The 72,089-nt window shown below is 42.9% G+C and overlaps 2 protein-coding genes across 4 annotated transcripts; both read left to right on the forward strand.

Annotated features, from left to right (window-relative positions):
• Window positions 1-19,109: 19,109 nt before the first annotated feature.
• On the forward strand, window positions 19,110-25,490 carry LOC311105864 (26S proteasome non-ATPase regulatory subunit 3-like). Of its 3 annotated transcripts, none has more exons than XM_084148082.1 (12): window positions 19,110-19,146; window positions 19,254-19,418; window positions 20,083-20,273; window positions 20,491-20,628; window positions 20,833-20,969; window positions 21,204-21,394; window positions 21,668-21,771; window positions 22,393-22,507; window positions 22,589-22,708; window positions 22,830-22,933; window positions 23,804-24,010; window positions 25,089-25,490. In XM_084148082.1, exons 2-12 carry the CDS (start codon window positions 19,259-19,261, stop codon window positions 25,164-25,166), a joined length of 1,545 nt encoding a protein of 514 aa, XP_084004208.1. In that variant the 5' UTR covers window positions 19,110-19,146; window positions 19,254-19,258; the 3' UTR covers window positions 25,167-25,490. The 3 variants fall into 3 exon arrangements, with proteins under 3 accessions (XP_084004208.1, XP_084004210.1, XP_084004209.1); XM_084148084.1 differs by having other exon boundaries at window positions 19,115-19,146; window positions 19,258-19,418; XM_084148083.1 differs by having other exon boundaries at window positions 19,116-19,184.
• Window positions 25,491-47,056: 21,566 nt separating this feature from the next.
• LOC311138946 (uncharacterized protein) lies at window positions 47,057-51,679 on the forward strand (the record flags this gene model as incomplete). Its single annotated transcript, XM_084173763.1, has 4 exons — window positions 47,057-47,314; window positions 50,748-50,879; window positions 51,070-51,207; window positions 51,485-51,679. 4 exons carry the CDS (start codon window positions 47,057-47,059, stop codon window positions 51,677-51,679), a joined length of 723 nt encoding a protein of 240 aa, XP_084029889.1.
• Window positions 51,680-72,089: the final 20,410 nt, after the last annotated feature.

The following is a 72,089-nucleotide window of genomic DNA, read 5'->3' on the forward strand; positions in this document are numbered from 1 at the left end:
CAGGAAATATTAAAACCCTGCCCCTTGACCGTGGTACAGTATCCAGCCACAGTCTGTCTGTCTTTCTGTCTGTCTTAAGCGCTCATTCGTGGAAGATGGGAATAACCTCTCTCTCTCTCTCATTTATCTATCATCGTGGAAATTACAGTGGAGCTCTAATGGCCGTGGCGACATACACACCACCAATCAGATGCTGAACCCTGAAGGTCACTCACGCACACACACACGCACATGCATACACACACAAATAAATATAGTTTACATACTAATTATACAGTATAGCCTGTTCAATCTTTAAAATGTCAGTCATGAGCCGTACCAGACACGGATACATTACCCTCATTAGCATATGTTTATTTGCATGGACAATTGCACTCACTCACATTACCATACACACTGTAATAGGAGAATGTCTGTACATGGGTGCTACAAGAGTGTATAGCCTACAGCTGAACACTATCATATTGGTAGTCTGACCTCTCCTCTTAGCTGAACATTTTTACACACACCCACTCTCTCTCACTCTCCTGGATGTAAGGCAGGTTTCACAGGTGACATTCAAACCGTGTCCAGGTGTCCGAGAACAGCCCTGTCACCACTGTCACTCTGAAACCAGACTCATTGCGTTGCTCCTCAGTTACACCCTGTAGTAAATGTGAGGACTTTCTCGCAGGAGAAGGAAACGCAAATCTCTCCCCTTCATTTTTAAATGCTGTGTCCTCTGGGAAATTAAGACATGCCCTGACTGGTTTTGATTGTATGTGGCTTAGTGTCTTGTGTATAGACCTACTGTAGTCAAATTGAAAGTATTGTTGTTTAATATGAATTGAGGACTAATTTGCATTGTGTAAGGCGAATAGCTCATATTCCTGAAAAGGAGAACATGGGTATAGGAACACACACACACACACACACACACACTGCTTCTGAGCTCATATCCAACCCTTTCAGAGTGACTAACCTTTCTCCTCCCCATGTGTCAGCTGGTAAATTGCAGGTAGAGAGAGAAAGTGCTCTCAGTCCGTCTCCCTGAATGAGCTTTGGAGTTTCACTGATTACTTCTGCAATGCAACATTCACTCCATTGTTAACTAAATGAAGGGAATACGCAGCAGAGAGAATGAAGCTTTGATTTGCAGCTCCTGATTAGATCTCAGAACTTTTGTTCTCTATCTCCCTCATTTGCTCAATTGCTTTGTGTTCTGTTTGCTTGATTTCACCTCTGTAATCAAGTCTGCTAACTGCTTCCAATTTCAATCTCCAGCTGTGTATGATATTATAGTGCATCGAAGATTTTAAAAATACATTAAAAAATCTTAATTTCTCTGAAATGAACCGTCTCTGTGGGAGTTGTAAAGGGGCTCCATACTTGATGCAGCATTATTTATTTCTTCAGATGCATTCCTAAAGCCCCTTGTTATCCCACTGGCTAGCTAGCAGCATGAACATCTGCGTCTAGTCAGTGTGGTGCAGTCAGTGGGGCTGCTAGCCACTGTGTGTGTGTGTGTGTTTACGCTCTATCTCTCTCCATTGCTATTCTGAGTGTTACTGATTATGTATGTGCTGTTGTCACTGATGAACTGTTTGTGTGTATTACCTCAGAGTCTGTACACGCATCATGGGCTTTCATGGTTGTCTGTGTATTTGTGTTAATGTCTTTGATGGAACTTTGGTGTTTGTATTGGGAGATTTCATGTCAAAATACAGTTTGTTCTTTATCTATGATGTGAGCTTAAAGGAATGAGTGTGTGTGTGGTTTAAAATGAAAGTGTGTGTGTGTGTGTGTCTGCGTGAGTACGTACCCACCCTCTAAATGGGTAACCTTGCCTGGGGCAGGGTCACCACTGGGAGCTTGGCTGACCGCACGAGCCAAATCATATCCTGCCACAGCCTGCTGCAGAGCAAAACCCACTCCAGATGGTAAGAGAGACCACTTTGTCCCCACATCCCTAATGCCATGCCCAGATTAATGACAGACGGTTTCTGCATTCAGCCAACGCTATACTTAAATTGTTGCCTAGCCAACGAAGAAGGAAGGAGTCTGTGAAAACTGAATCAAGTGTAACACCCAGCCTTGGCTTAGGCCTCCCATAATATATTCTGTCCACCAACACTTACTGAATGGATGAGCATTTTGACCTCTCTCTCTCTCTCTCTCTCTCTCTCTCAGCCTTGCATTTAGACTGAACGTTGTAGTTGCTGCATGGTAGAACTGCAGACTCAAGGCTATGGCTCCTTGGTTTTGTGTGTGCTGGTATAATGACAGGTCTGTGTAACAATGAGCTTTGTCTACACCTCCCACACATTGTGGTAGCTGCTGTTCTAGTCTGTGGCGTTCTGTCCTCTTTGATAGATATAGGTAATGAATCAGAATGGCCAGTGTAGTGTAGGGCTAGCCAGCCACTTAGCAATTCAATTCTAATTTATCATGAGGCAGCTGAATATCATCAAATTGGTAGGGGATTTAATTTTGGTTCCACAGACTTTTAAAATAATAATTTGTGTACTTGCAGTATTTTGCTCTTTGTGAAAGTGGCAGGATTAGTAATAGTAAGGATTGCCTTTCTTGTACAGGTATGGGAAGGGGGATTGAATGAAGGCTGTCACACACACACAAAGATGTTTGTGGAGGAGCTGACTAACCATGAGTAAGCTGTAAAAAAAAAAAAAAGAAGAAAAGAAGATATATAGAAAGAACGTTGCACAGTCTATATGCTCCCAACAATTGAATGGGTAAACCTAACCTACCTACCTCATTACAATGTCAAAAAGAAAACCAGTGGTAATGTATTAAGAATTGGCAGTGGCTGCCTACCACAATATTAAAACCTTGTTCCATTAATGCTGCATGTATCGTACTTGTTATCCTTGCCAAAATCATCTTAAATGTCAAATGTGCACGTGTTGACTGACGATGCATTCATGCATTGCTATTGTTCTCTTCATAGAGTTACAGTGGATCCAAATGTCACGTTTGTAGAGGGGGGAACATTACCCAATCAGGTAATGAGACACAGGCCATTCCGTATAGGGTGTCACACATCCATCCAATCTAATGGAGCATGCTCTGTCTCCACCAACTCTCTGCTTCTCTGGCCTGCACTGGATCAGGTGAATAGCAGGTGTCAGGATGGGCTGCTGCAAGGTGGTCCTGCCTGTATAGAATGACGACTCGAATGATAACTGTATGTGCACGTGTTTGTACTGTATTATACAATGGGTGGGTCTAATCCTGAATACTGATTGGTTAAAACCGCATTCCAGCCGGTGTCTATTCCACAAGTTACAACCAGCTAAATCTATGACATTAAAATGCCTATTTACTCTGACTGCGTAATCCACTGTCTAATCAGCCCAGCCAGGCAATTTATAAACTTGATCTCCATTATAAAAAGCATCTAGACATTATCTCACATTTCTTTTAGACTAACATTTAGTTTTCAACAGTGGAGATGTTTGTCTCTTCGACATTTGCAACATTGTTTCAATATTCAAATTCGATCTCCAGCTATCTAGGTAAGTATGAACATTTATGCACTCACTAACTGTAAGTCGCTCTGGATAAGAGCGTCTGCTAAATGACTAAAATGTAAATGTTGGCAAATGCAGCTACTTTGTTGTTCTGGCTGCACTGCTTGACATGACTGTTAGTTAGCTAGCCAGCAAGAGATAAGAACGTTGCCAGCCAGTATGGCAATAGAGCATTTAGAATGAATAGATATCCATAGATACAGAACAAAAAGACTGAATGACTGGATCGCGTCTCTGTCAACCAAATCGATAGAACGAACAACCAGCTGGTAGCTCAGGTAGTAACCCTAGATTTGTGTCATGACTATATCTTGTGGAAGGATGAAATAGTATGAATAAATTCATAAAAATAACGTTTTTAATGAAAATATGTTCATCATTATTTGAATAGGTTGGTAACCCGTTTTATAAAAGTGATAATGCCCTCGAAGCCGGTGTTTGGAATATATTGGAATGGATTGCCGGTCCTTGACTTCGTCTCGGGCCTAACAACACCCGTGCCAATATTTCCAGATGGATTTTTCTTTTTCTTTATGAAAGTATACTGTAATCAACCCACATAATTTCTAGCTTTCTGCAATGTGTTAATAGAATTTAAGATTACGTTTTCTGAGATTCCTACAAAGGGCTCACCTGCACAAAGTTTCACTCTCTTCTTCTATCTCTAACTAGAGCCCAGTGCAACTGAAAGCTAATAATTAGAAAATATAAGTTGATTCCTTTTATTGAGAAATTCTACTCAGATAACTTTTTGTTTTTAAGTATCCCATCTAGAACAAGGAGGTTTTTGGTCGAGGGTGTTCATTGGTTTCCTTGTTTTTGTCGAAATAAGATCTTTGGTGAGTGGAATTCTTCCTTGAGTCAAGCTAAACTGTTTTGGCTAACATCAGCTAACTATCTTCACTGCTATTTAAAAGTGTACCTACATTGTTGTAGCCCATGTGTATTGTGTATTCAATTGTATATACAGATTCGAGATTAGTGATAACTTTAAACCAATCAGAGAAAGTGTTTTGAACCGATTTATGGGTGAATGTGTTAGCTAATGTTAGCTAGGGGCGCTATGCTAACCGCTAACGCGACCATAGGATTATAGTAAGATTTTGTTAGCCCCATGCTAACCCTAGTACCAGTTGTGCTATGGTGTAAGATAGCTACTGTGACCATTATCCACAGCACTTATGGTGTATTTTTCGTTCTTTTAAATGTTTCTTATGAACTGGAATGAAAGTATGGATTGTAGAGAGATATAGATTGTAATTGAAATGCAACTGCTATAATGTTACACACGGTGGTATTTTTTATACCCCCTTGAACTGTGTGGAAAAACTGAGATGGTGAGCTACCATGAGTAGGGTGTTAGGGGTCAAAATGAAGCTGTGGGTTCTGGTGTTATACTTTGTATTCCATGTTATAGAGATGCTTCTCAGAAACACAGAACACTTTATTTAAGAAGGATAGGTCCTACCATTGCTGAGATATCTTATTTACAAGTGATTGGAAATTGTTGATAAGGTAGTGAACTGGTCAATACTAGAGTCCATGTCTGCAACCCCGCGGAAATCGAATTAGCATTATAAAAAAAAAATCCCCATCAAAATCCATCTGTTTAAGCTAGAGATATCAGTTTGTTTTTGCATGGGCTGCGTCTCAATCCACTGCATTCGCAAATGGCAGCCTTCCGCATCTGCGGTGTTTGCAGAACATGAGATATCCCGAAAAATCGTTCTTCTCACGAAAACGTCTGTAGCATCCGAACGGGTTGGCCTACAAACTAATATGACCAATCTATGGAAAAATGAGGCTCTCACGAACACGAACGCGTTCTCCACTCTACGACCCCCACAAGTGTCACGTACCGCCGATCTGCCAACCTCTGTCTGCAGCGTCCAAACCTTTTGGGCTACACACTAATATGAACCCTCTATGGAAAGGTGAGACTCTCACGAACACGTTTTGCATGTACATTGTTTGCTCTAGGGTGCCCACAATCCTCACAAGAATCGTCTGAAGGTATCCCGGTAGCAGTTAAAAAATTTAATGGAAGTATATATGGAAGTAGTTTAGTGCCAATTCTATTTTGTTAAATATGGGTAAAGAAAATATGTATAATTTTCTGATCTTTCTTATATCTCTCATATATAGGACAGACACTTTAAAACAAACAATTTTTCCTTGTATAAATCTGTTATTCAATGCGTTTCTATGGGCTAATAGCAGTAAGGCCAAATTCAATGTTTTATCAAATATTTTTTTGAATATATTTTTGGGATACCTAAAATTCGATATGACCATCTTAAAACAATTCCATATGTTAGCTTAGTATTGGTAACAGGTGAAATACATATGTACAGGAAAATAAATAAGAAAATAGAATACATATACAGTGCTGTATAGACCATTTTCCAGTACACGACACACTGACGTCAAGCAAATACGCGTGTGACTCTTGGCAGCAGTAAGAAAGCCATCACCATCTGCACCCATTCAACATAGCCTAGATTTATGTTTTTATTACATCTAAACAAAATAACTTTTTTGGGTTCTCATACGCTTACAGTGATGTTTTGATTCTTGCATGAACAGTCGCTAAGATTATATTTGTGAGCTTTGCAAAATAACTATTTTGGATGCAGCAGTTGTTAGATAGAAAGCTAACAAATGTACAGGCTGTAGTAAAAGCTAGCCAAAGAGCCATTTTACTGGTTGAAGTTGAAGTGTTTTTTAAGTATAATGCAATTGAGTTGCGATGATGACACAAACATTATATTAAGCAGGACATTCATACGAGCCTTAAAATCCAATTATAATCCAAAAGTAGTGTGAAATGAACTCATAAGCAACAGAACCTTTTTTTGCTGGCATTCTATAAGAACTCCCCCTTGTTCTGCCACCAACTTGTGTGCATTGCCCTCGTGCGGTAATGTTTGCAAACACAGAAAGGGGTCTATGCTTCAGCAATGAAGAATGTTTACACTATGGAGTAAGGTGCCATCAACACACACACACACAAACAGAGACACACAGACTGACTTCTGAGCATCCCCACATACTCACACAACATCCCCACCAACACACAAACCACACCACACAGACACACACAGCTTAACACAGACACACACTTCTCACTAAGTCTGAACTGTAACACAGAAGACTACAACACTAGTCTAATAACATAACTTAATTCTAAGGTAGGCCTACACCTGAGTTGGGTTACATAGTAATGTTATGTTTGGTGTTGATGAGTTACTCTAGTGATGGGAGGACAAACTGCACCGTTTCCAGCAAATAATTAGCCTAGGCTGAAACAGGACTGTTTTGCTAGCACAGACTAGAATATGTTCCGGGATTCTTCCGATGGCATTGAGGAGTACACCACATCAGTCACTGGCTTCATCAATAAGTGCATCGATGACGTCGTCCCCACAGTGACTGTACGTACATACCCCAACCAGAAGCCATGGATTACAGCCAACATCTGCACTGAGCTAAAGGGTAGAGCCACCGATTTCAAGGAGAGGGACTCTAACCCGGAAGCTTATAAGAAATCCCGCTATGCCCTCCGACGAACCATCAAACAGGCAAAACATCAATACAGGACAAAGATCGAATCGTACTACACCGGCTCCAACGCTCGTCGGATGTGGCAGGGCTTGCAAACTATTACAGACTACAAAGGGAAGCACAGCCACAAGCTGCCCAGTGACACGAGCCTACCAGACGAGCTAAATTACTTCTATGCTTGCTTCGAGGCAAGTAACACTGAAACATGCATGAGAGCATCAGCTGTTCCGGATGACTGTGTGATCAAGCTCTCCGTAGCTGATGTGAGTAAAACAGGTCAGACGGATTACCAGGATGTGTACTCCGAGCATGCGCTGACCAACTGGCAAGTGTCTTCACTGACATTTTCAATCTCTTCCTGTCTGAGTCTGTAATACCAACATGTTTCAAGCAGACCACCATAGTCCCTGTGCCCAAGAACACTAAGGTAACCTGCCTAAATGACTACCGACCCGTAGCACTCACGTCTGTAGCCATGAAGTGCTTCGAAAGGCTGGTCATGGCTCACATCAACACCATTATCCCAGAAACCCTAGACCCACTCCAATTTGCATATTGCCCCAACAGATCCACAGATGATGCACTCTCTATTGCGCTCCACACTGCCCTTTCACACCTGGACAAAAGGAACACCTATGTGAGAATGCTATTCATTGACTGCAGCTCAGCGTTCAACACCATAGTGCCCTCAAAGCTCATCACTAAGCTAAGGACCCTGGGACTAAACACCTCCCTCTGCAACTGGATCCTGGACTTCCTGACGGGCCGTCCCCCAGGTGATAAGGGTAGGTAACAACACATCCGCCACGCTATTCCTCAACATGGGGGCCCCTCAGGGGTGCGTGCTCAGTCCCTTCCTGTACTCCCTGTTCACTCATGACTGCATAGCCAGGCACGACTCCAACACCATCATTAAGTTTGCAGATCACACAACAGTGGTAGGCCTGCTCACCGACAACGACGAGACAGCCTATAGGGAGGAGGTCAGAGACCTGGCCGTGTGGTGCCAGGACAACAACCTCTCCCTCAACGTGATCAAGACAAAGGAAATGATTGTGGACTACAGGAAAAAGAAGAGGACCGAGCACGCCCCCATTCTCATCGACGGGGCTGTAGTGGAGCAGGTTGAGCGCTTCAAGTTCCTTGGTGTCCACATCACCAACAAACTAACGTGGTCCAAGCACACCAAGACAGTCGTGAAGAGGTTACGACAAAACCCATTCCCCCTAAGGAGATTGAAAAGATTTGGCATGGGTCCTCAGATCCTCAAAAGGTTCTACAGCTGCACCATCGAGAGCATCCTGACTGGTTGCATCACTGCCTGGTATGGCAACTGCTCGGCCTCCGACCGCAAGGCACTACAGAGGGTGGTGCGTACGGCCCAGTACATCACTGGAGCCAAGCTTCCTGCCATCCAGGACCTCAATACCAGGCGGTGTCAGAGGAAGGCCCTAAAAACGATCAAAGACTCCAGCCACCCTAGTCATAGACTGTTCTCTCTGCTACCACACGGCAAGCGGTACTGGAGCGCCAAGTCTAGGTCCAAGAGGCTTCTAAAAAGCTTCTAGCCCCAAGCCATAAGACTCCTGAACATCTAATCAAATGGCTACCCAGACTATTTGCATTGCCCCCCCCCCCACGCCTCTTTTACGCAGCTGCTACTCTCTGTTTATTATCTATGCATAGTCACTTTAATAACTCTACCTACATGTACATATTACCCCAATTACCTTGACTAACCGGTGCCCCCGCACATTGACTCGGTACCGGTACCCCCTGTATATAGCCTCGCTATTGTTATTTTTACTGCTGCTCTTTAATTATTTGTAACTTTTATTTCATATTGTTTTATCTTTTTTTTCTTCTTTTTTATTTTGGTATTCTTTCTTAAAACTGCATTGTTGGTGAAGGGCTTGTAAGTAAGCATTTCACTGTAAGGTCTACACCTGTTGGATTTGGCGCATGTGACAACTACAATTTGATTTGATTTGAACAGTGAGCTGTTTGCTAGCCACCTGCACAGGAAGATAGATGGGACACATTTTCAATTCACTGGTATTTACCTATGTTTTTATCGATTGTAGGGCTGTAGCCACTGAATTTGAAATAATAAAACCATCAATCCATCACAGCTACCATCAAAACCAACACAGCCACTGCAGAGCAATGCTGCCTCTCGCCCAGATCATTACCTTAACAAACGGCGTCAAGCCAACAAACACTCCCTCACACAGCAAGCATCTCATCATCAGGTGAGGCCACGTGAGTTTGGACCAATCCCTGACAACCCACACACCGAAATGTAGCTACGAAGCTTTACTTTGTAACCTGCTATGTTTTTTTTGTGTCTCTGAAAACATCTGAATGACAAAGGCGAAGGAAAAAACGTTATACCTTATATTTCAGTCCAAGGACGTCTGATGACCGTTAAACAACCTGAGGACTTTCCCAGACTTGTTGGCAATACATTGTCACATCAATCTTACACTGGTAGAGTGAGGAGTACCCATCGCAAAGAGCAAATATGAACACACCGATTTTGCGGGTTTCATAAAAAAGCTGTCCCACAGAATTGAGCGTTCAAAGCACGGCACGTAGTTTACATTTGGGCTCATATCACGTAAATCTAACGTACAGTTTTGTGATTTTTGGTAAGAACTTTCACATTCATGTTTTCAAATGATTTATTCTTGTATAGCGTCCATTGTTTGTCGCGTCACCTAACACCCTACCAAGAGCTTTTTTGTTGAGAATTCACACCCGTGCGGTTGGTGTGACGACACCCGTTGTGCGATCAGTTTGTCTGCCTTCAACATCGAGGAAAAAGGAGCTAAATCCAACACCCATCATTCAGCTATGCAATTGAGAGTTCACACAACACAAAAACACTACCAGGGTAGATGAACATTCATATTTTATTTTGGCCATTTGAATTCTTGTAAAAAGGTTGCAATCAATTTTATTTACCCTAGTTGCTCCTTACGACTCAGATGACATTAGTAGTTCTGGCAATGACTGTGTCCACTATGACGATAGCGACACACCCCTACTGAGACGATCTGCTGAGAGAAGGTATGACCTCACAAAGACCACGCCACTTCACTTACCCCATCATTCAGACATGAGGAAGTCCACAGTTAGGAGGCAAACAACCCCAACCAGGACTGAGGTAATGGACGATGATGTGATTAACCCACCTGAGGTCCAATGCATTGTGGTAGAGCATATTATTAGGAGTGACACCGCCACAGCATAGTACCAACCCAAGTGGCTACGTTCCTTCTCAGGGACCAAAGCCCCCAGGTGAAGCTAACTTTGAGACAAGGTGTCTGCATGTTGAACTGATGTTTCAAGCCCCTCTACAGACCTACAGCGGAGGTGGATCCTGGAGAGTCTGCTTCCCCCAGCTTCAAACGTGGTGAGGCAACTTGGCTCCTCTGCATCCCTAAGAGCCTACATGAAGCTATTCGATTCAGCTTATGGGCTAGTGGAGAATGGTGATGAGATATTCGCCAGGTTCATGAACATGAACCAAAATCAAGGTAAGAGGGCATCGGAATATCTAGAGGCTGCAGGTGCTCCTAAGCACTGCTGTGAAGAGGAAGGGAGTGAAACAGTGCAGTTGTGGGACCACTCACTCTAGGCTTGGACGGTATACTGTATATACCATACAGCAGGGTGTTTGGAAATAGCCACGGGATGGTTTTCAATACCATCAATACCGTTGAAACTATTTATTGTAATTCTTTTTGGGACATTTAAATATTTGTAGCTACTTTTTAAGTAAATACCTGCTGTCAACGTGTGCAATACGTTAGGAGATAAAGAAGATGGCGTTCTTCATTTCAGCTACCGGTCACCTGCATTTTCATTATGCAGTTGACCAGTAGTCCCCAGTCACGTGGTGATTGTTTACAAGCACAACGACGAGAGACCGGAGCCTTGTGAGTCACGCACTGTTCCAAAATCAAGCGTTGCTTGGTAACAGCAGAGAATCTCCTCCTGGATCAAGATATTTGTGCATGCAGCAATCTGTGAAGAGCATTTTTGTGTTACTTGTATAACGTTATGAGCTGGGATGTCTGTCCTGCAAATACTTAAAATGTTTCCAATGCATTTAGTTAGCATTGTCTATTGGATTTTTACATATACTTGTTAGCATTGCTAACCTTTGGATTACAAAGGCTCAGTGGGGTTTGTTCAGTGCCGGTATTACCGAATATCCGGTTTGGCACAAGGTCAGTATGAAGGTATGACAATCTGGATACCGCCAGTGGTGGAAAAAGTACCCAATTGTCGTACTTGAGTAAAATCAAAGAAACCTTAATAGAAAATGACTCAAGTAAAAGTGAAAGTCACTCATTCAAATACTACTTGAGTAAAAGTCTAAAAGTATTTGGTTATAAATATACTTAAGTATCAAAAGTAAATGTAATTGCTAAAATATATGTAAGTATCAAAATATCAAATGTCTTATATTAAGCAAACCAGACGGCACCATTTTCAAATTTTTTTTAGAAAGGGACAGAGATGGGGACAGCATGCATTTAATCTATTTATCATTTTGTGGTGCTGTAAAAACATACAATTATATTATTTTAATTTAAAAAGCTCTAATTGTATTTATTATTTAACCAGAGAAATCACATTAAGATTTGCATATACACTACCGGTCAAAAGTTTTAGAACACCTAATGATTCAAGGGTTTTTCTTTATTTTTACTATTTTCTACATTGTAGAATAATAGTGGAGACATCAAAACTATGAAATAACACATATGGAATCATGTAGTAACCAAAAAAGTGTTAAACAAATCAAAATATATTTTATATTTGAGATTCTTCAAATAGCCACCCTTTGCCTTTATGACAGCTTTGCACACTCTTGGCATTCTCTCAACCAGCTTCATGAGGTAGTCACCTGGAATGCATTTCAATTAACAGGTGTGCCTTGTTAAAAGTTAATTTGTGGAATTTCTTTCCTTAATGCGTTTGAGCCAATCAGTATTGTTGTGACAGGGTACAGTGCCTTGCAAAAGTATTCATCCCCCTTGGCGTTTTTTCTATTTTGTTGCATTATAACCTATAATTGAAATGGATTTTTATTTGGATTTCATGTAATGGACATACACAAAATAGTCCAAATTGATGAAATGAAATGAAAAAAATAACTTGTTTCAATAAATTCTAGAAAATAAATAACGGAAAAGTGGTGCGTGCATATGTATTCAACCCCTTTGCTATGAAGCCCCAAAATAAGAACTGGTGCAACCAATTACCTTCAGAAGTCACATAATTAGTTAAATAATGTCCACCTGTGTGCAATCTAAGTGTCAAATGATCTCAGTATATATTCACCTGTTCTGAAAGGCCCCAGAGTCTGCAACACCACTAAGCAAGGGTCACCACCAAGCAAGCAGCACCATGAAGACCAATGAGCTCTCCAAACAGGTCAGGGACAAAGTTATGGAGAAGTACAGATCAGGGTTGGGTTTAAAAAAAATATCTGAAACTTTGAACATCCCACGGATCACCATTAAATCCATTATTAAAAAATTGAAAGAATGTGGCACCACAACAAACCTGCCAAGAGAGGGCCGCCCACCAAGACTCACGGAACAGGCAAGGAGGGCATTAATCAGAGAGGCAACAAAGAGACCAAAGATAACCCTGAAGGAGCTGCAAAGCTCCACAGCGGAGATTGGAGTATCTGTCCATAGTACCACTTTAAGCCGTACACTCCACAGAGCTGGGCTTTACGGAAGAGTGGCCAGAAAAAAGACATTGCTTAAAGAAAAAAATAAGCAAAGACTCCCCAAACATATGGAAGAAGGTACTCTGGTCAGATGAGCCTAAAATTGAGCTTTTTGGCCATCAAGGAAAACGCTATGTCTGGCGCAAACCCAACACCTCTCATCACCCCAAGAACACCATCCCCACAGTGAAGCATGGTGGTGACAGCATCATGCTGTGGGAATGTTTTTCATCGGCAGGGACTGAGAAAATGGTCAGAATTGAAGGAATGATGGATGGCGCTAAATACAGGCAAATTCTTGAGGGAAACCTGTTTCAGTCTTCCAGAGATTTGAGACTGGGACGGAGGTTCACCTTCCAGCAGGACAATTACTCATAGCATACTGCTAAAGCAACACTCAAGTGGTTTAAGGGGAAACATTTAACTGTCTTGGAATGGCCTAGTCAAAGCCCAGAACTCAATCCAATTGAGAATATGTGGTATGACTTAAAGATTGCTGTACACCAGCGGAACCCATCCATCTTGAAGGAGCTGGAGCTGTTTTGCCTTGAAGAATGGACAAAAATCCCAGTGGGGGTGGGGTGAATAGATATGCACAATAAAAAATATTTTGCATCTTCAAAGTGGTAGGCATGTTGTGTAAATCAATTGATACAAACCCCAAAAATATCAATTTTAATTCCAGGTTGTAAGGCAACAAAATAGGAAAAATGCCAAGGGAGGTATATAGAAGATAGCCTGATTTGTTAAAATACCAAGTCTATAATATGGCAAGAACAGCTCAAATAAGCAAAGAGAAACGACAGTCCATCATTACCTTAAGACATAAGGGTCAGTCAATCTGGAAAATTTCAAAAACTTTGAAAGTTTCTTCAAGTGCAGTCGCAAAAACCATGAAGCGCTATGATGAAACTGGCTCTCGTGAGGACCGCCACAGGAATGGAAGACCCAGAGTTACCTCTGCTGCAGAGGATAAGTTCATTAGAGTTCCCAGCCTCAGAAACTGCAAGTCACAGACACATCTCAACATCAACTGTTCAGAGTAGACTGTGTGAATCAGGCCTTCATGGTCGAATTGCTGCAAAGAAACCACTACTAAAGGACACCAATAAGAAGAAGAAGAGACTTGCTTGGGCCAAGAAACATAAGCAATGGACTTCAGACCGGTGGAAATGTGTCCTTTGGTCTGGAGTCCAAATTGGAGATTTTTGGTTCCAACCGCCGTGTCTTTGTGAGACGCGATGTGGGTGAACGGATGGTCTCTGCATGTGTATTTCCCACCGTAAAGCATGGAGGAAGAGGTGTTACGGTGTGGGGGTGCTTTGCTGGTGACACTGTGATTTATTTAGAATTCAAGGCACACTTAACCAGCATGGCTACCACAGCATTCTGCAGCGATACGCCATCCCGTCTGGTTTGGGCTTAGTGGGACTATCATTTGTTTTTCAACAGGACAATGACCCAACACACCTCCTGGATGTGTAAGGGCTATTTTACCAAGAAGGAGAGTAATGGAGTGCTGCATCAGATGACCTGGCCTCCACAATTCCCCGACCTCAACCAAATTGAGATGGTTTGGGATGAGTCGGACTGCAGAGTGAAGGAAAAGCAGCCAACAAGTGCTCAGCATATGTGGGAACTCCTTCAACTGCAGGAAAAGCATTCCAGGTGAAGCTGGTTGGGAGAATGCCAAGATTGTGCAAAGCTGTCACCAAGGCAAAGGGTGGCTATTTGAAGAATCTCAAATATAAAATATATTTAGATTTGTTTAACACTTTTTTGGTTACTACATGATTCCATATGTGTTATTTCATACTTCTGATGTCTTCACTATTATTCTACAATGTAGAAAATATTAAAAATAAAGAAAAACCCTTGAATGAGTAGGTGTTCTAAAACTTTTGACCAGTAGTGTATATATTGCAAGTGAATCTTGGCCAAGAAAGTAGAGTACAAATGTGTAGAGGACAGCACATTGTTTATATTTACCAGCTTGAGTGTAGAGAACAGCCTCTTCACATCAGCAGTTTGGACTGGGGCTGTTAGAGCCATGGCTGCAGCCAGGCTGAGAGCAGGGAACAGGTCACTGACATCAGGAGCCACCAGCCACAGGAGAACCTCCTCCAGACTTTTAGACTGTAACATGCAAATCAGATGAAGATTTGATACACCAATAATTTTGAATTCAACATGATTTTATTAATATCTTTGTGATGTGTCTCAAACCTTTAAATCTGGACTCTTCACCCTCTCCACATATGTGTCCCATTGTTCAAGGAGATTGTCTTCTCTCAGTCTAGGGAAGTATTTTGCGAGGACACGCATCTCCTCAATCCCATAGTCAGGGTCAGTGCTGTTGAGGATGTTATTTGGGGTAAACACAATGAAAGGACCCAAAGTCCCCATGTTTGGGAAGCGGCATTCAACGTTCTCGACAAGCATGTCGTGGAATTGGTACATCACCTACAATGAAATGAATACATTATTCATCAAGGTACGACATGTTCTACAGTAAGCAAACATTACTGTTAGGTTTTATTCTTACAGTTCTCTGGAACCTATCCCAGACAACATTTTTGAAGTAAGATGGGATCCTGTCTCAGACGATCCCGCAGGTGAAGAAGCCGGATGTGGAGGTCCTGGGCTGGCGTGGTTACACGTGGTCTGCGGTTGTGAGGCCGGTTGGATGTACTGCCAAATTCCCAATACAAATATTTAATATTATCAGAATTTTCGAAATGCACATATAGGGTTATTCGTTGCAGGGGTTCACAATTTTTATCAAATGGCTACATTATGAAAGACCGTCCTAAAGACATGCGAGGGAAAACAATGGCAACAATTCAAGAATGCAGAGCCCATAAGTGACATACAGTGCATTCGGAAAGTATTCAGACCCCTTGACTTTTTCACATTTTGTTACGTTACAGCCTTATTCTAAAATTGATTTTATATTTTTTATGTCCTCATCAATCTACACACAATACCCCCATAATGACAAAGCGAAAACAGGTTTTTAGAAATATTTGCAAATGTATTAAAAATTAAAAACAGAAATACCTTATTTACATGAGTACTGAGACCCTTTGCTATGAGACTCGAAATTGAGCTCAGGTGCATCCTGTTTCCATTGATCATCCTTGAGATGTTTCTACAACTTGATGGGAGTCCACCTGTGGTAAATTCAATTGATTGGACATGATTTGGAAAGGCACACACCTGTCTATATAAGGTCCCACAGTTGACAGTGCATTTCAGAGCAAAAACCAAGCCATGAGGTCAAAGGAAGTGTCCGTAGAGCTCCGAGACAGGATTGTGTCGAGGCACAGATCTGGGGAAGGGTACAAACATGTTTCTGCAGCATTGAAGGTCCCCAAGAACACATTCTTAAATGGAAGAAGTTTGAACCACCAACACTCTTCCAAGAGCTGGCCACCCTGCCAAACTGAGCAATTGGGGGAGAAGGGCCTTGGTCTGGGAGGTGACCAAGGACCCGATGGTCACTCTGACAGAGCTCCAGAGTTCCTCTGTGGAGATGGGAGAACCTTCCAGAAGGACAACCATCTCTGCAGCACTCCACCAATCAGGCTTTTATGGTAGTGGCCAGACGGAAGCCACTCCTCAGTAAAAGGCACATGACAGCACGCTTGGAGTTTGCCAAAAGGCACCTAAAAAGACTCTCAGACCATGAGAAACAAGATTCTCTGGTCTGATGAAACCAAGATTGAACTCTTTGGCCTGAATGCAAAGCGTCACTTCTGGAGGAAACCTGGCACCATCCCTACGGTGAAGCATGGTGGTGGCAGCATCATGCTGTGGGGATGTTCTTCAGCGGCAGGGACTGGGAGACTTGTCAGGATCGAGGGAAAGATGAACGGACCAAAGTACAGAGATATCCTTGATGAAAACCTGCTCCAGAGCGCTCAGGACCTCAGACTGGGGCGAAGGTTCACCTTCCAACAGGACAATGACCCTAAGCACACAGCCAAGACAACGCAGGAGTGGCTTCGGGACAAGTCTCTGAATGTCCTTGAGTGGCCCAGCCAGAGCCCGGACTTGAAACCGATCGAACATCTCTGGAGAGACCTGAAAATAGCTGTGCAGCGACACTCCCCATCCAACCTGATAGAGCTTGATAGGATTTGCAGAGAAGAATGGGAGAAACTCCCCAAATACAGGTGTGCCAAGCTTGTAGCGTCATACCCAAGAAGACTCGAGGCTGTAATCGCTGCGAAAGGTGCTTCAACAAAGTAAAGGGTCTGAATACTTACGTAAATGTGATATTTCGTTTATTGCAAAAGTTTCTAAAAAACGTTTTTTGCTTTGTCATTATGAGATATTGTGTGTAGATTGATGAGGGGAGAAAAAAAACAATTTAATCCATTTTAGAATAAGGCTGTAATGTAACAAAATGTGGAAAAGTCAAGGGGTCTGAATACTTTCTGAATGCACTGTATGCTCATATTATTGAACATGTAGTGGGTCTCCCCTTCTACAGTCTGTTTAGGTACACACACACTTCACATACACCTCCCACAACATTCATGCTGTCCCCTATTCCACTCTGGGCTCGTGTGGGTGGAACAGGCTTTGGTTTGTGGACCGCTGTCTGTGTAAGATCGCATGTCCCCCTTCTTATTGGAGAGAGAGAGCCCCACGGTGGCAGGGGATGGCAGAGCATGGGACAGGACCGCTGCACCCCCCCCCCCCCCCCCCCCCCCCCCCCCCCCGCCTCATCTACCCCTGCACCATCCTCCCAGTCTTTGATGTCTCTCATCACTCTGTTGGCATGCCAGCACTTTCTCAATTCCCATGGTACAGCTCATTCTTGTTTACCCCATGGTGCAAACAATCCCTGATCAATCCCTTTTCTCTTTCAAGACTGTGAAGGGAGTTGTGATTATATAACTTTATGGCACACCTCTTGCCTTTGGTTTTGTGTCTTTACAGTAGACCTGTGTGGCATGGAATTTGCAGTGGGATCATCATATTGTTCAAATGATCAAATAAATAATGTTGAATCAATCAGTGTAGTTACTGTATGTGTGCGCCTAAGCCTCATCAATGGTCATAAACGTTGTAAGTGGATTGGCGCACAAAGTAAATTCTCCCACTAATGATGTATACTGAAGAAAATATAAACACAACATATAAAGTGTTGGTCCAATTTTTCATGAGCTGGAATAAAAGATCCCAGAAATGTTCCATATGCACAAAAAGCTATCTCTAAAAATGTTGTGCAAAAAATCGTTTTCATCCCTGTTAGTGAGCATTTCTCCTTTGCCAAGATAATCCATCCACCTGACAGGTGTGGCATATCAAGAAGCTGATTAAACAGCATGATCATTACACAGGTGCACCTTGTGCTGAGGACAATAAATGACCACTCTAAAATGTGAAGTTTTGTCACACAACACAATGCCACAGATGTCTCAAGTTTTGAGGGAGAGTGCAATTGGCATGCTGACTGCAGGAATGTCCAACAGAGCTGTTGCCAGATAATTAAATGTTAATTTCTCTACCATAAACCGCCTCCAACGTCGTTTTAGAGAATTTGGCAGTACATCCAACCGGCCTCACAACCGCAGACCACATGTAACCACGCCAGCCCAGGACCTCCACATCCGGCTTCTTCACCCGCGGGATCGTCTGAGGAGGGTTGGATGTACTGAGGGGTATTTCTGTCCTTTTGTGGGGGAAAAAATCATTCTGATTGTCTGGGCCTGGCTCCCCAGTGGGTGGACCTATGCCCTCAAAGGCCCACCCATGGCTGTGCCCCTGCCCAGTCGTGAAATCCATAGATTAGAGCCTAATTCATTTATTTTAATTCACTGATTTCCTTCTATGAACTGTAACTCAGTAAAATCTTTGAAATTGTTGCATGTTTAGTTCATATTTTAGTTCAGTATATATGTGTCAATGTGAGAAATGGCCTTCAAATAAATTACCACATAGGGTACAACTCAGTCAAAGCACTGTAGGCCTACAAGACAATTTATTTGATCATAGCTCGCCATAAATTGTTTGGATTATTTAGGAAGATGAGTGGAGCCCTAAAAATATTGGATTTCTTTCTAAATTGGATGAAGAATTATTATTACCAGATCTCCCTGTCTTACATCTACATCAAAACAACAATTCGTACTAAAAGTTGCGTTACAGTGAAAAGGATCACTTTAATCAGCTATCTATTACTTTTGACTGCTCGATATTGTCAGCATCAACTAGCATGGGTATGTCCCCCATAATCCTTTGCGCGTCACAATAGTTGCCAGTCATTCTGCCGACGAGACGAATGTGAGTGTTGACTGGAGTCAATTAACTAACTGTGAAATGTACGTAGTTTATTTTGACATGTGATATTGCTAGTTAAGTTGTTATTTTACTTGCACCTTTCATTTCAGACAGTATGAAAGAGACAACAGCCAAGAGACGTGAGAAACCCAAGGACTCCAAAGCTGAGAAACAGAAAGATGCGGGCCCAGAGCCGCAGGATGTGGAGATGCCGGAGGAAGACTCGGCTACTGCAGAAAAGAAACCCAAGGAACTTGATACCCTCACACTAGATGGTTAGCTGCGATATAACAGAAATACTGAAAAGGATATATTCAAAGTCAATGTCAGATACGGAAGATTGCCACGGAAACAACTGCTTCGGGTTTTTGCTACCTACTATATTGAATGTTAGTTAGCTAGCTAGTGTTAGCAAACAGTTGTTAGTCTATGTAACTAGTTGGCTAATTTGCCAGGTTTCATTGGCAAAATATTGTGTTGAAATGTAGCTATCGTGAGAGAGAATATAGTTCGCTGACCTAGTTCGCCTGTTACTATATGGTCTGACTAACTGCGTTAACGCTGGTCTGACTTTTATTCACTCGCTGTAGTAGTAACTAGCTAGGTAGCTAACGTTAGCTAGCTAGTTGGGTATTTAACAACGAAATCCCCTAGTCATAGCTAGCCAGCGAGCTAGTTAATCCGTTTGCTAGTAATGTTTACTTCAATGTGTGTCAGTTGGAAATCATTTAGTGCCGTAACCTGTCAAAACAGTACTTCTCTCTTTTTGTATCTCCAATTGTAGCTACCTAGCTTGTCATGTCAGTAACTACATTGTATTAGCAATGTTTTTTTCTTCTTCAGTTTAGATGAGTGAAAGAACTGACATTAGCTATCAGAATTTTTTTTCACTCTTCCATGAAAGTCTCCTTATGATGTACTCCCCCTCTCCCGTTATAGACATCAAGGAGCATGTGAAGCAGATAGAGAAGGCTGTGTCGGGCAAGGAGCCTCGCTTTGTGCTGAGGGCCCTGCGCGCCCTGCCCTCGACCAGCCGCCGCCTCAACCCCAACGTGCTACACAAGGCTGTGTCTGGCTTCTACACCTCCAACGCTGCCGGCAAGGAGTTCCTACTCAGCTTCCTGGAGGAGGTACAATGAGTGCAGATAGTATCAGATAGAAAAGACTGTGGTACTACTAGTACTACTACTGTTGTTGAGAAACCTTGGCTATGAACTATTACTCATTGCCTTTTTCTCTGTCTCCTTTGCCCACTCGGCTGCTTTGGTCCCATTTTGTCCGGTTCTGTCTTTCCTTTTCCCCTCCTCTACCAACACTCTCTCCCCTCCATTTATTGCATCCATCCAGCCCATGGACACCGAGGGAGATGTCCAGTTCAGGCCCCGTACAGGGAAGGCAGCTGCCACCCCCCTGATCCCTGAGGCGGAGGCCTACCTGCAGCTGCTCCTGGTGGTTTACCTCACCAACAACAAACGCTACACAGAGGTGGGCTGACTGAGCTCACACACTCTCTCATGCCTCTTTCTCGCTCTCATGCATGCACAGTACTTATTTATGTTGGATTGAGCTCTGAATTCTCTTTGGTATTTACAATGCTCACCATCACACTGTAGGCATTAGAAATAAATTATGACTGGGTTAGTGCCAGACTGCCTGTCTTGGTTGTTAGCTTCTCACTTTACTCTCTAGGCCCAGAAGGTGTCAGACGAGCTCTTGCAGAAGATCGGCCCTCAGAACCGGCGGGCTCTGGACCTGGTGGCCGCTAAGTGTTACTACTACCACTCCCGCGTCTACGAGTTCCTCAACCAGCTGGACACTGTGCGTAGGTAAGCCCACCAACACTTTATCACTGACTGTTTTTTTTGTTCATTTTAGATATATTTAAAGTATTTTCTGACTTAATTAAACAGATGGAAAAGGATGACGGTGGGGAAAGATGGAGGTTGTTTCAAAAGGCAGTAGGCCAGTTTAGAACCTATGCAAGTCAATATGTAATGCCTTTGATAAATTTTTCTCGAGACTAGTCGTGTATATTAAACAAAATAAAACCCTTCTCAAAGTTTCCTGCACACGCGTCTGAGGACGGCCACCTTGCGGCACGACGCCGACGGCCAGGCCACGCTGCTCAACTTGCTGCTGAGGAACTACCTGCAGTACAACCTGTACGACCAGGCTGAGAAGCTGGTGTCCAAGTCAGTCTTCCCCGAACTGGCCAACAACAACGAGTGGGCCCGCTACCTCTACTACACCGGTGAGAGAGACTGGGAAGGAGAGAGAGGGGGAGGAGCCCTAAGCATACACATTTCTGTTGGAATAAGGTATCACCCGTGATACATTTTACTAGTTGAAGACATCAGAAGTTGTTTAGTTATCACATTCAATTGAATTATGTTTATCAGGCCACTATGCCTCTACAGGTTTTGAAGTGACTATAAGAAACTGCCTCAGAATATGAATGAATTTGTAGTTATGGCCTTAGTTTTCTGCTTTTCCACTCTGACCATTCTCTCCCTCCCCCCTCCAGGTCGTATCAAGGCCATCCAGCTGGAGTACACAGAGGCCAGGAGGACCCTGACCAACGCCCTGAGGAAGGCCCCCCAACACACAGCTGTGGGCTTCAAACAGACAGTCAGTACACACATAGCATGCAGTTTTTCCTCAGTGCATTTATTACATTTTACTCTTTTAGCAGACACTCTTATCCAGTGCGACTTACAGGAGCAATTAGGGTTAAGAACCTTGCTCGAGGGCACATCGACAGATTTTTCACCTAGGCGTCACAGGGATTTGAACCAGCGACCTTTTGGTTACTGGCCCAACGCTCTTAACCGCTAGGCTACCTTATTAAAAAGGAGAAACTATTAGTTGACTCTCAAAATTCCCATAGTGTTTTGCCTGACAATATATTGTCAATCAAACTATTTATAGAGCACATTTCTTACAGGGATGGTGCATTTCTTCTTTTTTTTAATTTATAATATTTAGTTTTACATTTCTTCAATTTCTTTCTCCACTTCATACACAAACCTACACACACGAACAACAACTTAGACGCACACAATGACTACATCTCATCTACCCAGACCAGCATGCTCACACCCCCATCCCTAATGCCTGCATTATTGTTATTTTTCAGGGGATGAATTAATAATTCAGGGGATTCATTTCAAAGTGCTTAACAAATAAAATTGCCCACTGTATACCACAAAAAAGTTCAGGTTGTTCACAGCTTCTCTCCATCTCTTCCAGGTCCACAAGTTGCTGATTGTGGTGGAGCTGTTGCTTGGGGAGATCCCAGACAGGCTGCAGTTCCGCCAGGCTCCCCTGAAACGATCCCTAGCGCCCTACTTCCTGCTCACCCAGGGTAAATTGGTGGCAAGCTGGGTCATGAGAATGAGTCTTTAGTGTGAGTAAGATGTGAACCCTGGTCTCTGTTCCCACACAGCCGTTAGGACGGGTAACCTGGCCAAGTTCAACCAGGCCCTGGATCAGTTTGGAGAGAAGTTCCAGGCAGACGGCACCTACACCTTGATCATCCGCCTTCGACACAATGTCATCAAGACAGGTGAGTGACCAGGCCTTTCACTTCGGGCTATTCTTCCACATTCTCAAGTGGCTTTCTCTTCTTTTTAAGTTTTTTAATACCTGAATGACTTGTTGATATTTAATACCATGTCTCCCTGTAGGTGTGCGTATGATCAGCCTGTCGTACTCACGTATATCCTTGGCAGACATCGCTCAGAAGCTGCAGCTGGACAGTCCAGAGGATGCTGAGTTCATAGTGGCCAAGGTAACATGATATTCTACAGCCATACTCAACTGGTGGACCTTGGTCCGGACCGGACTCAGAACGGGGTCGATACGGACCGCGGGGCCCTACTTTAACAATAAGAAGTGGATGAAAATATATACATTATTTTTTTTACTTAGTCGGGCTTTCAACTTACTGCTGTTGAGTTGTAATAGTAGAATGTGCAATGTACAATTTTGAAATTTTGTAGTGCATGGGCAGTTTTCCTCTGTCGTTCACTGACAGACCTTAGAGAGCTATTTATAATTTGTCAAATGTTCAGTTGATCAATTACTAGGCCATTTTAGCTAGATAGGTAAGTTAGGCTAACCAGTTATCTAAATCTTATAGTGATCTTGGCCAGATTGCGTGCCCAGGGGCCTTGACCGCAGGGATGCCCCCATTTGATTTTGTTGAGTCACTCGGGTATCATGAACACACGACATGGCAAAATGTGTAGAATTGCAGGAAATGAGCTTTAAAAGGGGAACATTTTCTCTCCGCTAACAAGAGGGGGATGAACAGTTTGGGGTCGCATGGGTTGCGAAGTGGGGGTTTGTTACCACACCGATAAACTACATTATCCATCCGGACCTTTGCCACCTAGGAAATGTGCGACCGGACCTCAAATAGTAGTTGAGTACCCCTGTATTACTATATACCCTTACCTTATCCCCACCTCCTGCGCTACGTCAGCTAATGCAAGGATTTCCTAAAGAGCATTAATAGAAAAGCACATCACTTGTGTGTGATTAAATACGGCATGCAGTCCTCAACTGTCCTAAGCCACAGGTGACACAGTGGCAATGGAACACTACCGCAGTCTCGTTCTGATTTTTCTCTCTCCCAACCTCCATCCCTCTCTTCCAGGCTATCCGTGATGGAGTGATTGAGGCCAGCATCAACCATGAGAAGGGCTATGTTCAGTCTAAAGAGACCATGGACATCTACGGTACCAGGGAGCCCCAGCTGGCCTTCCACCAGAGGATCTCCTTCTGCCTGGACATACACAACATGTCTGTCAAGGCCATGAGGTTTCCACCCAAGGCTTACAACAAGGATCTAGAATCAGCAGAGGTGTGTACCAACCCTGTACTACTCCTTGTATTAGCCCCTGAAATTGACCCTAATGAGGGTTCTGTTGTAGGACATGGTAGGAAATTGTTTCTTTGTATCTGTGCTGCAGAACTACCAGTATACTGGTAGCTTGATACACTTATCTCCCTCACTAATTTTAAGCATCAGTTGTCAGAGCAGCTTACCGATCACTGCACCTGTACACAGCCCATCTGTAATTAGCCCACCCAACTACCTCATCCCCATATTGTTATTTACATTATTTTTTTTGCTCATTTGCACCCCATTATTTATATTTGCACATCATTTTCTGCACATCTATCACTCCAGTGTTTATACTAAATTGTAATTATTTTGCACTATGGCCTATTTATTGCCTTACCTCCATAACTTGCTACATTTGCACACACTGTATATATTTTCTGTTGTATTTTTGACTTTATGTTTTGTTTTACCCCATATGTAACTCTGTTGTTGTTTTTATCGCACTGCTTTGCTTTATCTTGGCCAGGTCGCAGTTGTAAATGAGAACTTGTTCTCAACTGGCTTACCTGGTTAAATAAAGGTGAAAAAAGAAATGGAAAGAAAAGTACTATTTTACTACTGTGACCACAAGGGGGCAGTGTTGTCAACTAGTTTTGTCAAATGTTATATTTGGGAATAGAATTTCAGACTAAATACTTACTGTCATTCTAAAATGTTAGCTATTTGCAAACGTAATCATTTTAAGGATGCACTATGCAGAAATCACTCCGCCATTTTCTGGTTGCTAAAATTCTAATAGTTTGCCTAATTTCAGTTTGTGAGAATCATGGTACCATCTAAACCGCTGAGAAATATATTTTCCATAACCAAAAATATTATATTTTCAAAACCGAATGTAAAAGACGCAAAAACGAAACCTAAGAACGGGAGGCATAGAAATGGTGTACATAGAACAGCTCTACCACTTCTTAGACTTGCTTTCAATGAGAATGATAAATCTATAACACAGATTTCTATGTGAATTTGGTCAGGTATCCCAAAAAGTGACATATTGCAGCTGTGTTGACATAATGTGTGTGTGTTTACGTTTCAGGAGCGCAGAGAGAGGGAGCAGCAGGATCTGGAGTTTGCCAAGGAGATGGCCGAAGATGATGACGACAGTTTCCCATGATCCTCTGAGAGAAGCAAGTGCAAGGATGCCTTGTTGTTTTTCCCTTTCTCTCCATCCTCCCTCCCTCTTGTAATAGTTGTTTGTTTGTTTTTCTTCAGGCACAAGGCCATTATAACATTATATATGTTACAATTCTAACATACAGGAAGAACACCTCAATTCAACCCTACCACTGGTCCTCATTGTCCCTGTTTTTAGACTTGGTCATAGGTGTCACTGTAAACTTGTCCCCTCTACTTTTTAAGTACTTGCTGGGAGAAGCATTTGGTGTATCTGTACTGACTTTGAGGCCAGCACACAAATAAACAGTCTTTGTCAATTTAATTTCTCACTTGGGGAACACTCATTTGTACAGTGAATGTCTGGCAAGCTAAGAGCCATTTAGCACAGAGCAGCTTGTATTTGTAAACTTTTCTGTCAGGAATGATGTTAGCTCCTTGATTTTTGTTCTTGCGCAATGCAATTAAATATCTTGGCCGCTGCCCTTTCTAAAATGCAGATATCTGGAAACTCATATTTCAAAATTGTTGTTCAAAGCTCCTCCTGTTCCTTCCTCTGATTATTTAACTTAGTTCCCTCTCTTCCTGCCTCTTATCACAGTTTGCATCCCAATTTCCTTTTCTCACAGAGTGTGCGCTTGTTCCCTTCGCTTCATGGAGTTTAAAGTTAATGACTGGTATAATATAAACCAGTCATGTAATATAACAGTTTCCTGTCAAATTCAAGTGAACAAATGCCCATGTATCCCTTTAATTCATACACTAACAATTGTCATTGTGTCTATGAAAAGAACAAATGTTTGGCTTTGGTGAAGGCTGACAGTAGAACCTTGGTGCATGTTTTTGGCCATTTATCAATGGGAGGGATGATCCATTGTACTATAAAGTTTTTATTTTTTTCTGTACACACCTACTGGCCGGTTGTGATTATTTGTCAAACGTGTTATTGATTTAATTTGTTAACTTAAGATGCAGCTAATACTTGTCTTTCTTTTCATAATACTTTAGAAAATGGATAGGTTCAAAGTGGACAATAAGATTTCAAGAGAACAACGTTATAGGGTCGTGCTTGATTACTCAATGACTAAGGTGAAAATTGAAACTGTCATGGTGCTCTGGAAAATACACTATATATACAAAAGTATGTGGACACCCCTTCAAATTAGTGGATTCCGCAATTTCAGCCACACTCATTGCTGACTGGTGTATAAAATCGAGCACACAGCCATGCAATCTCCATAGACAAACATTGGCAGTAGAATGGCCTTACTGAAGAGCTCAACATGGCACCATCATAGGATGCCACCTTTACAAAAAGTCAGTTTGTAAAATTTCTGCCCTACTAGAGCTGCCCCGGTCAACTGTAAGTGCTGTTATTGTGAAGTGGAAACGTCTAGGAGCAACAACGGCTCAGCCGCGAAATGGTAGGCCCCACACGCTCACAGAACGTGACCGCCGAGTGCTGAAGCGCGTAGCGTGTAAAGATTGTCTGTCCTCGGTTGCAACACTCACTACTGAGTTCCAAACTGCCCCTGGAAGCAACATCAGCACAATAACTGTTCTTTGGGAGCTTCGTGAAATGGGTTTCAATGGCCGAGCAGCCGCACACAAGCCTAAGATCACCATGCGCAATGCCAAGCATTTGTTGGAGTGGTGTAAAGCTTGCCGCCATTGGATTCTGGAGCAGTGGAAACGCGTTCTCTGGAGTGATGAATCACGCTTCACCATCTGGCAGTCTGACAGAGGAATCTGGGTTTGGCGGATGCCAGGAGTGCTACCTGTCCCAATGCAACCTCTCCCAATGCATAGTGCCAACTGTAAAGTTTGGTGGAGGAGGAATAATGGTCTGGGGCTGTTTTTCATGGTTGGGCTACCTCTGTAGCTCAATTGGTAGAGCATGGCGCTTGTAACGCCAGGGTAGTGGGTTCGATCCCCGGCACCACCCATACGTAAAAATGTATGCACACATGACTGTAAGTCGCTTTGGATAAAAGCGTCTGGTAAATGGCATATTATTATTATTATTATAATTCTGTGCTTCCAACTTTGTGGCAACAGTTTAGGGAAGGCCCTTTGCACAAAGCAAGGCCCATACAGAAATTGTTTGTCGAGATTGGTGTGGAAGAACTTGACTGGCCTGCACAGAGCCCTGACCTCAACCCCATCGAACACCTTTGGGATGAATTGGAACGCCGACTGGGAGACAGGCCTAATCGCCCAACCTCACCAATGCTCTTGTGGCTGAATGGAAGCAAGTCCCCACAGCAATGTTCCAACATCTAGTGGAAAGCCTTCCCAGAAGAGTGGAGGCTGTTATAGCAGCAAGGGGTGGGGGGGACCAACTCCATATTAATGCCCTTGATTTTGGAATGAGATGTTTAATGTGCAAGTGTTAACATACTTTTGGTTATGTATTGTAGATTATATTGTCAGGGATCAGTCATAATGATACATTCGATATTCAAGAGCTTAGCATTAGGCACAACAACAACTGGGAAAGCCCTAGCCTACATTAGAACATAATTTATACAATCAAAACTTGCCTAAAGTACTGTCATGCCAATTCTGGAAGTGATATAGGCTACTAATAAATAGCATGATAAATGATACATTAAGAAAACGGGAATAAGGCCGGTTATTACCTAAGTGATTTGTAAATCAAGAGCACAGAGGGCACACCTTGCAATCAAGAGTGTCTGGGGTTGAACTCATTGTGCAATGCCCATAGCACAGCCTGAAGTAAGACTACTGTACTTGGTGCGGAAATAAAGATTTCACAAATGGGGATATTCGTCTTTAATTGTTCTGACACATCAAAATATGAAGTAAGCATTAGATAACCCAACCGTATATCCTTTGTATAAGCCTACTCAGAGGGTAGCATATGTGAAATATCGAATTGCTACAACTAGAGTTGTGAAATTATGCACATGTATTTTCCCTGAGTAATATCCCTACATGAACGTCACTGAAAATTCCTTGAGGTTGTTTCACTTACAGCTCGCCATGATGTCAACACAGATTCACGTGCGAACTCTCCCTGCAAGTGTGTTTGGCTGTGCGACTGTATTGTAGAGCGCAGATCGCAGCGCGACCGTGCACTACAGGCTATTGAATTGAATAAAAAACTCGTGTGACATTTTTCTGAATTATAGGCTACAATGAATTTCCCATCCACAAATTACAAATAAGAGTAAAATAAATATTTATTTTGCACTAGGAAATAAAATAACATTGGGCCTAATAATATAACAATAATAGCATTATAATAAATGTATTACAGCAGAATAGAAAAATTAGTCTTATATAGCCTAATAGGCCAGTTGTGTTTCTTGTATCATAAGCGCAGCTTTAATCACCTCCATTTATCTTTATCTGTATATATTTGCTCTTGTTCTGGTTTTTGAATGCACGCCAAAGTATAGCAAATTCACCAGGAGGTGGGTAGCTTTATCGTCTATTAAAGCCAATTTATGCTTGATCTGAAAATGTGGTTGGAGGCTTCGAATGGCGCGTGACGCACTTGCGGAGCCTCAAGATACGCAGAGGCCAAATCAAGGTCTGTACGAAATCCCCATGTGCCTCTAAACATGTTTTACATGATTGGTTGACCGTAGGTGGGGGCGGGAGGTCCTGTATAAACACAAACTCACTTCCTTTACAACTTTCTTCACAACAGCTGAGATTGACGTCTGCCTTTAAATCACTGACTGCGTCCGAAATCTGGCTTGCCTACAACTTACTTAAAAATGCATACTGTATAGACCTCCTAATCGTACTATGCACTAGTTAGCACATGTACTGTTTAGCCATGACGGAAACGTAGGTCTACTACTATTTTTTTGTGCGTTCATGACAACTGGGAATTCGGAAACAAAACGAGTTCAGACTGGCAAAAATCGTAACGCTGACGCGTTGATCTTCAAGTCGAAAAGTCGGAGCTCTAGGATGATGCCCGAGTTTCTCACTAATTCCGAGTTGGATGACCGTTTAAAAAAAAATCCCAGTCGGAGCACGTTTTATCTGAGTTCCATCGCAGTGTTCAAAACAACTGGGAAGTCTGAAATCGCCTACTTCTGACTTCAGTGCGTTCAAAACAACTGGGAACTCCCGGAAAAAACGGTCATCCAGCTCGGAATTCCAAGTCGTGAATTCTGGCTTCTTTCTAGAGCTCGACATTTTGACATAATGATCACTGATGTCATGATTTTGACATCGTTTTTTCCGAGTACCCAGTTGTCTTGAACGCACCATCAGTTACGGCGCCTTCAAATGAACCGGAAAGGATCGTCTATAGCCCCACCCGGTGACCTTAAATGTTGTTGTTTTGGGCTAACGGTAGCTAATTAGCTAGCATTTGGAGTAAACTTGAGTAGTTACCGCACCCCTACGGATGTAGGCCTATCAATTTAAGAGTCACCTGAAGCCTGAGCGTAATGGGAGATGCGGTAGAGGAATTTAGTGCTGAGGCAGAGGACTCGTAATGAAGATGACTGGCTACTACATTACCGTTCTCCTAGCAGCCGGATATTATGCTGGCAGCAGGATCGCAGATTATTTTTTTCTTATTTTGATAATAAGAGTCCCCCTTCAAAAACATGCTAAACTTTGGGAAATATCGTTTTTTTCTTCTTTTTTTTTTACTGTTTTTCACAGCATTGGCGCCACCTTCGAAAAAATTGACATTTGAAGCATTTTACCGTATTATTTATACCAGCATTTATTTTGAACGTTTACACAAATACTGGCATGTGGAAATCTATTGTGTAGGCTATATTTAAAGAAATACACTTTTAATAAAATACTAATATATGTTATTGGAATTACTCAATATAGTCTGAAATGGGTCTCTTGTGCTGGGCAACGGGTTTAATACAGAGTACTTGTGACTCCTTACTCCACCAACTCCATTCACTGCAATGTAATACATGGTATATGGGATACTTGTTGGCTTGTAGAGAGAACACTTTTTTTACTTGTCTCAGCTGAAGTGGGGTGGGAAATACTCAGTAGGGTCGCACTGCCTGCTGCTGGCTTTTCACTCTGCCCCCTCTATAACCCCAATGCAATACACTGTAATTGACTGTACATGAGATACATATTGGCTTGTGGAGAGAACTATTATACCTGTCTCAGCTAAATTGGTGTGGAAAATATTCAGTAGCGTCTCTACTCACCAAATATGAATAGTTTCGGAGGGGGAATGTGTCATACACATCCAGCAACACAGCTTTAAATGACCTGGTACTATCCATGGTCCTGAAATCAATATACTGAATAAATAAACACAAAAGCTAAACTTTAAGTTAAAGTTAAATGTAATGAGGAGACAGTAGAATCACACTTTCTGAACAGCAATGGGTACAATTATTTACAAGTTGTAGGCTAATATATGCTTCTTATTTATAAATTATTTACAAGCTATATTGTCATGATTATTGATCAAGGTCAGCAAATGCACTTTTTGTAGAGTTTAAAATGTATTAAAAGAGACAACAAGGCAAACAGTACACAGTATAATCAAGCTTTCAGAACAGCAATGGAGAACATTATTAACAAGTTATTTGCCTTTATGTGTTGCTTTTCTATCAAGGTTAGCAGACTACTGTGAAGGCCTATTAACCAAGTTTTCAAAACCAATAACAGAGACAAGATGGAAAGCTAATACATAATACAGAGACGTGATGATTATCTATCAAGGGCAGCAAAGGCGTTTTCTGCAGAGTTTAAAATGTATTACGTAGTATTGCCCTCTAATAAAACTGCTTTAGAGAATAAGCACACATAAACACCACAACTGCTGATGTCTGACTGTTTTACAAAATGGGGGCAACGATGAGAAAAGTATTTCTGTAGGAAATGCTACCCAGCAATTGGAAGGGAGGTTGGAAGGAGCATAAGTTAAAACAACCATTATTTTAAGCTTAGGACGTTGAATAAGACAGAACTTCTAATAATCACTTGTATTTTCTCACAAATTACAATTTGTAGAGATAGGCTATGATGCATGAATCAGCTCAAAACCCAAGTCCAAGAGGCAAACCTTTGGATTGATTGCGACAAAGGTGGGTTTAAGAAAATAATTTGAAGGCTATGCATAATTGGGGTGATATACAGTGGCTTGCGAAAGTATTCACCCCCCTTGGCATTTTTCCTATTTTGTTGCCTTACAACCTGGAATTAAAATGGATTTCTCAGGGGTTTGTATCATTTGATTTACACAACATGCCTACCACTTTGAAGATGCAAAATATTTTTGATTGTGAAACAAACAAGAAATAACACAAAAAAACTGAAAACTTGAGCGTGCATAACTATTCACCCCACCAAAGTCAATACTTTGCAGAGCCACCTTTTGCAGCAATTACAGCTGCAAGTCTCATGGGGTATGTCTCTATAAGCTTGGCACATCTAGCCACTGGGATTTTTGCCCATTCTTCAAGGCAAAACTGCTCCAGCTCCTTCAAGTTGGATGGGTTCCGCTGGTGTACAGCAATCTTTAAGTCATACCACAGATTCTCAATTGGATTGAGGTCTGGGCTTTGACTAGGCCATTCCAAGACATTTAAATGTTTCCCCTTAAACCACTTTAGCAGTATGCTTAGGGTCATTGTCATGCTGGAAGGTGAACCTCCGTCCCAGTCTCAAATCTCTGGAAGACTGAAACAGGTTTCCCTCAAGAATTTCCCTGTATTTAGCTCCATCCATCATTCCTTCAATTCTGAACAGTTTCCCAGTCCCTGCCGATGAAAAACATGGTGTTCTCGGGGTGATGAGAGGTGTTGGCTTTGTGCCAGACATAGTGTTTTCCTTGATGGCCAAAAAGCTCAATTTTAGTCTCATTCCATTTATTGTTTGGAATTATTTAATTTTCTCGCTACAAGCCAATATGTATCCCATATACAGTCTATGGCCCCCCGTGTAGCTCAGTTGGTAGAGCATGGCGCTTGCAACGCCAGGGTTGTGGGTTCGTTTCCCACGGCGGGCCAGTATGAAAAATTGATGCACTCACTAACTGTAAGTCGCTCTGGATAAGAGTGTCTGCTAAATGACTAAAATGTAAATGTATTACAGTGTATTGCGTTTGGGGATATGTAGGGGGCGGAGTGAAAAGCCAGCAGCAGGCTGTGCGACACAGTCCCCTTCCAAAACTAAACATATTTGGAGTATCTTCCATTCCACTTTAGCTGAGACAGGTAGAAAAGTTTTCTCTCTACAGCCCAATATTCTCAACATGCCAGTGTCAACATTGTATTTTTTCATTATTAGTCTTAAACATTTTCATAAATTACTTTTTGCTTTTTTGGTTGGCAAAATAAAAATGTCCATTGATTAAAATTCATTTGAATGAGTTATCCACATTGCAATGTTTTCAAATGTGGGCTTTTATTTTGATGGTTTACTCATTGGTCCTCTGTAGCTCAATTGGTAGAGCATGGTGCTTGTAATGCCAGGGTAGTGGGTTTGATCCCCGGGACCACCCATACGTAAAAATGTATGCACACATGACTGTAAGTCACTTTGGATAAAAGCGTATGCTAAATGGCATATTATTATTATTACCATACGAAAGTGACATCAAATCCAATTGTATTTGTCACATGCGCCGAATACAACAGGTGTAGACCTTACAGTGAAATGCTTACTTACAAGCCCTTAACCAACAATACAGTTTTAAGAAAAATAAATGTTAAGTAAAAACTAGATAAGTAAAACATTTAAAATAAAGAGCAGCAATAAAATAACAGTAGCAAGGCTATATACAGGGGGTGCACAGGTTAGTCGAGGTAATTGAGGTAATATGTACATGTAGGTAGAGATAAAGTGACTGTACATAGATAATAAACAGAGAGTAGCAGCAGCGTAAAAGAGGGGGTGGGGGGGGGGGGGGGGGGGGTACAATGCAAATAGTTTGGGTAGCCATTTGATTAGCTGTTCAGGAGTGTTATGGCTTGGGGGTAGAAGCGGTTAATAAGCCTTTTGGACCTAGACATGGCGCTCCGGTACCACTTGCTGTGCGGTAGCAGAGAGAACAGTCTATGACTAGGGTGGCTGGAGTCTTTGACAATTTTTAGGGCTTTCCTCTGACACCGCCTGGTATAGAAGTCCTGGATGGCAGGAAGCTGGGCCGTACGCACTACCCTCTGTAGTGCCTTGCGGTCAGAGGCCGAGCAGTTGCCATACCAGGCAGTGCTGCAACCAGTCAGGATGCTCTCGATGTTGCAGCTGTATAACTTTTTGAGGATCTGAGGACCCCTGCCAAATCTTTTCAGTCTCCTGAGGTGGAATAGGCTTTGTCGTGCCCTCTTCATGACTGTCTTGGTGTGTTTGGACCATGATAGTTTGTTGGTGATGTGGACACCAAGTAACTAGAAGTTCTCAACCTGCTCTGCAAACTTAATGATGGTGTTGGAGTCGTGCCTGGCCGTGCAGTCATGGGTGAACAGGGAGTACAGTAGGGGACTGAGCACGCACCCCTAAGGGAGCCCCGTGTTGAGGATCAGCGTGGCAGATGTGTTGTTATCTACCCTTACCACCTGGGGGCGGCCCGTCAGGAAGTCCAGGATTCAGTTGCAGAGGGAGGTGTTTAGCCCCAGGGTCCTTAGCTTAGTGATGAACTTTGAGGGCACTATGGTGTTGAACGCTGAGCTGTAGTCAATGAATAGCATTCTCACTTAGGTGTTCCTTTTGTCCAGGTGGGAAAGGGCAGTGTGGAGTGCAATAGAGATTGCATCATTTGTGGATCTGTTGGGGCGGTATGCAAATTGGAGTGGGTCTAAGGTTTCTGGGATAATGGTGTTGATGTGAGCCATGACCAGCCTTTCAAAGCACTTCATGGCTACAGACGTTTTAGGCAGGTTACCTTAGTGTTCTTGGGCACAGGGACAATGGTGGTCTGCTTGAAAAATGTTGGTATTACAGACTCGGTCAGGGACAGGTTGAAAATGTCAGTGAAGACACTTGCCAGTTGGTCAGCACATGCTCAGAGAACATGTCCTGGTAATCCGTCGGGCCCTGCGGCCTTGTGAATGTTGACCTGTTTAAAGGTCTTACTCACATCGGCTACGGAGAGCTTGATCACACAGTCATCCGGAACAGCTGATGTTCTCATGCATGCTTCAGTGTTGCTTGCCTCGAAGCGAGAATATAAGTAATTTAGCTCGTCTGGTAGGCTCATGTCACTGTGCAGCTCACGGCTGTGCTTCCCTTTGTAGTCTGTAATAGTTTGCAAGCCCTGCCACATTCAACGAGCGTCGGAGCCGGTGTAGTACGATTCAATCTTAGTCCTATATTGACGCGTTGCCTATTTGATGGTTCGTCAGAGGGCATAGTGGGATTTCCTTTAAGAGTCCAGGTTAGATTCCCGCTCCTTGAAAGCGGCAGCTCTACCCTTTAGCTCAGTGTGGATGTTGCCTGTAATCCATGGATCTGGTTGGGGTATGTACGTACAGTCACTGTGGGGACGACGTCATCGATGCACTTATTGATGAAGCCAGTGACTGATGTGGTGTACTCCTCAATGCCATCGGAAGAATCCCGGAACATATTCCAATCTGTGCTATTAAAACAGTCCTGTAGCTTAGCAACTGCGTCATCTGACCACTTCTTTATTGACCGAGTCACTGGTGCTTCCTGCTTTAGTTTTTGCTTGTAAGCAGGAATCAGATTAGCCAAATAGAGGGTGAGGGAGAGCTTTGTACGTGTCTCTGTGTGTGGAGTAAAGGTGGTCTAGAGTTATTTTCCCTCTGGTTGCACATTTAACATGCTGGTAGAAATGAGGTAAAACGGATTTAAGTTTCCCTGCATTAAAGTCCCCAGCCACTAGGAGTGCCGCCTCTGGATGAGCGTTTTCCTGTTTGCTTATGGCCTTATACAGCTAATTGAGTGTGGTGTTAGTGCCAGCATCAGTTTGTGGTGTAAATAGACAGCTACGAAAAATATAGATGAAAACTCTCTTGGTAAATAGTGTGGTCTACAGCTTATCGTGAGATACTCTACCTCAAGCGAGCAAAACCAGCTGTTGTTTACAAATATACACAGACCGTCACCCCTTGTCTTACCAGAGAAGCTGTTCTATCTTGCTGATGCAGCGTATATCCCGCCAGCTGTATGTTATCCATGTCGTCGTTCAGCCACGACTTGGTGAAACATAATATATTACAGTTTTTAATGTCCCGTTGGTAGGATATCCGTGATCTTAGTTTGTCTATTTTGTTATCCAATAATTGTACGTTGGCTAATAGGACTGATGGTAGTGGCACATTACGCACTCGCCATCGGATCCTTACAAGGCACCCGACCTATGTCCCCAATATCTGTGTCTCTTTCTCATGCGAATGACGGGGATTTGGGCCTTGTTGGGTGTCTGAAGAAAATCTTCATCCAGTACGAGGTGTGTAATCGCTGTCCTGATATCCAGAAGCTCTTTTCTGTCATAAGACAGTGGCAGAAACATTATGTACAAAATCAATTTAAGACCGTGAAAAAACACACACAATAGCACAATTGGTTAGGAGCCCGTAAAACGGCAGCCATATCCTCCGCCGCCATTCTGTCATCATCGTCTGTACTGCAGCCAGAATATTTTTTTAAATATTTTATTTATTTAACCTTTACTTTATTTTCTTTACTTTATTTAACCAGGTAAGCCAGTTGAGAACAAGTTCTCATTTACAACTGCGACCTGGCCAAGATAAAGCAAAGCAGTGCGATAAAAACAACAACACAGAGTTACATATGGGGTAAAACAAAACATAAAGTCAAAAATACAACAGAAAATATATATACAGTGTGTGCAAATGTAGCAAGTTATGGAGGTAAGGCAATAAATAGGCCATAGTGCAAAATAATTACAATTAGTGTTAACACTGGAATGATAGATGTGCAAGAGATGATGTGCAAATAGAGATACTGGGGTGCAAATGAGCAAAATAAATAACAATGTAAATAACAATATGGGGATGAGGTAGTTGGGTGGGCTAATTACAGATGGGCTGTACAGGTGCAGTGATCGGTAAGGTGCTCTGACAACTGATGCTTAAAGGTAGTGAGGGAGATAAGAGTCTCCAGCTTCAGAGATTTTTGCAGTTTGTTCCAGTCATTGGCAGCAGAGAACTGGAAAGAATGGCGGCCAAAGGAGGTGTTGGCTTTGGGGATGACCAGTGAGATATACCTGCTGGAGCGCATACTACGGGTGGGTGTTGCTATGGTGACCAATGAGCTAAGATAAGGCGGGGATATGACTAGCAGTGATTTATAGATGGCCTGGAGCCAGTGGGTTTGGCGACGAATATGTAGTGAGGACCAGCCAACAAGAGTGTACAGGTCACAGTGGTGGGTAGTATATGGGGCTTTGGTGACAAAACGGATGGCACTGTGATAGACTACATCCAATTTGCTGAGTAGAGTGTTGGAGGCTATTTTGTAAATGACATCGCCGAAGTCAAGGATCGGTAGGATAGTCAGTTTTATGAAGGCATGTTTAGCAGCATGAGTAAAGGAGGCTTTGTTGCGAAATAGGAAGCCGATTTTAGATGTAACTTTGGATTGGAGATGCTTAATGTGAGTCTGGAAGGAGAGTTTACAATCTAACCAGACACCTAGGTATTTGTAGTTGTCCACATACTCTAGGTCAGACCCGTCGAGAGTAGTGATTCTAGTCGGGTGGGCGGGTGCCAGCAGCATTCGATTGAAGAGCATGCATTTAGTTTTACTAGTGTTTAAGAGCAGTTGGAGGCTACGGAAGGAGTGTTGTATGGCATTGAAGCTCGTTTGGAGATTTGTTAACACAGTGTCCAATGAAGGGCCAGATGTATACAAAATGGTGTCGTCTGCATAGAGGTGGATCTGAGAATCACCAGCAGCAAGAGCGACATCATTGATATACACAGAGAAAAGAGTCGGCCCATGAATTGAACCCTGTGGCACCCCCATAGAGACTGCCATATGTTCAGACAACAGGCCCTCTGATTTAACACATTGAACTCAGGTCGATGAAGACGGCTGCACAGTACTGTCTATTATCGTTCGCGGTTATAATATTGTTTAGGACCTTGAGCGTGGCTGAGGTGCACGCATGACCAGGTCAGAAACCAGATTGCATAGCGGAGAAGGCACGGTGTGATTCGAAATGGTTCGTGATCTGTTTGTTAACTTGGCTTTCAAAAACTTTCGAAAGGCAGGGCAGGATGGATATAGGTCTGTAACAGTTTGGATCTAGAGTGTCATCCCCTTTGAAGAGGGGGATGACCGCGGCAGCTTTCCAATCTCTGGGGATCTCAGACGTTACGAAAGAGAGGTTGAACAGGCTAGTAATAGGGGTTGCGACAATTTCGGCGGCTAATTTTAGAAAGAAAGGGTCCAGATTGTCTAGCCCAGATGATTTGTAGGGGTCCAGATTTTGCAGCTCTTTCAGAACATCAACTGTTTGAATTTGTGTGAAGGAGAAGCGGGGGGGCATGGGCAAGTTGCAGCGGACGGTGCAGAGCTGGTGGCCGGGGTAGTGGTAGCCAGGTGGAAAGCATGGCCAGCCTTGGCAAAATGCTTGTTGAAATTCTCGATTATTGTAGATTTGTTGATTTATTGTAGTAGTGGCTACTACTCGGAACTGTGTGTGGTAAGCTTTCTGGCACCCAGAGCTGCTGAGGCATTACCCAAGTGGGTGCCATACATTGTGAAGTAGAAGTCCAGTGCCTACACTACTCAGGCTGGTTTCCAGAGTAACCCTCTACTGTTATGTGGGCAGCTTGTCTCTCCCTTTTCTGTTTCCCTTCCTCCTTGTTTTGTCCCCTCTGTGTCTGTTGTATCTGTATGTGTGTTTGTCCCCTTTATGTGGGTGTGTCTGGAGTGGTTCAGGGGGCGTGCTCAGGATCTGCCTCTCCTGTGCAGCTGCGGGTTGTTTCCAGTGATTCCTGCCTACGCAGCTGCATCCTATTCTCTCATCAACCTGCACTACTAATTCCGGGGCATGGCTCTCCACCGGCGCCAGATCGTTGTTCTTACCAGAGCGGTAACTTGGCTCACCAGTAAAGTTATTTTGTCTTTGTCTTCAGCCTGGCTCTCCACTCTCCTTAACCTGTCGTTTGTTTTGTCTTCAGTTCAGACATACCTCCCAACCTGCCTGCCTTCCTGCCTGTCTGCCTGCCTGCCTGCCTGCCTGCCTGCCTCAGCCTCTCCTTCCTCCGGAGCCGACTAGCCCACTCTGTTCCTTTACTTCAGTTGTTTTTGGACTAAGACAATTTGAACTTTTATTAAAATATTTTTGTTTCTTCCACTCCCTTTGTCGTGTTGGTTTCTCTGAGTGCTGGGTTGAACCATAGCCTTAACAGAACGATCTGGCCATGGACCCAACAGAGAAACAGCACGGGGCAAAAAAAGGCAGCTTCCAACAAGCTATCCAGGCTCAAGGAACGTTGCTAGGACAGCATGACCAATTGATTCGGACTCTTTTGGAAGATAATCATCAACTGCTGAACCAGGTGACTCAGTTAACTACACAAGTCTCTAAATTGTCTGTTATCAGCTCTCCATCTCTCTCTGACCCCCAGTTTGACGCACCCCAAGTTGTTTCCTCTGACATTATGCAGGCTTCGTTCCATCGGGAACCCCTTGTCACGTCGCCTGAACCGTTCAATGGAGAATTGGACAAGTGCCGGGGATTTTTGCTTCAGTGTGACTTGATTTTTCGGCAGAGACCACTGTCGTTTTCTACTGATTCCTCTAAGGTACATTATGTTCTGGGGCTGTTAAGAGGGAGAGCTCTGGTTTGGGCTGAGGCTGTATGCTCAAATCAAACTTTGACTGGATTGACTTTCGCTGATTTTTCTGCTAAATTGAAGACTGTTTTTGACCATCCTGACCATGTGGGTAATTCCTCCAAGATACTTTTTAAGTTGAGGCAGGGTTCTAACAGTGTGGCTGAGTACTCTATTGAGTTCTGGACTTTGGCAGCGGACTCCAAGTGGAACAATGTGGCACTTCAAGGAGCATTTCTAAACGGTTTGAATGAAGCCATTAAGGATGAGCTGGCTGCTCGTGACGAGCCACATGATTTACATTCTCTCGTTTCCCTGTCCATTAAGCTAGACAACCGGTTGCGGGAGAGGCGTCGGGAGAGAGGCGGTCGGCCGCATCCAGGAGGACGAGTTCCCCAGCCTTCAACCACTCGAGTCTCGTCTCCCCGGAGCCGGCAGCTTCTTGTTCCTGATTCCATCCCGAGCACAGAGGAGGAACCTATGCAAGTGGGTCGAGCTCGACTACCTCCAGCAGAGCGGCAACGGCGCCTCCAGGCGGGTGAGTGCCTGTACTGTGGAGACGCCACACACATTCTGGCTACATGCCCTAAGCGGCCAAAAGACAAGGCTCGCTCGTAACGGTGGGTCTACTTGCGAGCCCAGAGTTAGATCCTGAACCCATCATTCCCCGATTACAAGTACCTGTAACCTTACGTTTCCAGAGTCATTCCCTGCCACTCTCAGCTCTCATAGACTCAGGTGCAGAAGACAACTTTATTAGCCACCAGTTCGTTACACAAGCTCGTATCCCCATGGAGCCACTACCTACCCCCATTCGGGTCACAGCCCTTGATGGGCGCCTCCTCGCGGCGATAACTCATCAAACCACCCCCGTTTCCCTAGTGATTTCTGGCAATCATTGTGAAAGCATTCAGCTAAGAGTTATGTCTGGCTCAGCTACCTCCCTAATCCTTGGCTTCCCCTGGTTGGCTCTTCACAACCCACAAATTGATTGGACACGTCACACCATTCTCAGTTGGAGCACTAACTGCCATTCAGAGTGCCTGAGGTCAGCGGTTCCCCCCACTAAGTGTAACCCAACTCCTCCCTCAGCTCCTCTTGATCTGTCATCTGTCCCCAAAGAATACCATGACTTAGCGGAGGTTTTCAGTAAGGACAAGGCTCTGTCTCTACCACCACATAGGCCTTATGATTGCCCTATTGAACTGCTTCCTGGTGCTCCCTTGCCCTCTAGTCACTTATACAATCAGTCCCGACCGGAAAGAGAGGCAATGGAGCAGTACATTGGTGATTCTCTGGTCTCGGGCATAATCCGTCCCTCGTCGTCTCCTTTGGGTGCAGGTTTCTTTTTCGTGGAAAAGAAGGACAAGTCGTTACGCCCCTGTATCGATTTCAGGGGTTTAAACAACATAACTGTTAAAAACAAGTATCCCCTTCCACTCATCAACTCTGCTTTTGAACCTCTGCATGGCGCCACAGTTTTCTCCAAGCTCGACCTCAGGAACGCTTATCACCTTGTCCGGATCCGAAAGGGAGATGAGTGGAAAACCGCTTTCAACACTCCACTGGGACATTTTGAGTATTTGGTCATGCCCTTTGGGCTCTCAAACGCCCCTGCTGTTTTCCAAGCCATGGTGAACGACGTTCTTAGGGATTTTTTGAACCGTTTTGTCTTTGTATACCTGGATGATATTCTTGTTTTTTCCAAGTCACCCGAGGAGCATGAGTCACACGTCCGTCAAGTCCTTCAACGGCTCTTGGAGAACAAGCTGTACGTCAAAGCAGAGAAGTGTGAGTTCCACAAACAGTCTACATCGTTCCTTGGTTTCATCATTGAGAGCGGGCAGGTGAAGGCGGACCCCGAGAAGATCCGGGCAGTGACGGAATGGCCCATACCCACCACCCGTAAGCAACTTCAACGATTTCTGGGCTTTGCTAACTTCTACCGTAGGTTCATTAAGGGTTTTAGTAAAGTGGTGGCACCCCTTACTAGACTCACATCCCCAAAAGTCCCTTTTCTGTGGTCCCCTGAGGCGGAGCAGGCGGTAGGGGTTTTGAAGGAACTGTTTTCCACCTCCCCTGTGTTGATACACCCCAATACCTCTCTGCAGTTTGTTGTGGAGGTGGACGCGTCGGACTCAGGTGTGGGAGCAGTCCTCTCCCAGCGCTCCCCCACTGACCAAAAGCTTCACCCCTGTGCTTTTTTCTCAAAAAGATTGTCACCCACAGAACGGAATTACGACGTTGGAAACCGAGAACTGCTGGCGGTCAAGCTAGCGCTGGAAGAATGGCGGCACTGGCTGGATGGAGCTGAACTGCCGTTTGTGGTCTGGACAGACCACAAAAACTTGGCTTACATCCAAGCCACTAAGAGACTCAACTCACGCCAAGCCAGATGGGCCCTGTTTTTTAGTAGGTTTAACTTTATTCTTACATACAGACCGGGGTCAAATGTTAAACCAGATGCTTTGTCCCGCCAGTTTGCTGACCCTTCAGAGACCAGCGAGCCTGAGGCAGTCCTGCCTTCCTCATGCGTCGTGGCGGCTGTTCAGTGGGAGATCGAGTCTCTTGTGAAGACTGCACTTGCCACGGACCCGGGACCGGGTGATGGACCTCCCAACCTACTCTTTGTTCCCGAGACGGTCCGGTCTCAGGTGTTGCAGTGGATTCACACCTCCCGTTTTGCTGGTCACCCTGGGATGAGACGCACGTTGACGCTGCTTAGGATACATTTTTGGTGGCCTTCAATGGAAACTGACGTTCGGGCTTTTGTGGCAGCCTGTTCAACCTGTGCTCGGGGCAAAGCCTCCCATCAGTCCCCTTCGGGGCTGCTGCTACCCCTCCCAGTTCCCAGCCGTCCCTGGTCCCACATAGCCATGGATTTTGTCACCGGCCTACCCAAGTCTGACGGTAATGATACTATACTTACCATTGTGGACAGATTCTCTAAATCTGTTCACTATATAGCATTACCAAAATTACCGTCTGCCAGTGAGACAGCGGACCTCCTAGTCCAACATGTATTCCGTCCCCATGGAATACCTGTGGACATCGTATCTGATAGAGGCCCACAGTTTACTTCCCGTGTTTGGAAGGTTTTCTGTTCTGCTTTGGGTGCTTCCGTTAGTCTGTCCTCAGGGTTTCATCCCCAGACCAACGGTCAAACAGAAAGAGCCAATCAAGACCTCGAAGCAACCCTTCGTTGTGTGGCTGCTCAACATCCATCATCCTGGGCCAAACATCTGCCTTGGATAGAGTACGCCCACAACTCCCTCACCACCTCTGCCACTGGTCTTTCACCCTTCGAAGTTACCATGGGTTATCAACCCCCTCTGTTTCCTGCTCAGGAGAAGGAATTGGCTGTTCCTTCGGTTCAGGAGAACCTCCGCCGCTGCCAGAGAGTGTGGCGCGACGCTCGGGAAGCGTTGCTTCGGACCACCGACAGGAACAAGATGACAGCGGATAGGAGCAGGACTCCCGCACCTGTGTTTCATCCTGGTCAAGAGGTTTGGCTGTCGTCTAAGAACGTACCTCTTCGTACCAAATCACGCAAGCTGTCTCCTCGGTACCTGGGTCCGTTTGTGGTGGAGTCCATCATTAACCCCGCTGCGGTTCGTTTGAAGTTGCCTTCAGCCATGAAGATACACCCTACTTTCCACGTCTCCCAACTGAAACCTGTGTCCTCCAGCCTTTTGTGTCCGCCGGCTGATCCACCTCCACCTGTTCGCCTCATTGACGACCATCCGGCCTACACCGTCAGTAGGCTCCTGGACTCTCGGAGGCGGGGTAGGGGTCTCCAATACCTAGTCGATTGGGAAGGTTATGGACCAGAGGAGAGGTCTTGGGTCCCTAAGCGTTTTGTGTTGGATCCTCAGCTGATCACGGACTTCCATCACGACAACCCTGACAGGCCTGGTGGGTCGCCAGGTGGCGACCATTGAGGGGGGGGTACTGTTATGTGGGCAGCTTGTCTCTCCCTTTTCTGTTTCCCTTCCTCCTTGTTTTGTCCCCTCTGTGTCTGTTGTATCTGTATGTGTGTTTGTCCCCTTTATGTGGGTGTGTCTGGAGTGGTTCAGGGGGCGTGCTCAGGATCTGCCTCTCCTGTGCAGCTGCGGGTTGTTTCCAGTGATTCCTGCCTACGCAGCTGCATCCTATTCTCTCATCAACCTGCACTACTAATTCCGGGGCATGGCTCTCCACCGGCGCCAGATCGTTGTTCTTACCAGAGCGGTAACTTGGCTCACCAGTAAAGTTATTTTGTCTTTGTCTTCAGCCTGGCTCTCCACTCTCCTTAACCTGTCGTTTGTTTTGTCTTCAGTTCAGACATACCTCCCAACCTGCCTGCCTTCCTGCCTGTCGGTCTGCCTGCCTGCCTGCCTGCCTCAGCCTCTCCTTCCTCCGGAGCCGACTAGCCCACTCTGTTCCTTTACTTCAGTTGTTTTTGGACTAAGACAATTTGAACTTTTATTAAAATATTTTTGTTTCTTCCACTCCCTTTGTCGTGTTGGTTTCTCTGAGTGCTGGGTTGAACCATAGCCTTAACACTCTACAAGATCGTCACCAGACTTAATCTTCATCAACGATCTCCCTGACCACCTTCCACTGATCAAGCCATGAACTGTCCCTCTCCATCTTTGAAAGTTGAAAGATGCATGCACTCAAAGTCAGGTCAGTGGTCAAGTCTTTCACTTCACATTTTCAAATGGCTTCCTCTTCTTTTTAACAGTTTTTGGCCATAGCTCTTCATTTTTAATACCTGCATGACTTGTTGATATTTAAAGGGATAGATAAACTTGTGGATACCATTTTTATGTGTCTGTGTCCAGTATGAAGGAGGTTAGAGCTAGTTTCGTGGGCCAATGCTAACTAGTGTTGACTGGAAGTCTATGGGTATCTGCTAGCATGCTAGCATACATTGCCAAAATCCTGAAGTATACCTTTAACACAATCTCTCACTGTGTATCTCCCTGTAGGTGTGCGTATGATCAGCCTGTCGTAGTCACATATATCACTGGCAAGGATAGCAGGACCTGGAGTTCGCCAAGGAGATGGCCGAAGATGAAGACAACAGTTTCCCAAGATCCTCTGAGAGGGGAGAGTGCTGTCGTTTCCCATGATCCTCTGAGAGGAGAGAGTGCAAAGATTCCTTGTTGTTTTTTTACCTTTCCCTCCCTCCTCCCTCCCTCTTGTAATAGTTGTTGGTTTGTTTCTCTGCAGGCACAAGGCCATTATAACATTATATATGTATGTTACAATTCTAACCTACAGTCAGAACACCTAAATTCAATCCTACCACTGGTCCTCATTGTCACTGTTTTTAGACTTGGTCATATGTGTCACTGTAAACTTGTCCCCAATTGAAATCTCTCTACTTTTTAAGTCCTTGCTGGGAGAAGCATTTGGTGTATCTGTACTGACTGAGGCCGGCACAGAAATAAAACGTATTTGTCAATTTCATTCCTCACTTGGTGAACATTCATTTGTACATTGAATGTCTGGCAAGCTAAGAGCCATTTGGCACAGAGCACCTTGTATTTGTAGCTTGTCCGTCAGGAATGATGTTGGCTCTTCTTGCGCAATGCAATGAAACATCTTGACAGCTGCTTTCTAAAATGCAGTTACCTGGAAACTCACATTTCAAAATACCTTTAGGAAATCAATGAATGTGTTTGCCCTCTTCAGAACTGTGTGTCATTGAGCTCAGCTAGTTTAAGTTTGTTCTACCCCATTGTTCAAAGCTCCTGTTCCTTCATCTGATTTCTTAACTTAGCCCCCTCTCTTCCTCCCGCCTCTCATCACATTAGGTGCAGCCCAATTATATCTATTTTCTCACGAAGTGTGCACTTGTTGACTTCGCTTCATGTATTTGAAAGGAAATGACTGGTATAATATAAACTAGTCATATAATGCAGTCATTTAATATAGCAGTCATTTCCTGTCACATTCATGAAGCAAAGTGAACAAGTGCCCATGCCGACACCAATCCAATGCTTTTCAATATGTGGAGACTTGTGAAGGAGTCACACTTCATAAGAAGGGAGAGATTATTGGGATGCAACCCCAGACATACAGTTCAATGCCTATTTTAAGGTAATGATGGTTGTGGAAAGTCAGTTTAATTTGAACAGTAGCAATGGTCCTTGCATAGATTAAAATAGGCCTACTGACTGGTTATGATTATTTGTCAAATGTTTTATTGATTTAATTTGTTAAATTAAGATATAGCTTTTGATAATACTTAAGTCTTTCTTTTGATAATACTCATGTCTTTGATAATACTTCAGAAAATGGATAGGTTCAAAGTGGACAATAAGATTTCAAGAGAACAAAATATAAGAGCGTCATGCTTGATAACTCAATTACTAAGGTGCAAATTGAATATTAAATTGTCAAGGTGCTCGGCAAAATGGATAGATCATACTGTCAGGGATCAGTCATAATGATACATTCGATATTCAAGAGGTTAGCATTACTGGTAGGCACAACAACAACTGGGAAAGGCCTAAGCTACATTAGAAAGTCATTGATATCATAAAACTAGCCTACAGCACTGTCATGTCAATAGTGGAAGTGATATAGGCTATTAATAAACGGCATGATAAATGATACAATAAGAAGCTCTGAATGAGGCCAGTTATTACCTAAGAAAATGATTTGTGGTCAAGAGCACACCTTGCAATCGAGATGTGTGTGGACTTGATGTCATTCCGCAATGCCCATAGCCTGAAGTAGGGCACTGGGCACATACTGGTTGAATCAACGTTGTTGTCATTTCAATGAAATTATGTTGAACCAACATGGAATAGACGTTACATTGACGTCTGTGCCCAGTGGGAGGACTACTGTTATTGGTGTGTACTAGGCTACTTAGTGCGGAAATAAAGATTTCACAAATGGGGATATTCATCTTTAATTGCATTAGATAAACCAACCTTATTTCCTTTGTATAGGCCTACTCTCAGTGAAACGTCAAACAGCTACAACTGGAGTTGTGAAATTAAGTACATTTATTTTTCCTGAGTAATGTAGCGTACATGAACGTCACTAAAATGTATTGAGGTTGTTTTCAGTCATAGCTCGCCATGATGTCAACATAGCTACATGTGCGATTTTTTTATATATCGCAGATAGCTATTTTCAAGCATCGCCTATTGTCCGCAGCGCGACCGTCCACTTCAGGCTACTGAATTTATTCAAAAACGAATGTGAAATGTTTCTGAATGATAGGCTACAATGAATTTCCCATACACATTTAAAATAAAGAGTAAAATAATGATACTATCAATTATAGCCTATAGGCATAATAATCAAGTCAAGTCACCAGCTAGGCCTATTTAAAGTGCATTGCATAAGTCTCAAGACACTTCACATATAAAAAAAAGTATTGAACATACAGTTAAACATTAGGGAGTCCAGTAGGGCAGGAGTGACAGTGGAGGGATCGCAAGTCAGGACAGAGTGGATGGAGAGTGCAGAATGGATGGCAATTAGATAATTAATTAATAGCTTTGTTTCATGTATTTGTCTCATAATATGCAGCTCAAAGTGCTTCATAATAAGCTTATAGGAAATAAAATAATATTGGGCCTAGTAATATAACAATAGCATTATAATAAATGTAAAACAGCAGAATAGAACAATTAGGCTTAAATGTAGTTTCTGTATTGATAGCCTAATAGGCTATTTACCTTTTTTTTTAATCATGAGCGCAGCTTTAATCCAATTAATTTATATTGTTAAATGTACGTATTTGCTCTTGTTCAGGAGGTAGCCTAATCATCTCTTAGTCACTCACTATTGCAGGTGTAAATAACCCCTCAGTGGAAATTCCCATGAAACGTAATTTCATTCATATAAATACTTCACGTCTCCTTCAAATGGGAGATAAGAAAGAATCTTTAGCAAAATAGACTAACCATACAGAGGAATGAACACTCTCAAAAGTAAGTGATATTTTATATGATATTTTTAATTAGTGTATTTACTCTGCTTGATTAAACTTTTTTTTTAACTTGGAAACAATATTCTGTTTTGAAAAATATTGTCTGAAGAAAATGAGAACAGTTTCGACATATTTTGAGTGGAAGGCTCCGAAACATTTTTATTGTGCGTGGCTACTGCGTACCTCCAATAAACTATGGCACGTGCGCCTTTCTTGAATACGGTTCTGAGCAGCACTGACTGTGCCTCACAGTTGAACTTGTTAAGGATCTTTAGCATCGGACAGTCGTTCTGCAACAGTTTTTTCTTTCTCAAAGTTGTAGGTCTGCTCTGCTGTTTAGCTTTTCTGGCCCGGTCCGCACCTATTCCAGAGAAGTCAGTGGTCGCAATGAGTTTGGTCGAAAAAATACTAGGCAACATCCCTGTGGTTCACGGGTCTAGTGTCAACATCACGGTAAGTCTAAATACGCAGCTTTGTATGGTCTTTAATGCTCGATTTGGGTTGAAATGACCGTTGGATTATGTTAAACCATTTGTGCATAAAACAGGTCCTAGCAGGCGGCAGGGCACATTTAAACTGAGTAATGCAAAGCAGGCTTTCTAACAAAGAACAATACCTATCACCTATAGCTGCAGGTAAATGTGTAACACTTGTAACCCGCGGGATATGAACTCGAGTGTCCCACGGGAGCAACCAATGTTCTTAGACCATTAGACAAAGAGGAAATTCCCTTTTAGGCGAGAATGGGTAGCTGCGTCCCAATATGACGATCGGAGTATGGGCTAGTGGGTGTCGAAAGGAATGGGTGTGTCGAAAGCTATAGGTTAGACGGTTTTGATTGAGTTGTGTTTTTCCCCCTTCCATTTCTTATGACGCAACTACTATTGAGCTACCGTACTGGAGTTTCTTCTGTTTTTAAGCCAGAGGATGAGTCTGAGTTGTATTTAAAATAATAGTACATTTTAATTTACAAATTTGACAATTTTTTTATTTTATTTTTATGATGGTTGTAATGTTACTTCATGCGTTGTATGCATGTGATTACACTGCCTGTCACCCTGATATTGGCTACTAGGTAGCTAGTTCCCATGCTGTTGCAGGCCGGCTACTAGGTAGCTACTTCCCATGCTGTTGCAGGACAGTAGGCCTAGTGCTTGTCGAGTAGGAACGAAGGGCACTGTGTCCCGGTGTTGCCATTCATGCCCTCCCTATTGAGTAGCAGACTGTATGTAGGATATGTATCAAGGTGACATCTAGATGGTTATCAATATTAGTTATTTCTTGTGTAGGCTGCTATCCTACTTCAAATAAAATTGTGTGAGAGAAACGAATGCCACGTTAGCTACCGCTGGCGACACGACCTTGATACTCAGTAGGAAGCACTTCAAATCGGCAGGCAGCAGTGTTGCCAGGTCTAGATAAATTTTTTAGCACAATGACCTCTGAAAACACGCCCACAAGGCCTGAAAACTAGCCCTTTAACAAAAAGGTGCAACAGAGTTGCCACATTTATCCACGAAACCCTTTTTCCATAACGTTATTGAGCGAATTAAGAAGGAATATCAACTTCATTTTTAACAAAGTAGGCTAAGAAGCAAAATTCGGTTTTCCATCAAAAAAATAATTATTGGAAGTTGAAGAATGTTGCAAGAGAAAATATAAATCGCACTTATTAAATTCTCCAGATCATTTTCCATCAATGGATGTCGATTTAAATTGTTTTGACAGCTATGATTAAACAATAAGGCCAATATACCACGGCTAAGGGCTGTTCTTTGGACATAGCCCTTAGCCGTGGTATATTGGCCATATACCACAAACCCCTGAGGAGCCTTATTGCTATTATAAACTGGTTAACAATGTAATTAGAATAGTAAAAATAATTGTTGTGCATTCCCATGGTACACAGTATGATATACCATGGCTTTCAACCAATCAGCATTCAGGGCTCAAACCACAGAATTTATAATGGTAAATAAATCCTGTTTGAGCGTGTGCATAACTATAGATACATCTGGCAGGTTTGAGTTGGAGTGATGAAAGTTGGAGAGGATCTCAATCTCTGTGCAAGAAACACTTGGAAGAACTTCAAAAAAACGAATGTTAAGCTATTTTCTGGCAATTGTGCCTTCATTATGTGCCAGATGTTAAGACTACAAACCGTTATAAATGGTCTATTTGCGAGATTGACTTGTTATTTCAATAGGCTACTGACTAAAATCTGGGTTTATAATTGCAATTCAACTTTGCCATGGTCTGCGTAGCTAGATGCAGGTAGCCTATAGCCCCCGAAAGGACAACATCTCATTTCAGGGTAAAGTCCACAATGAAACTGACATTAAATGTGGAGAATGATACATTCGCGATAGAGCTGTGACCTGATCACAATTAATAACTTCCAATTTAATTAACTAACATGGCCATTAACAATTGCATAATAACACAAGGCTACAACAAAACACTGAGTTATAGGCTATTTATTAAATCTGTTTGCCAGCTCCAGATAGGCTACACAAATGGCACAAATTGATTTGCATGACTCCAGTGAATAGCATACTTGATGGCCAACAGATGCAAATGCAGCGTATCATTTCCCACATTTAATGTCATTTTCATTGTGGACTTTTTCCCATAACAGAAGCACGCGAGGGAGTTCCATAACTTCCATTTCAAATTTCCACTCACTCACTCACGCAGCACTCCAGACCCTAGACCTGAGCATGAGTAAAACCCTTCGCTTGATACCGTTATCCATAAGAAAAGTCAACATTAGAATGCAGTTGACTTTAAACCACTTCGGAGCGAATTTATCTAAAGCGCTGTAGTGCGCCTAAAGTCCTTTTCCAATGCTTTGTCGCCGTTATATCAGTTCTAGCGCGTTAATATGTTTTATGGAAAAAGGGTGTCTCCATAATTACAGATCTAAATAGCCTACCTACAACTGGTCAAAAGTTGTCACGATGTGCGCGAGTGCTGCTCTGGCTTGTTGACTCAGCTGCTTCTGCTGCAGCACTCTCTCAACCAGTGCCCTCAACGCACACACCACTCTGGTCCTCCCCACCATTCACTCACTCAGTACCAACCTGCTCACTGCCTGATAGTCAGCAACAGCAGGATATATATATATATATATATATACAAACTACCAGTCAAAAGTTTGGACACACCTACTCATTCAAGGGTTTTTCTTTATTTTTACTATTTTGTACATTGTAGAATATTAGTGAAGACATCAAAACTATGAAATCTTCTCTGAGTCTTCCATTCCTGTGGCGGTCCTCATGAGAGCCAGTTTCATCATAGCGCTTGATGGTTTTTGCGACTGCACTTGAAGAAACTATCAAAGTTCTTGAAATGTTCCGTATTGACTGACTTTCATGTCTTAAAGTAATGATGGACTGTCGTTTCTCTTTGCTTATTTGAGCTGTTCTTGCCATAATATGGACATTCTTCTGTATACCCCCCTACCTTGTCACAACACAACTGATTGACTCAAACGTGTTAAGAAGGAAATAAATTCCACAAATTAACTTTTAAGAAAGCACACCTGTTAATTGAAATGCATTCCAGGTGACTACCTCATGAAGCTGGTTGAGAGAATGCCAAGAGTGTGCAAAGGTGTCATCAAGGCAAAGAGTGGCTATTTGAAGAATCTCAAATATAAAATAGATTTTGATTTGTTTAACACTTTTTTGGTTACTACATGATTCCATATGTGTTATTTCATAGTTTTGATGTCTTCACTATTATTCTACAATGTAAAAAATAGTAAAAATAAAGAAAACCCCTTGAATAAGTAGGTGTGTCCAAACTTTTGACTGGTACTGTATATCATGCATTACATATTGGCTCCAGCTCTATAACCACACCACTCCTGTTCTCCTAGGGCCTGACCCTTGACCCGTCCAGCCAGTCTAGGAACATGCAGTACCAGACCATGGTGACCTCCCTGGGCATCCCCGCAGCACCAGAACTCTGGACTGTCTGCAGACCCCTAAACCAAATCGACTTCACCCTGGTGAGTGTGTGCGTGTGTGTTTGCATGTGTTTGTGAAGGTGCAACAATGCTATGGTTCTCCTGAATGTTGCAGATAGAATAATAAAGCTGACATGAATAGTTCTGACACGATTCCTTATTGCGTTGTGTCCTAGCCTACTGGACATGGTCCAGGTTAGTTGTCTGACCTGCTGTGTGCTTCCCCCTACAGGAGGTGTGTCTGAGCAGTATGTCTGCGGGACTGCAGCTGTATCAGGATGTGCTGGGTGTGCTGAAGGAGCGTGTGACCACTGACGAGGTGACAGGACTCCTGGCTGACATCAGAGATCTGCTGGCCCAGGTCAACAAGGTGAGACTGACACACACACACACACACACACACACACACACACACACACACACACACACACACACACACACACACACACAGAGACACACACACAGACACACAGACACACAAACTCACTGAGTAATAGAAGTAGACACATCTGCACAGGCATGCACACTGGCACAAGATCACACACAGATACACACATATCATAGAGGTCCTACACTCATAACATCACACTTGAGATGTTCGTTTTGGTTAATAACCTTCTGTATGTGTGTGTTTTTGGTTTGTTCAGATGCAGGAGCCGGGCCAGATGAGCAGTGTAGCCCTGTACGAGGCCTCGGGGCTGGCCTCACGCCTCCCAGGGGAGTACGAGGTTCAGGTTGCCACTCACTTTACCCTGCTGCAGCTCCGTGACTTCACACAGAATCTAAAACGCAGCCTGCGCAACGTCGAACACCTGACTTCCAGGCCAGGACAGAGGGGCTGAACGGCACCCCTTCAGGCCAGGACAAAGGGGCTGGGCTACACTCTACAGCAGCAGCAAAACCTGTGCAGACATGGATGGAGGACCGGAGGTGGGTCGTCCGTGCCAGAAGCCTATTGGACTTCTGAGGCAACTGCGTAGTGATGTAGCCTGGCTAAAACATATTTCATTTCTGTTCGAGTCTGCTTCAGTCTTTCTATCTAATTTGTCAATCAAGGTCAAACGGGACATTGGAAAACATGAAGCAAGCGGAGCACTTTATTTATCTGAGATTGGGGATGGCATCAAAACCAATTGTGTAGCGTCCCTCTATCTGCCAACGTCTGGACCTCATCCTGTAACTGCAGGGAGCTGGTTCAAGCCTTGCTCTATCTGTTCCCCATCAATTGGTACAATAGCAACTGGTCAAGGACTGAGTGCCTGCTTTTCTTTATCTCTTTCTCCCCATGAGGGTTTTGTTCTTAGCTTGTCCTGCCACTCGACCCCACCTCTGATGGCTGTCTCAGAGTTTCCTTGAGATAAAGCAACACTGATAGCTGCCAGATAGTGGCAAGTCCCCGCCTGCACTTCCACTAACTCTGATGTAAGATAAACAATGGCCGCTGTTTGATTTGATTTGTCTGTTGACAGTCTCTGTGATACTTATTTATACTTATTTTTATTTTGTATATATATATTTATGAAGTACCGGGATATCATTTATTTGTGTATTTGAATTTAATTTGTTTGCGTATGCATGTATTTATTTATTTATTTATAATATATTTATGTATTTATACTGTATGTGTTTTTTTATTGATTGATACGGTCACCCCTAGAGTAATCTCCTTGTGGGTGTCAAGAGATTTGTACTGTATGTGGTTTGGCAGAGAGGTATTTTTCTTATAGACCAGGAGCTCCGATCTCCTTCCCTTTGTTTTATTTATTATTATATATTTTTACAGGACAGTAGGAAGTCGGGAGACATGTATAGAACAAACAGTGAGGAAGGGCTTTAGACGAACGGCCGAGTTGCGATTTGATCCCTTCGCCTTGGAGGCATGTGTGGTCTGGGAATTGAGAGTTTCACAGCTCGACCAGACTCTGGCATGGAGGGTTATTAGTCAATACAGTCAGCCCTAGAGTCATTTCCTGGTAGGTATCAAGAGATGTGTCATCCCCTGTTTAGGACGTTCCTATTCTAGTGTAGTAACACAAGACAAACGTCACACAAAGTTACCAGTATTCTTCCCTTTAGAAATCAGTGCCGACTCACTCAAACAATGAATTCTTTGAGGGAATTTGGGGTTCTTGTTACAACGTACTGTAGTTAGATAGGTCTAGTGTGGATCAAGTGTGTCCTTGTTTAAAATGGTGATGTCATCTTATTAACAGAAAGGTTTTGGTAGTAAACCATATGGGGAAAATAACTTTCTACAATTGTTGTACAATACTTGATCTGGTATTTGCATTAAATCTATTGGTTCTATATATTTTGCACTAAAGTGACCCCCCCCCCCCAGCATGTCAATAATAATAAACATTTAATGTGTAACAAGAAAAGTGTTACTTTTCTAATCTCTGTTTCATCAGAATGGGAGCTACCTGTATCCATACAGTGTATTCAGGAAGGATTGGTTCTGTAATAGATAAGGAGGATTTCCTGCAAACACACTTGTGTGAAGTATTCAGACTGTTAGAATGTGATGTTGGCTGACTAAGCTTTCCTATGAACTCCAGCTCTCATAAATATACACACAGTGTAAGCATCCAGGCTGTTCACTGTTTACTTGCCTTTTTCATTTCCTGACGAAGAAGCAGGGAGCGCTCCCAAACATTCCAACCCATCCCAACTTCCTCCTCCAAATAGTTCAGAGCACATTTTAGAGCCTTTATTTGAGTCTCATTTTACATCTTCAAGATAAACCTAGCACCAGCCCTAATCCTAACCCTAGCTCCAGCCCCAAAAGGGGCTGCAATACTGTCCCATAACTTCCCATTAGTTCAGTTTGTTTTGAATATTTAAAGTTAACTTCATGTTATAATGACCTAATCAAATCTAACTGTTGTGGCTAATGGTCATTTAAAAAGGTTTCTCTTTCTCTAAAAAAGACTATAGCATAGTGCATCTTGCTGTTGGAGAGACGGTATTGAAGAAATTCTACCATCTGCTGGTGAGACAACTACAGTTCAAGCTATATTCACATTGTCTGACCGTAAGGCTCCACAGAGAGTTGTCAAGACTGACCAGTCCATTACTGGGGGCGAGCTCCCAGCCCTACACAACATTTACACCAGGTGGTGTCTGAGGAAGGCCCAGAAGATTTCCAGAGACTACAGCCACGGACTGTATTGTCCCTTACCATCTTGGCAGGCAGTCTCAGAGCATCAGAGCAAGGAACAACATGCTCAGAGACAGTTTCTACATCCAGGCCATAAGACTGTTGAACAGCTAACCCCTGGCTGTCCTTAAGGCTATTTGCACTGACTCTCTGCATTCACACTTCAAACACACAAACACAAATTCACTCACGCATGCAAGCACACAAACCCACCCACACAGACACCCCTGCTGCCTCTATTATTATTATATACGTCTCTACCTCGCTCCTAACTAGTCACTATTCACTTTACTACTTGTATACAGTATAACAGTACACTGACATAGTATATCCACAGTATATTATTTACATTTTACAATATATTATTCTTGTTTTTCTTTCTTTTTAAAATACTTTATTCTCAATTATTTTACTATTCACATAGTATTTGTATTGTGATTGTTCTAGTTTTACTGCTCATTTACTATTTAGTGAAATGTTGAGGAATCTCGTTAGCAAGCATTTCATTGCACCGTTTATGCTGTATCCTGCGCATATGACAAATACATCTTGATTTGATTTGATGTGAAATCTGATAGATTCAGAAAAGAACCGAAATACAATTAAATGAATGCAATGAAATGATTTAATGAGAAGTATACTAAAGTGAGTCTTTAGTCCTTTACAAGGTCCTGTTGGGGGACTGTTCGAATGTGTTCCGATGGCTGACAATATCCTCACAAAGAGGGAGCGTTTGGATGGTTTCTCCTGTGGTTGAGAGATACGTGTAGATGGAAGATCCTCCTCTATTGGAAACATGGCAGCTTGAAGAACGATGCAGGGGGCTAGGTGACAGGAGAGAGAGTGGACACGAACACGACTGTGTTCATCAAACATTTTCACTCCAACTATTTTTTATTTACGGTAAGGACTATCCATGTGGAGGCATAAAACATTGTTGGTGGATTCAAATTCATAATTCTAAATGTATAATTCTATCTACACAGTTAATAATAATTTATAGCAGAGGTGTCTTAATGTATGGATTTACGTATGCAATAGTCATCCTCGTGTGGAAACTTAGCCTGGTCCTGTGCTTCCTTTGAGACCTGTCTTTTCTTCTTGTTGATCTTTTTGGAGCACTAATTGTTACCATACAAAAAAAGACAATGTTAATGAACAAAATGGTTAGTGCATTTCTTTAACTCCTTGTACACTTCACATTGCTAGTCATTAGCAACTGAGAAAGAATATTGTTGTTGTTGGATTATTATATTGTGTGGCAAGAGAACGGTATATCCATGATCAACACTTAAATAATAGTGTTGCAATAGTGTTGTAATAAAAGTGTTTTAAAATGTTTTTTTATTTTTATTTTTTATTTCACCTTTATTTAACCAGGTAAACCAGTTGAGAACAAGTTCTCATTTACAACTGCGACCTGGCCAAGATAAAGCAAAGCAGTGCGATAAAAACAACAACACAGAGTTACATATGGGGTAAAACAAAACAAAAATCAAAAAAAAAATATACAACAGAAATACAATTAATATACAGTGTGCAAATTTAGCAAGTTATGGAGGTAAGGCAATAAAATAGGCTATAGTGCAAAATAATTACAATTTAGTATTAACACTGGAATGATGTGCAAGAGATGATGTGCAAATAGAGATACTGGGGTACAGATGAGCAAAATAAATAACAATATAGGGATGAGGTAGTTGGGCGGGCTAATTTCAGATGGGCTGTGTACAGGTGCAGTGATCGGTAAGGTGCTCTGACAACTGATGCTTAAAGTTAGTGAGGGAGATAAGTGTCTCCAGCTTCAGAGATTTTTGCAATTTGTTCCAGTCATTGGCAGCAGAGAACTGGAAGGAATTGCGGCCAAAGGAGGTGTTGGCTTTGGGGATGACCAGTGAGATATACCCGCTGGAGCGCAGACTACGGGTGGGTGTTGCTATGGTGACCAATGAGCTAAGATAAGGCGGGGATTTGCCTAGCAGTGATTTATAGATGGCCTGGAGCCAGTGGGTTTGGCGACGAATATGTAGTGAGGACCAGCCAACAAGAGCGTACAGGTCACAGTGGTGGGTATTATATGGGGCTTTGGAGACAAAACGGATGGCACTGTGATAGACAACATCCAATTTGCTGAGTAGAGTGTTGGAGGCTATTTTGTAAATGACATCGCCGAAGTCGAGGATCGGTAGGATAGTCAGTTTTACGAGGGCATGTTTGGCAGCATGAGTGAAGGAGGCTTTGTTGCGAAATAGGAAACCGATTCTAGATTTAACTTTGGATTGGAGATTCTTAATGTGAGTCTGGAAGGAGAGTTTACAGTCTAACCAGACACCTAGATATGTAATAGGAACATTTTAACCAGAACCTCTATCTCTTGTCTACCTTTGAGTTGAAGCTGAACAGCCTCAATCTGAGGAAGATTGGCATCACTCTGTTTCTCAACCTCAGAGGGGAGAACAGATGATTCAGATGTTGCTTGCTTTCTAATGTTGTCCATGACTTGATGGACCATTGTGAACAGATTCCCAACATTGTCATAGAGCTGTGAAGAGCTGTTGGAGACTGCAGAGTTTTCGCAAGAGGCAGGGATGAGAAGAGGGAACAGTAACTTATTCACTGACACTTCAGCAAAGGCATACACAGGCTCAGAGGAAAAGAGCTTCCCTGATTGTTTTTCCCTCATTGCGAAAGTCGATAGAACAATGTCTAACACACTTTTCCCCGCTGCCACTGGTTCCATAACAAACAGGTTTGTGTGTTTCAAAATCAGGTTTTGGAGTTCATCAACTACAGTGGGGAAAAAAAGTATTTAGTCAGCCACCAATTGTGCAAGTTCTCCCACTTAAAAAGATGAGAGAGGCCTGTAATTTTCATCATAGGTACACGTCAACTATGACAGACAAATTTAGAACAAAAAATCCAGAAAATCACATTGTAGGATTTTTAATGAATTTATTTGCAAATTATGGTGGAAAATAAGTATTTGGTCACCTACAAACAAGCAAGATTTCTGTCTCTCACAGACCTGTAACTTCTTCTTTAAGAGGCTCCTCTGTCCTCCACTCGTTACCTGTATTAATGGCACCTGTTTGAACTTGTTATCAGTATAAAAGACACCTGTCCACAACCTCAAACAGTCACACTCCAAACTCCACTATGGCCAAGACCAAAGAGCTGTCAAAGGACACCAGAAACAAAATTGTAGACCTGCACCAGGCTGGGAAGACTGAATCTGCAATAGGTAAGCAGCTTGGTTTGAAGAAATCAACTGTGGGAGCAATTATTAGGAAATGGAAGACATACAAGACCACTGATAATCTCCCTCGATCTGGGGCTCCACGCAAGATCTCACCCCGTGGGGTCAAAATGATCACAAGAACGGTGAGCAAATATCCCAGAACCACACGGGGGGACCTAGTGAATGACCTGCAGAGAGCTGGGACCAAAGTAACAAAGCCTACCATCAGTAACACACTACGCCGCCAGGGACTCAAATCCTGCAGTGCCAGACGTGTCCCCCTGCTTAAGCCAGTACATGTCCAGGCCCGTCTGAAGTTTGCTAGAGTGCATTTGGATGATCCAGAAGAGGATTGGGAGAATGTCATATGGTCAGATGAAACCAAAATATAACTTTTTGGTAAAAATTCAACTCGTCGTGTTTGGAGGACAACGAATGCTGAGTTGCATCCAAAGAACACCATACCTACTGTGAAGCATGGGGGTGGAAACATCATGCTTTGGGGCTGTTTTCCTGCAAAGGGACCAGGACGACTGATCCGTGTAAAGGAAAGAATGAATGGGGCCATGTATCGTGAGATTTTGAGTGAAAACCTCCTTCCATCAGCAAGGGCATTGAAGATGAAACGTGGCTGGGTCTTTCAGCATGACAATGATCCCAAACACACCGCCCGGGCAACGAAGGAGTGGCTTCGTAAGAAGCATTTCAAGGTCCTGGAGTGGCCTAGCCAGTCTCCAGATCTCAACCCCATAGAAAATCTTTGGAGGGAGTTGAAAGTCCGTGTTGCCCAGCGACAGCCCCAAAACATCACTGCTCTAGAGGAGATCTGCATGGAGGAATGGGCCAAAATACCAGCAACAGTGTGTGAAGAACTTGTGAAGACTTACAGAAAACGTTTGACCTGTGTCATTGCCAACAAAGGGTATATAACAAAGTATTGAGAAACTTTTGTTATTGACCAAGTACTTATTTTCCACCATAATTTGCAAATAAATTCATAAAAAATCCTACATTGTGATTTTCTGGATTTTTTTTTCTCATTTTGTCTGTTATAGTTGACGTGTACGTATGATGAAAATTATAGGCCTCTCTCATCTTTTTAAGTGGGAGAACTTGCACAATTGGTGGCTGACTAAATACTTTTTTCCCCCACTGTATATGATGGGACAGAGTGAGGATCTTACCCTTGGAGATTACTTCCTGTAGTCCTGCTGGATTTACAACCTTACCCTTGGAGATTACTTCCTGTAGTCCTGCTGGATTTACAACCTTACCCTTGGAGATTACTTCCTGTAGTCCTGCTGGATTTACAACCTTACCCTTGGAGATTACTTCCTGTAGTCCTGCTGGATTTACAACCTTACCCTTGGAGATTACTTCCTGTAGTCCTGCTGGATTTACAACATCCAGGATTGTGTTAACTACATCAGTGATGGTCTGGGACTGTACCATCATTCACATCAATAATTGTACTTCGTACAGTCAGACAACTATAGACAGGTAACTCACTAGGAATGGGAATTGTGAGCGGAACCTTGAACTTTGTGAGAATGTTGTGCAACCTCCGGCCTGCGTTTACAGTGAACACTGAGGCTGTACCCTTACCGTTTCAGACAGTAGCCAATAGGCTATTGTGGCTATTTTATTTTACCTTTATTTAACTAGGCAAGTCAGTTAAGAACAAATTCTTATTTACAATGACGGCCTACACCGGACAAACCCGGACGACGCTGGGCCAATTGTGAGCCGCCCTATGGGACTCCCAATCACGGCCGGTTGTGATACAGCCTGGAATCGACCCAGGGGGTCTGTAGTGAGGCCTCAAGCACTGAGATGCAGTGCCTTAGACAGCTGCGCCACTCGGGAGCCCATCTATTTGAGCATAATGTAGGCCTCCCAGCAAAACCAATGGAGCAAATCCCATAACATTATCACATGGAAATAGCTTTTGACTTCTATGATTTTCAATGCAGGCCTACATTGCATGAGACTTTTAAAAACGTTTTTTACATTGTGAAGGGCTTGACATTAATTATTAATGCTTTTTTACTTGGTCTGTAACACCATGGGCCAAATAGGCAGTGGTGGAAAAAGTACCCAATTGTCATACTTGAGTAAAAGTAAAGATACCTTAATAGAAAATGACTCAAGTAAAAGTGAAAGTCATCCAGTGAAATACTACTTGAGTAAAAGTCTAAAAGTATTTGGTTTTAAATATACTTAAGTATCAAAAGTAAATGTAATTGCAAAAATATACTTAAGTATCAAAAGTAAAAGTATAAATCATTTCAAATTCCTTATATAAAGCAAACCAGATGGCACCATTTTCTTGTTTTTCTAATTTACTGATAACCAGAGGCACACTCCAACACTCAGACATAATTTACAAATGAAGCAGATCAGAGGCAGTAAGAGATGACCAGGGATGTTCTCTTGATAAGTGTGTGAATTGGACCATTTTAAGCATTCAAAATGTAACGAGTACTTTGGGTGTCAGGGAAAATGTATGGAGTAAAAAGTACATTATTTTATTTAGGAATGTAGTGAAGTAGAAGGAAAAGTTGTCAAAAAGATAAATAGTAAAGTGAAGTACAGATACCCCAAAAAACTACTTAAGTAGTACTTAAAAAGTATTTTTACTTAAGTACTTTACACCACTGCAAATAGGTGATTGTAAATTGCATTGTATTGCGTTGTATTATGCAAGATATCACTTTACAAAATAAAATAAATTATTATTACCATACAGAGAATTAGACAATGTAGACTACACCTCTGCCTTTAGGCTTATTTGCAAATTCAAGCATGCCTCAAAATACAACACTGCCCCTTTAATTAAGACATACGCTTTTTACCTGACTGGCTTTTCAAAGACAAACGTAGGATACACGTTTTGTGCTCTCGTAGGAAGCATTAACTTCCCATTGCTGACCTATACTCATCTATAACTGGGCTAATAACTCGCTAACTAGCAAAGAATATCGACAAATGTGCAGTCGCGCGGCTCTGATCTGAAAAGAGCATTCACTCGCGGGTGATTGAAAGACTGCTTGTGGGCTACCCCGGTCAATAGAATTCTACTCCGTTGCGCTCTGGCTCAGCCTACAACAAAATCACAGACTCAATCTTGCAAAGTTAGATTTATTTTGGTTTGTTGCTGTCGTAGTAAATATAATTTGTCGTAGTAAATATAAAATGTTATAGATTGGTCTGACTAAAATGTTGTGCAAGACCCATTTGTGTTAGGAGCTTGTTTTCAATAAATGCTGTTCCAGGTCAGAGAACAAAGGACAGAGGAGAACACCATATCTTCTCACCAGATGACCTAGTCTTGCAGGAATGCGATAACAGGACAACACCCCCTCTCCGGCCATAAACCACCAGTTACTCCCCACCACTTTCTCTTGACACACACCAATATTTCACTTTCACGCACACTCATTCTCAACTCCTCACGAGTTCCCTGGACACACACAGACATTTCACTGCACGCACACTCAAACTCCACTCCCCTGTCTACTGGTCGGGTGCCAAGGGCAGAGGACTCTGCCGTGCACCAATGGGGCATCTGCTCTGGACAGAGCAGACCCGCCTCCTACGCCTCGGGAACCAATCAAGGGACTAGAAGAAGGACCCCTTCCTTTATGTTACATTGTATAATGTAATGCTGTAAACTCTGTTTAAACATCCTTCTCAGCTGACTCCATAGAGAGCCATATGAAAAGGTCCATGCATGTTAATTAGCAGGATTTCATGCATGTTAACTAACAGTACAAGATATCTCTGTGTTTAATAAACTGCCTTTTGCTTAAGCAAATTCCTCTCTGTCTAGCGTCGTTGGTTTGTACTCCCTCTCCTAATTATGTGTTCACCAACAAATTGGTAGCAGAGGATGGTTTCTATTTCGATCTAAAAAGTTGGTGCGAGAGGAAAAGGCAAATCATCGATCTAAAAACAGACGGAAGAGTGACCTGAAATCCAGGAGACATCAGCTATTCATTTTGCCTCAGGAACCTGATCACAGCGCGCTACTAAAAAGGTAAGCAGAGCCTGTTAAAACAACATCTTGCATATTGTCCTATAGACTATACCAAATTTTGATCAGAAGTACTGAGTGTGAGTATGAATACTTGTTAAATAATTTCCATCATAAATGAATTAAGGCATAAATGAGATATCTGGTACTGTGAACACTGAGAACTGTGATTATATTATGAGAGTCTTACCAGTGGCTGAATACTGATGATTGTATCCTATGGGTTAAATTGCGATTTAACACATGATGTGGATAAGATTTGACCCACAATCTAGATTCCTAAAGGGACCCAGTTTGAACTGAGACCTTTTGCATAAATCCTATTAGGGGAGGTCCTACCCTATAGGTTGTGAGAGAGTTGATCACGTTAAACTGTGGCAGAGTTCTAGACATTAGGTGGGGGAGAATCACCGAAATTGACCAGAGGTACTAAATTCCCGGGGATTCCAGTTATCTCTGTGATTTCACACTTAAAACGATCCCATATAAATGGTTGTGTGAAAGGTACAATTAAGCTGAGACTAAGTCCTTCCTAGTGATCGAGTTGTCTAAACTAAAAATCATTTGATAGGGATCCAGTTGCTTCTGTGACTTCACATAATGAAGGTGCCTTTTAAGGTTGTGTGAAGGGTGGCAGTCGAACTGAGACTATGTTTTAGGACGCTCTGGTAATCTAAATTCATTAGTTGCTTCTGTGGCTTCACATGTAAAATTGATCCTTACATAAGGACGTGTGGAGGGTGGCAGTCGAACTGACAATATGTTTTAGGACGCTTTGAGAACCGGAATGTATTAAGCATTGTAATTCCAATTGGCTTTTGGTTGTGTGTTTTTATGTATTATAACGTGTAATGGATGATGGGAAGTTATAGTGAGACTTATGAAACTGAATACCAAACTGTGGAATTGAGTGAATTTGACTTAGGCTTTCAGGAACCAGGGATTGGGGAGACTGATATTGGACCTGTGCATATTCTTCAACAAGAGCTGAGACAATTAAAGCGTGTTGTGTGCTGTGGAGGAATAACTGCATTGGTATATGTGACTGGAATTCTGATTTTTATGATAATGATTACATTACAAATTATATAAATTAAACCTTTATATACGAGGGTGTCGTACATGAGATAAGTCTGTATTGATACCGATAATACATCCTTGGAATAAAACACCAGGGACGGGATAAGTGTATAAAGATAGAGAAAGCAAGATGGCAGGGCCAAACATAACTAAACCCAAATTTAATGAATATCTAGAACAACGAATGACAGACAGAGCAAGGGGAAAAGTACAGTATAGGAAAGTTAAAAAAGTGGCGTTGGAGAGCAGGAGGGTGCAACCAAAGAAATCAGATACGATGTGTGTGGCCACTGAAGCAGCTTCCCCAGAGGCCAGTACCAGCACCACTCCTGGCCCCACCTCACTATACAGCCTAAAAGGCACCATGACTTTTGGCCCACAACCACAACCATGGCCTCAGCAAGGCACTCCACCAGGTCCTCCTAGAAGAGGGAACTACCTGTGCTACAACTGTGGAAAACTGGACATTTTAAAAGAGACTGTAGAGGAAAGGGAGGACCCCCACAACAACCATAAACCCACCTGTCTGAACTCCAGGTGCCCGAAGGCGTGATCCTCATCCAATACTACTACCACCGACATCACAGACTGAACTCAACCAAGGCGATATAGCACAGTTACAGAGCTCAGCAGGACCCTATGAACACTCAGTCTGGGCCCAGGAGGGGGCGGCAGAGGACAGGACGAGCTCTGGAGGTGCCATGATGGAAGACTAGTTGAACCAGCTAGACCCACGGGCCCACGCACGAGGGAAAGTTTAAGACCCTCCAAAAGTTCCCACACATCTGGTGGCACCCTCACATGACAGAAACTGTAGACAGGTTTTCAAAATGAGTAGAGGCAATTCCTACAGAAACTACAGAATAAGAGGATGCTAGGTCAGTCATTAAGTGGCTACAAACTGAATTAATACCCAGGTACGGTATACCAAGGCAGATAAGATCTGACAACCACACGTTTTAGCAACAAAACATCTGAGAGAGGTGGAGGAAATGTTCGGAATCATGCGCAGATCCGGTTCAGTAACATCCACAGTCCTAGGGACTCGTGGAACGTGCCAACCAAACATTGAAAACTAAAATAGCAAAAGGTTTAGGCAGAAACAAAATTAACATGGGTCGAAGCCCTGCCTTTGGGTCTGTTGGCTATGAGAGCCTCGCCAGGGGCAGGGACCCATCTTTCTCCTCATGAGATAATGTAAGGGAGAGAAATGCTAGGGCCACCAAGGGAGGGAGGTCATATGCCCGCCCTTGATGTACAACAGATAGAGATGACTGATTATGTGATGAAATTGACGGAATTTTCTGCAGCACTCTCTTCTCAGGTGCAGAAGGCCCAAAAGGGGGAGCTGTCGGGAAGTACGCTGCCACTGAAGGTAAAAGTGGGAGACTGGGTGAGGGTAAAAGTCCACAAGAGAAAGTGGCTGGAACCCAGGTGGACTGGACCGTACGAAGTGAAGGAGGTTACTTCACACTCAGTCCAGGTCAGAGGTAAATCAGGAGCACCCTGGCACCATCTAACACATTGCACACCAGCCCCCACTCCTTCTAGATCACTGACAGAAGTCAGGGCTGATTTGAGCAGCCAAAACCAAAATTTGACACCAAAATGAAGGTTCCCTTATGGGAAAAAGAACCTCGACCAGGTAAAGGGAGAAATCTTTGCCATCGCACCCACTCCAAACGAACAAGCTCAAATCTACCCCTTTTAGGGGAAGATGAAATAGAATTTGAACAACAGCTTTGATGTATTTAATCGTGCACTAGAGGGGGACTAACATTGTTTAATTAACTGGCCATATAATTCGTATGCTAGAGGGGGATGGTTGAAATTTTTTACAATTGCATTATGCGTTATCATGTGTTGTTTTCTTTTCTGCATTATTGTTTTTCTTTTAAGACTGATTCAACTATGCTTAATGCCAACATAATTAATGGATCACGTCTAGTAGACGTGAAGAGGGGGATTTGTCGTAGTAAATATAATTTGTCATAGTAAATATAAAATGTTATAGATTGGTCTGACTAAAATGTTGTGCAAGACCCATTTGTGTTAGGAGCTTGTTTTCAATAAATGCTGTTCCAGGTCAGAGAACAAAGGACAGAGGAGAACACCATATCTTCTCACCAGATGACCTAGTCTTGCAGGAATGCGATAACAGGACAACACCCCCTCTCCGGCCATAAACCACCAGTTACTCCCCACCACTTTCTCTTGACACACCAATATTTCACTTTCACGCACACTCATTCTCAACTCCTCACGAGTTCCCTGGACACACACAGACATTTCACTGCACGCACACTCAAACTCCACTCCCCTGTCTACTGGTCGGGTGCCAAGGGCAGAGGACTCTGCCGTGCACCAATGGGGCATCTGCTCTGGACAGAGCAGACCCGCCTCCTACGCCTCGGGAACCAATCAAGGGACTAGAAGAAGGACCCCTTCCTTTATGTTACATTGTATAATGTAATGCTGTAAACTCTGTTTAAACATCCTTCTCAGCTGACTCCATAGAGAGCCATATGAAAAGGTCCATGCATGTTAATTAGCAGGATTTCATGCATGTTAACTAACAGTACAAGATATCTCTGTGTTTAATAAACTGCCTTTTGCTTAAGCAAATTCCTCTCTGTCTAGCGTCGTTGGTTTGTACTCCCTCTCCTAATTATGTGTTCACCAACATTGCATTGAAAAAGGGCTGATATAATGTTGATTCGATCATAGAAAAAACGTTGGATCTATATAGTGCAAACTAATGGGGCGAACTCTATTGCGTCTCTGTACAGCATGGCATTTCATCTGCGTGGCAGTCCTGGACGAAGTCATGTGCGCAGCTTAGAGGGAATATTGCCTGGGAGTGTCATCATTCCAAATGAGTCCTCTGACCTGCATGGTTTTGAGGAAGACTTTGATAAGTTGGAGGTGGTCCTTGGTGAATGATACTCTTGCTAGTCACTTCCCAGTGAGCCATCGCTACACTTTCCATCATAGTTCCCAAAATGTTATGTAGTTTTTTTCTTCACTTCTTAAGACCTGGACATTTCTTCATGAAGATGAGACTTTTTTGGCATCAGCCATGGTAGCACTGCTTTTGACATGACGAGAGAGAAAATACCCACCAATCTCTGCAGACGCTGGTAAATCATCTGTGCTACAGACCACATCTTCATCTCGGATACAACAACACCTTTTTCGGAGTCTGTGGATGAGGTCTCTGAATCTTTTGAACCCTGAAGAAGGACAGAGTCTGTAGGCCTTATAGTACCAGAGGACACTGTGGTCTGGAACAGGCTTTTCACACCATCTACCACTGATTTCAAAAGCATCACAGGCTGTTGTGTCCATACTCATAGAGGAAGCGGTGGGGGTACTCTGTAAAACGCTGACCTCACTGGTACATGACTCTGTATTGTGAGAACTCACTGTGGTTGAAAAACATTAACTGGACTTCTTGAGGACTCTTCCCACTCGTCGAGTGGCCTTCCTCTGAAATTCCTAATTCGAAAGCTCACAAATAACTTCATTTGAGGAAACACAAATTCTGTGAAGATGAGGACCTAGAAGCAGGTACATTCTTTACCCAGTTCATAATGCTGTCTACAAATTCTGATGACCTTTTACCATTGGAAGATGACCATTCTTTTAACTTCTGATGTAAGATCAGAATCCAGCTGATGACCTCTTTGGTGCTATTTTCAATGAACTGACTCATCACAGGGCCTGTAGGAGCCACCATTGGTCTGGAACTCATGATGAGCTGCCTGCCTGGAGCATGGGCTCACTCTTACTGGAGCCAGTAGAGCTTTGGATCAAAGCAGGAGCAGCCCTGGTTTCACCTTGCTCTGAAGGCTCTTCTCCTTGACATGTGACTTGATCTGTGTCTTTAAGTGCCTTTAAGTGCCAAAATGAAGCAGCTTGTCCTGTAATTGTTGCTTGAGTCTGAGGGCAACGGGTAAAGACTCTGCCTTGGTTTGCAGAATGATACATTTCATGTCAGTTACAAATGTCTCCACTATATTAGTGGCTTCGGATTCCACATTCAGAGAAGTGGTGAAAGACGTTTGATCTGCGTTGAGAGAGGAAAGTGATGTGGCTAATCTGCTGGCAGATGTACTGTAAGTAGCACATCAGTCACATCTTCAGTGGCTTGGGACTTAAAGTCCTCACTGGAGATCCTTTCGATAGTTCCAATTTTATTGTAGCGGTCTCACTTAGTTTTGCACTGGTGGCACTCCGCTTTGCAGGGGAGAGTTGAGAAGAGGATTCAGAAGAATCTCCATAACTGGATAGCATATAAATTCTGAGGGTGAGGGGGAACTTGAGATGGAAAAAGCATCCAGGTTTGATATTACACCTCCATGAACAGACAAGCTGCAAGTGACTCGTCAGTAGAGCTTGTTCCAATAGAGGTCGAGGACTGAGCTTTTGCCACTTTGGTATTGAAATTGGTCAGGATCTTACCAAGGACCTCCTTGGTACTGCTGTCAAGGTTGCGTTGGCTTACTTGAGAGTCACTCTGACTTCTATGGAGGACCTCAATGTCCCCAGAGCTGTCCTCCTGAAGGGCTTCCTTTCCAACAGTGGCTGGCCCCAAGCAGAAAAACTCTGCAAGGTTGCTTCACATGTTGTTCCATATACCAAGGGTCGCAGAAAATATTTTCTGTTTCCTGGTACGATGTCCGCTCTGCGGGTTCTGTGCTTTCTGGCCAATCTATATCAGCCTGCTCCATGTTGCCATCAGCTTCAAAGGCCTCTACAATGTTCTCTGCATCCGTCACAAATGTGTCTATGATTTTAGAAGCCTCTGAATCAACATTCATAGAGGACACAGAGACAATGTCGTCTACCATGGTGGGCATCTTGGTCTGGCTAGCGGCTTTGCTGCAGGGCTCTGAGGTCTGAGAGGATGTTCTAAGACTTACATTTTTGTCAGATCTCAGGAGTACCTCGCAAACTCCCTCTTGGGCTTTTCTCTGTAAACTCTGACTGGATAGTTTCCTGATGCTTGGGATTAGGAGACCAGATGAAGATTTAAGGGCTTTGGTGCTCGTTGCGCTCTCCCGTGGACTCACATCGGATAACGACTCACAAGCAGAAAGAAAAAAGCTTGAAGTAGTGAAGTCATCCAGTTGGGAGATGACACTGTCCAGATACTGGATGGCACTTGGGACTGATGATGCTTCTCTACTCATGACAGGAGAGCATTCTTCCTCTTGGTCCTCAGATTTATAGGAAGTCAGGATCATACTGAGAACTTCCTTGGTGCAGGCGTCAATCTCTACATACTCCACTGGGCTGACCTCTGACAATTGGGCCTCACTCTGGCTAGGTTGTGGTAGATCATGGATGAATGTTGCAACCATTTCAGCGGATTGCAAATTATTCTGTGGCTGTTCAGGGATGACAGATTTGCTCACACCTTTGCCATGAGATAAGAGAGGCTGACTGAAAAAAACTATTCAGGTTAGCCTTCAACAAGAGACAAACTTGTATATTTCAGAGAATATATTTTTCATGGAAGACTTCAGACCAGGTTGAGGGACATTGAGTGGATTTGCATTGACCTCTGAAGTGCATTGAATGGATTCTGCGAAAGACTATATCATCTACAAAATCCTGTATAATAACAGTGTCTGTAGAATGAACATGCTGCAGAGAGGTGAGGGCTGATGGGGAAGCCACAGAGTTATACATATTTGTTAGGCTAGTAGCAGCACTTGACAACTTAAAGGAATGAAGAGAGCTAGAGGGTGACAAACTGTTAACTTACCTCTGGAGAATCCCATTGACAGCCCTCAAAGCTTCTGTCTTGAACTCTGGACTTGAAAGTATTCTAATGTTTTGGCGCACCATAGAGTCAGGGCCTACATTATTGCTGGTCTCTTCTGCTGCAAATGTGTCTTCCAGATCCTTTGGTGATGACAAAATGTGGACTTTTTGTGCAAGTTCTTGAAGCATGTCCACTGCCCCCTGTCCATTTCTAGATGTGTTGCTGCATCCTCCCATTGTGTCAACAATGACTGTCAGGACCTTACCTATCATTGGTTCAAGGAAGGATTCAATGTCCTGATCAGATTCACATTGAGTGATCTTGCATTTTGCCACTTCCTTTCCAATCTTCTGCATCGTATCAGAGATCAGAAACATAATCTTCTCAGCAGCCTCCATGGCATACTGCTTGTCACTTATCAGTGAGGAAGATTTTCCTTAAGGTGAATTGGAGACTACTACTGAGAGGGAAGAGTTAAGTTGATGCACAGCCTTCCTGACGAGAGCTCTGGTCAATTCAGGTGAGCTACAGGAAGAGTCACTCAGTGACAGCAGAGTTGTGTCTTCTGTGATCCCAAATACAGTGGGGAAAAAAAGTATTTAGTCAGCCACCAATTGTGCAAGTTCTCCCACTTAAAAAGATGAGAGAGGCCTGTAATTTTCATCATAGGTACATGTCAACTATGACAGACAAAATTAGGAAAAAAAATCCAGAAAATCACATTGTAGGATTTTTAATGAATTTATTTGCAAATTATGGTGGAAAATAAGTATTTGGTCAATAACAAAAGTTTCTCAATACTTTGTTATATACCCTTTGTTGGCAATGACACAGGTCAAACGTTTTCTGTAAGTCTTCACAAGGTTTTCACACACTGTTGCTGCTATTTTGGCCCATTCCTCCATGCAGATCTCCTCTAGAGCAGTGATGTTTTGGGGCTGTCGCTGGGCAACACAGACTTTCAACTCCCTCCAAAGATTTTCTATGGGGTTGAGATCAGGAGACTGGCTAGGCCACTCCAGGACCTTGAAATACTTCTTACGAAGCCACTCCTTCGTTGCCCGGGCGGTGTGTTTGGGATCATTGTCATGCTGAAAGACCCAGCCACGTTTAATCTTCAATGCCCTTGCTGATGGAAGGAGGTTTTCACTCAAAATCTCACGATACATGGCTCCATTCATTCTTTCCTTTACACAGATCAGTTGTCCTGGTCCCTTTGCAGAAAAACAGCCCCAAAGCATGATGTTTCCACCCCCATGCTTCACAGTAGGTATGGTGTTCTTTGGATGCAACTCAGCATTCTTTGTCTTCCAAACACGACGAGTTGAGTTTTTACCACAAAGTTATATTTTGGTTTCATCTGACATTCTCCCAATCCTCTTCTGGATCATCCAAATGCACTCTTGCAAACTTCAGACGGGCCTGGACATGTACTGAATTAAGCAGGGGGACACGTCTTGCACTGCAGGATTTGAGTCCCTGGCGGCGTAGTGTGTTACTGATGGTAGGCTTTGTTACTTTGGTCCCAGCTCTCTGCAGGTCATTCACTAGGTCCCCCTGTGTGGTTCTGGGATTTTTGCTCACCATTCTTGTGATCATGTTGACCCCACGGGGTGAGATCTTGCGTGGAGCCCCAGATCGAGGGAGATTATCAGTGGTCTTGAATGTCTTCCATTTCCTAATAATTGCTCCCACAGTTGATTTCTTCAAACCAAACTGCTTACCTATTGCAGATTCAGTCTTCCCAGCCTGGTGCAGGTCTACAATTTTGTTTCTGGTGTCCTTTGACAGCTCTTTGGTCTTGGCCATAGTGGAGTTTGGAGTGTGACTGTTTGAGGTTGTGGACAGGTGTCTTTTATACTGATAACATGTTCAAACAGGTGCAATTAATACAGGTAACGAGTGGAGGACAGAGGAGCCTCTTAAAGAAGAAGTTACAGGTCTGTGAGAGCCAGAAATCTTGCTTGTTTGTAGATGACCAAATACTTATTTTCCACCATAATTTGCAAATAAATTCATAAAAAATCCTTCAATGTGATTTTCAAGATTTTTTTTCCTAATTTTGTCTGTCATAGCTGACGTGTACCTATGATGAAAATTACAGGCCTCTCTCATCTTTTTAAGTGGGAGAACTTGCACAATTGGTGGCTGACTAAATACTTTTTTTCCCCACTGTATGTCTTTTAGGGGCTCAGCGATGGGAGCCTTTTCAACGAGGCCTAGGAACTTTAAAGCAAACACAAACTTTGATAACTTGTGTCTTTTGGGGCATTGATCTCTGATTAATTAATTTTACAATTAATTATAATTTCCAATGGTGTTAATTTTGTGGTTACTATCTCATTTTCTGGATGTAATAATCATCAAAATGAGGACAGTTTTCTTTCTTTTGGAATTTGTCTATAGTGTGTATTTGTCTATGATTTAGGATAATTAAGGAACTTATCAGTACATTAAATTAAAATCCTATGTTTAGACCTTCATAATAAGTGATAAGAATACAGTTGAAGTCGGAAGTTTACATACACTTAGGTTGGAGTCATTAAAACTCGTTTTTCAACCACTCCACAAATTTCTATTGCTTTTTGGAGAAATGTCCTCTGGTCTGATGAAACAAAAATAGAACTGTTTGGCCATAATGACCATCGTTATGTTTGGAGGAAAAAGGGGGTGCTTGCAAGCCGAAGAACACCATCCCAACCGTGAAGCACGGGGGTGGCAGCATCATGCTGTGGGGGTGCTTTGCTGCAGGAGGGACTGGTGCACTTCACAAAATAGATGGCATCATGAGGAAGGAAAATTATGTGGATATATTGAAGCAACATCTCAAGACATCAGTCAGGAAGTTAAAGCTTGGTCGCAAATGGTTCTTCCAAATGGACAATGACCCCATGCATACTTCCAAAGTTGTGGCAAAATGGCTTGAGGACAACAAAGTCAAGGTATTGGAGTGGCCATCACAAGGCCCTGACCTCAATCCAATAGAAAATGTGTGGGCAAAACTGAAAAAGCGTGTGCGAGCAAGGAGGCCTACAAACCTGACTCAGTTACACCAGCTCTGTCAGGAGGAATGTGCCAAAATTCATCCAACTTATTGTGGGAAGCTTGTGGAAGGCTATCCGAAACGTTTGACCCAAGTTAAACAATTTAAAGGCAATGCTACCAAATACTAATTGAGTGTATGTAAACTTCTGACCCACTGGGAATGTGATGAAAGAAATAAAAGTTGAAATAAATCACTCTCTACTATTATTCTGACATTTCACATTCTTAAAATAAAATTGTGATCCTAACTGACCTAAGACAGGGATTTTTTACTAGGATTAAATGTCAGGAATTGTGAAAAACTGAGTTTAAATGTATTTGGCTAAGGTGTATGGAAACTTCCGACTTCAACTGTATGTGATAGGCATACTCAAATCATACAGTAATCAATAGATAAAAGTATGGTTGTGAACTAACCTCCTAGAAGAGGAGTGGGAAGTGGGCTTGTGGGACCTGTAGTAGTGTGCTACCCTTTCGCATCTCCCTGTTCAGGTGGTTGAAGTCCTACATCAAATTCACCCTCTTCTGCTCAAAGGAAACCTCCTGTTTTTAAAAGTTTCCGTCAAGCTAAATAATGTGCACAAGGGCTGGCAGGAGAATGTGTAATCAAATAAAACAAAACCATTTCCACTATCTTCTGGCAGTCTGCCAAACTGCATTCTGGTCATCTGTGTTCAACAAAAATACTGCATAATATGTTTTTAGAAGTTTTGATAAGTATTTTACAGGTTGAACCGAATAACGTTGATCTACTACTCAACTCACACACAGTATATACAGTACCAGTCAAAAGTTTGGATACACCTACTCATTCAAGGTTTTTCTTTATTTTTATTATTTTCTACATTGTAGAATAATAGTGAAGATATCAAAACTATGAAATAACACATATGGAATCATGTAGTAACCAAAAAAGTGTT

This window comes from Coregonus lavaretus (genome assembly GCF_964263955.1).
Source record: "Coregonus lavaretus genome assembly, chromosome: 2".
Taxonomy (NCBI): domain Eukaryota; kingdom Metazoa; phylum Chordata; class Actinopteri; order Salmoniformes; family Salmonidae; genus Coregonus; species Coregonus lavaretus.

Coding starts and splice junctions, on each gene's coding strand:
- LOC311105864 (XM_084148082.1), top strand. CDS start 19,259: ATGAAAGAGACAACAGCCAAGAGACGTGAGAAACCCAAGGACTCCAAA. Junction 20,274..20,490: donor TACTCAGCTTCCTGGAGGAG/GTACAATGAGTG, acceptor GCATCCATCCAG/CCCATGGACACCGAGGGAGA. Junction 20,970..21,203: donor CAGCTGGACACTGTGCGTAG/GTAAGCCCACCA, acceptor CCCTTCTCAAAG/TTTCCTGCACACGCGTCTGA.